The sequence below is a fragment of the Haliotis rufescens genome, unplaced genomic scaffold (genome assembly GCF_023055435.1).
Source record: "Haliotis rufescens isolate VD_foot unplaced genomic scaffold, xgHalRufe1.0.p SCAF_14, whole genome shotgun sequence".
NCBI classification, from domain to species: Eukaryota; Metazoa; Mollusca; class Gastropoda; order Lepetellida; family Haliotidae; genus Haliotis; species Haliotis rufescens.
Window position 1 is genome coordinate 10,373,904 of NW_025963824.1, and position 72,089 is coordinate 10,445,992.

The 72,089-nt window shown below is 41.4% G+C and overlaps 3 protein-coding genes across 3 annotated transcripts; 2 read left to right on the plus strand and 1 right to left on the minus strand.

Annotated features, from left to right (window-relative positions):
• Positions 1 to 17,657: 17,657 nt before the first annotated feature.
• Positions 17,658 to 23,782, plus strand: LOC124120748 (perlucin-like). The gene is made up of 4 exons (XM_048395512.1): positions 17,658 to 17,889; positions 19,583 to 19,665; positions 20,406 to 20,499; positions 23,533 to 23,782. The coding sequence occupies exons 1-4, from the start codon at positions 17,835 to 17,837 to the stop codon at positions 23,751 to 23,753; spliced, it is 453 nt and encodes a 150-aa protein (XP_048251469.1). The 5' UTR covers positions 17,658 to 17,834; the 3' UTR covers positions 23,754 to 23,782.
• A 14,703-nt stretch (positions 23,783 to 38,485) lies between these two features.
• Positions 38,486 to 58,207, plus strand: LOC124120743. The gene is made up of 6 exons (XM_048395513.1): positions 38,486 to 38,618; positions 48,610 to 48,682; positions 48,878 to 48,907; positions 50,427 to 50,486; positions 54,526 to 54,717; positions 57,658 to 58,207. The coding sequence occupies exons 2-6, from the start codon at positions 48,643 to 48,645 to the stop codon at positions 57,810 to 57,812; spliced, it is 477 nt and encodes a 158-aa protein (XP_048251470.1). The 5' UTR covers positions 38,486 to 38,618; positions 48,610 to 48,642; the 3' UTR covers positions 57,813 to 58,207.
• LOC125379191 (mucin-2-like) lies at positions 39,454 to 46,641 on the minus strand. Its single transcript, XM_048395412.1, has 2 exons — positions 46,630 to 46,641; positions 39,454 to 40,266 (listed from the first exon to the last, which is right to left on the minus strand). Exons 1-2 carry the CDS (start codon positions 46,639 to 46,641, stop codon positions 39,454 to 39,456), a joined length of 825 nt encoding a protein of 274 aa, XP_048251369.1.
• Positions 58,208 to 72,089: the final 13,882 nt, after the last annotated feature.

The following is a 72,089-nucleotide window of genomic DNA, read 5'->3' on the forward strand; positions in this document are numbered from 1 at the left end:
CAAATAACATCACAGAAAAATCTTCGACTAAATCTGGCACTGGATTTAATGTATTGGTTATTCAAAATGTTAGATTGAGTGTCATGTAATGCCGCTTTAAATAATATATCAGTTATATCACGACGTGTAAGGGAAACCCGTAGCGATGCACACAATGGCAGGAAACAACATGTGATCAATAATCAGTCAGATCTCCCGTCAAGTTGAGAAAAGAAATCACGAAAATAAATATATATTTTCCCACACAAAAAACTCACAGTAGCGCGTATCTGATCCATGTGATGCGATCACAGCCTTGTTATCGTCCATGAGGATGAGGTCCGATTGCACCAGCATATGGTCTCAAATACATACCCAGAACATCATCCCTGTAGCGCTCGTCTGTCATCGTTCCCAACTGTCGGATAAAGAGATCGGTCCTTCGAGCTCTCCAGATCGCACCCAAAATCACGATTAAGCCCTCACGATAGCGGTCATGTTCGACTACATTGGTATCCAGAAATAGTTTTACTTTTCTGCGACACAGTCGGGCACGACGATCTTTTGAGTGCTAGAAAGTATCTTGATTCATCAGTGAAAGTATGACCCATTCATTTTTAGCCCAATCTGTGATGTCAGATCAGTTGGATGTGATAGCATGCCCTCCGTGACCGGAGACCAGCGTCACCGAGTAGAAACGTTAACGCTACTTGCGTTCTGCAGGTCATTTCTGAGAGTGGTGGAAGTCATGAACTGATGACCCGTCTTCCCCATGATTCCATGCCCAGATGATCACACTTTGACAGATACCAAAGACGTTTGCAACGTGACGTTGTTTTGACCCAGTTTCAAGCATAATTCGAAAAGTAACGTCCTTGACGCTGAAGCGTCATAAGTGCATTCATAAGTGTTGCACTACTCAAATGGTGTCGTGCTCACTATGCAAAGATTACTTTCAGTTGTACATAAACCTGCAAGGTTTTCATAATGTCCTTTCTACGAAAGAGGTAAAATAAGTTGAAGTGAATGAGTGCGCACATGAACTATATTTGTGTTCTCTCGCAAGTGTGTGTGACGTGTGCCACCAGTGAGGCAGAATACGCGCGACTGTTCGCGAACACCTGATATCATCACTGTTTGATAGTGATTCATAATGATATGCTTATGATCTTGCAAGCAATGGCCGCTGCTTTTAGTACATATTTCTCGTGATTAATGAACGGGTCTTGTTCTTTCCACTTAGATCTTTCCTTCTGGACGCAATTAACGTTACCGGCGGTAAAAGCAGTTAATACATCCATACGAATATAAATAAACATGATGTTGTGCTCCATGTTTATATTCACTATAATTTTGATGAAACATTTGAATAAGTTTTCAGCAAACCATGCTTGTCATAAGAGTCGACTTACGGGATAGGGTGGTGAGACTCGCTGACTTGGTTGATGCACGTCATCGTTTCCTATTTTCCTAGATTGATCTTCATGATATCAGTGACTTGATTGTCTGATCAAGACTTGATTATTTAAAGATTGCTATCATATAGCTTGAATATTGCTGAGTGTGGTTTCAAAAAGCAAACAAACAATCCATTAAAGAATCCAATACAACATATTAATGTCCAAGGCATTCAACAACAGATCCGTTGTATTTCTGTGCGAATGTTTTACAAAGTGACAGCGATAACATCTGATCAGCTCCAGTAAATCTGTAAGAATTTGCACTAAATATCAGCTATTACGTCATCTCAAGTCATCTGATATACTCCATGATATGTCGGATCTTGCGTTAAGTACCAGCTAATACGTCATCTCATCAGATCAAGCAATCCTTGCTGGACTGTATCAACACGTTTTAAGACATTGGGTAATCGGTCATCAAACTGCAGGACACTTCCTCTGTAACCAACTCTCACTTGATGTAAGAACAACACAGGAACTGTTTACTGTAAATTCAGACTAAAGATCTAATTGATGAATGAGTAAATGAATATAATTTGACACCACCTTAAGCAAAATTACAGCAAATATGGCATAGAAGTTCATGTAATAGCTCCCAAATGTCCTTCTATTATCATTTTCAAATTAATGTTGAAGTGTGAAGAATAGTTGTATTGTGTTGTATATTACGTTCATCAATATCAAGGTTTAGATGCAGTGCACACTTGCTGGAAGTAGAAACTGGTAGAAAACTCAACATTCATCGTGATGAAAGATTTTGCAAACTATGTCAATTTGGCCTAATAGAAGACGAGTTTCATCCCCTGCCAGTTTGCCCTGCATATATTCACCATACGCAATCTCTATATTCCTTCAAATATTATCTACACCCAACTGTCCATAAGTTTAATATTCTTTCATCTACAACTAACAAAAAGCTCATTATTAATATCGCTAAATATCTGTATCACAGTAAAGAAGAAAGAATACGTATTTTATCATAGTGACTGTTGCCATAAATATGTCATACATTTGTACAAAGGGCCTGTGCCCTGTAAAGTACTGAAAAAAGAATTCACAACAAAAGATTACATACAAAATCAAAACTAAATCTTATAGAACCTATTGTGTGCAGAAAGTAATTGTTATTTACCAGAGACTACCAGCTACCAGACTAACAGCTCCCGGAGTCCTTCCTCCATTATGACCTAGCCAATACTGGATTCAGATCTCCGCTGACTACCGCTCGTGCTTCCACACGCTTAAACCACGATGGCCACCCCATTGCTGCTATCAACGGCTTGATTAGAAGGAGCAACAACATTCTGTAAGGTTGTCATACGTCATAAGTAATGTGTAACCACACGTTGGCCCATAACTTAAAGTTGTTGTTTTCAACAAACACACGTAAGTTCAACGTTCAAGTTGACTTGAGCTATCTTTCAGAACAACAGAACATTCGGAATGTATTTTGGGGGTAAAATCAGAGGAAATATGCTCAGCACACACACATTCCACAATCAACACCCTACAACCCACACCCAACACCCAACACCCCACATGGAGCTTGCATAAAATTCAACTTTTGCATGGAATGCATGCGTTTTTGTAGCAGTTGCGTTTTCTGATACATGTACATGTACTACATTAATGAAAACCAAACTTTACTTGTTTGAAAAATAAACTAAAATATTGGAGTCACAGGAACTTTTGTTGTTGAATATATTAAAATCCATACATGTGCCAGTCCATACGACGATAAGAGTTAAGAGAGACTCTTCTAAATTGTATCCAAATATTTTGGTGGCATGTTTTGGTGGGAAAAGGACAAAAATATTATCTGACGGAATATACAGATTTGATACAATTTGAGCTTTTTGAAGTAACATGGCATCTATCTTCAACAACATTTAGATACTGCAAACATTCCCTGTCCTCTAAAGGCATGTCAATATACCGTCCTAATTCAATTTGGTTAGAAGCAGAACCACATCTAAATTTAGCCAAAGCGTATGACATACTCATCAAGTGTATGGTTCTGCTTAAAACAACAGCATACATTCAGTTTATTCGTTTAGCTTATGTGGGAAACACTTAACACCAGTGCTTCTCTGTGACGATACAATTCAATCTTTGAAACACAAAACAAAACATAACGCAACCTTTTCGATTTATGTCTATAAGTATAATAACGTAACGTGTCGCTGACTGCATAATCAAAATTAAGATGAATCATTAGCTAGAAACAATAATTGTTATGGGATTTTTGTCAGAAGTTAGTTTCAGACACTCCGGTTTTTCGGCTTGACGAGCGACCGCTTTAATCACAATGGCTACCCCATCGCTGCTGACAATGGGTCGATGAGCAGGGGTAACAACATTTTATAAAAGTCTTCATCATCATGTGGTTAAACACGGCTGGGCTTTGGGTTTTTTCTTGTTATAAGCAGGATGACTTCAACAATATTGAACAATATGGGTCACCCTTCAATTAGCTGCGTTTAGAAAAGCTGGACACGTTTCAGATGCTTAGAGTTTTCCAGGTTTGGTAATTCCTTTCCACTAGCAGTGCCAGGTGATCTTACAGATAACAGTTAAGTGACTGGATGGTACTACTACCTGTTGCATTATGTTGACAATTAAATCTTATTAGAATGTAACGGATGTGCAGATTATGCTGAAATAGGGTGTAATGGTAACAGGTTTGCCCTCTTGAATTATCAATTATTTGCATATTTTGTGTGATGAAAGTTGTCACTTTACATCTCGTCGGCACCATGGCAGCTATACTATGAATTCAAGATGACCTTTTTAAGCACCTGACTGAAGGTCAATTGTGCCTATGTGCATGTTTGTCCGCCGTGTGTCGTGCGTGGTGTTATTCTTCTTAAGAGTAACCATGGCAACACATTACAAACCATATTTATTGCCATTGCTCAACCATGTTCAAAGTGTGATGAAAGTATCTATATTTGTGTGTCTTTAGCAGGGGGAATAAGCATATAGGTTTCACTTTGCGCTTGGCCCATACAGAAATATGAAACTCTTATGGCAGTTACTGATCCATTTTCTAATTTGAAATTTGGTACGTGTGTAGTTAGTAGGTGAACATGTTTGTTCTTTTTGTGTGATATTTTAAACTTTGAGCTTCATCTTTTGCATTCAGACAATGCTCTCGGTACACCTCAAATGCATTATCTGCTCAGAAACCAATGGACCAACGAAGCTGAGAAACCTGAATTGATTCAAGACATTGAATTCTGATTTCTATTTCATTTCCGTACTCAGTCATGGTTGTACAAAATGTAACGAAATTTAGTATTTCTCTAGTTTCTTGTGGAATTCAACACTAATGTTCTGTTTCCTACAATGCTTTAAATTTTGACTTTTAGCCATGCTTTCAAATTATCCCAATGGCTCTTTAAACTTCTCCTCTGATATTGCCAGATTGAGATAGATGACGTAAGTATCTCCTTATGATTATATCATATCCTGTTCAAATCATAACTCAGTTACGTGGATGTCTTTGCTCACACTATATGCTGTTTACTACATATCCAGGTGAGCTTCAGAGCAGTGGCACCATTTATCAAAATTCCTTTGTATTCTTGAACTCAAATCATCTACTGTTAGTAAACTCTTTGGAAAATAACTCATATTTATCTCGACATACACATATGTTGTACAAAAGAACTTCAAAAGTCACTATGTTAGAAAGAATAGTCATAGAAAACTATCAATGGGTTATACATAATGAGGTGGCAATGTCTTTGTACTGTTGCAATGTTGTCAGTTTAGAGGGTATTTGAGTGAGGGAGTTTGGTTTAACGCAGCTTTTAACAGCATTCCAGTTAAATCACGGCGTGTCAGCTTAATGTGGGAGGAAAGACCGAAGTGATACAGGTCTGAGACGTTTACCACTTCGGTGAAACCCACGAGCATGGGTATGGTGCTGACAAACCTAGAAACATAATCGGAGAGAACCTGTATTCAAACCCACAATCATAGGTTTCTGGCGTGACAAAGGGACGCAACTCTGCACAGCGAATAGCGGCGCCTTAGACGACTGGGCCACCCGTGCCCCCTGAGGGTATTTGATGTGAAACTACTCCACCAAACATATTTTTTGGTAACCTAGTATATACTGAATGGCATCAGCTTGTTTCTTTTCGCAGTTCCCTTCTACCGGCTTGGTGCTACTGATCTGAACATAGAGGGAAGATGGATGTGGGAAGCACAACGTCGTATGGGGTACACACACTGGACTCCTGGACAGCCTGATAATTACGGAGGTGCCGAACACTGTCTGGAGATTAGAAGGAACCTTGGAAACTATCTCTGGAATGATTTTGTGTGTGATCATCCATCACATTTTATTTGTGAAAAGGAACTTTAAAGTGATTCTTTTCCGCAAATCACATACAAACGGACAGCATGTAACGCTGTATCAAATAAAGCTTCAGATTAGCATTCTATTCTTGTTGTTTTTATTGAGACATTAGTGTACCTAAGACACTTTAGACATTTGAAAAATACAAGGCAAACATTGTGCCATAACAAAGAATAGAACATCAGAATCGTTTGGAAGGCTTGTCAACCCAAAAGGAGTTTTTATCCGCAATAACAAAAGTCTTTGATTGTATGTTGTTTAACGCTACACTATTCCAACAATATAACGATGGTCTGTTAATAATCAAGATAGACAAGCCGGTGAGCATCATTTGGGGTACGATGGCATGCACCAACCAAGTCAGCTAGCCCGACTTCTCGTTCCCATTAGCAAAAAGGCGTAAAACCTCCATATATATACCCATTAAAATAATGACATACTGGATCCGCCGTTTAGCTGTATCTGCTGAGGTAGAACCGAACCACTTGAAGCAAAGCGAATACTCTAAAGTGTATACAATACGGAACGTTTCCGTATGGTTAAAGAATGAATGTGTTCCCATTTGATTAGAAATTACATTTTCATATTTGGGATGAAGTGCTCGATATGTTAATACCTTCCCCTATCTAACCCCATTTAGCAATCAATGCTTGCCGTAAAAGACGAATAGGCTTTTGACATGGCCTTGACATTGTAAACAATGGATTTTCCATATACTGAAACAAACCTATCCTTCAAATATATTTTTTTATAAATTTCAAAAATAAATAAAAGTCTGTGGAATGTTCTCAGAATTTTGCTCCAGTGATCATCAGATTACAAGAATCGGGCCATGGTCCACAGAGAGGATGATCGTCCGTAAAGGTGTGGTGATCTTTGTACGTGCCATGGTTAAACGAACACAAGTACCACTAACGTACCACCCACTCCCTTCTGTAGTGTGTCCATCTCTGCGATCATCTCCTGACTGGCTGAAAACTGAACCTCTAATAGGTCAATCGTTTCAGACTCCAGCAGGCTGCTTGCTCCATGGAAAGTGGCATCTCACCCTTTGAAGGCTGACAAGTCCACACTAGAGGTGCAAATATCAACTTCCTGGTCAGCCTCCTTTTCCTGGTTCTTCTGTCTCCTCAATAAACTGTACATCTTTCAACCGTTCAGAAACCATTCATTACTTTTCTGCCACCTCCCGCCTCGCAATTCTCTGAAGGGATCCCTTGTCAGAATGTCAAGTTTGAAAGTCGTTACTCAAAGTCATTTCAGGGTAGCTGAATATTTACAGCAATTTGGTCTCGCCATTCGACATTTGGTCTCGATTTAGTAGAGCCTGGTTTCGGATCAATCGATCCTGTACTCTTGTCATTGAACGGGTTCGATCGTCAACATTTTGGGTTTATTGGTACCTGCTTCACAGTTTGCTTGTCACAGACTGTAAAACATTTAACTACACGCTGACCTCTGACAATTTCCAGCATGCCAATAGCCCTTAGGCGTTCCGCGCTTTGCAGTCACCGTATTGCTAGTTCATGCACAACAAATGAATGAAATCAAGCAAATCACAACTGTGTAATAAGCAGAATCAACACGATTGACAGAAATAATGGTCCATGGAGATTGATCGACCTTAACTCCTCAGTACATCTTCCTCTCACTACCCTCACAACTATTTCTTTCCCACCCCTGGACTCATCACATCTTCCCCTACCCCGAGCCTTCTCCTCATCTTCTCCTCGACTTAATAATACACACCCTACCCTACTACTAACCTTTACAAAACATCTTCCCCCACCCCTCGCCTAAATAGCACACCACCGTCTACCACTACCCCTACCACTACATCTTCCCCTACCCCTCGCCTCACTACTACATTCTCCCCAATCCTAACTTAATCTAATACTCCCCCCTACCCTACCACTAACCTTAACAATACATCTTCCCCCATCCCCCGCCTAAATAGCACACCACCGTCTACCACTACCCTTACTACTACATCTTCCCCTACCCCTCGCCTCACTACTACATTCTCCCCAATCCTAGCTTTAGAAATAGATCTTCCTCACCCTACCCTCAGCGTTGACAGTGATGTCCATGATGCACTGTTGACAGTGATGTCCGTGATGCACTGTTGACAGTGATGTCCATGATGTACTGTTGACAGTGATGTCCATGGTGCACTGTTGACAGTGATGTCCATGATGCACTGTTGAAAGTGATGTCCATGATGCACTGTTGACAGTGATGTCCATGATGCAGTGTTGACAGTGATGTCCATGCTGCACCGTTGACAGTGATGTCCATGATTACTCTAGCACTTAGTTAAAAAGAAATTTTTCATTTATCTTTAATGTGGAGTTTGCAATTTTTGAAATTCTATTCGAAATGGCATGTGTAGAATTGTACTTGAATACAACCGAGTTGTGTGTAGCATGAGTCTTTAGTCCAGTTAAGCTATTTTAATTTCAGCCTACAGATTGTTGGCATCTAGAAGCTCATGGGACTCCAGTTTGACCTTACACAAGGACAACATACACGAACATATATGGTGGTTAAACTCTGAAGATTCGCCCTTTTTGTGAATACCTCACAATGGCACAGATGCTTCGTCGCATATCTTGGAGGCACTATCTGGGATGGGCTACACTGCGAAATGATGCCCAAGTGGTGCTTCATTGATGTGTTGTCATTGTTCAGATATTTTGTCGTTTGAAATTTGCAGATATATTGTATGAACATTATATTCACTCAATAGCAAAAGCAACTCTCTTATCTTAGCTCCTTTCCACTAAAGGTTACGCCATAGTTGGTAGCTAATCAGTAGTTTTCACTTTAAAATTACAGAAAATAAATATCATTAGCACCAGGCTTTGATCACACCCCACGAGATTATTTTCTGTTGGAATCATCATCGTATTTTAGATTATATGTTGTTGTGGAGTAATGTGTTGGAAACGGTTTCTGAAATGGCTGTATCATTCAGTGTGTAGTATTTTGTGATAGTATATTTCAACTAATAGCATCTGTCTCTCATCTCGTTTTGGTGGATATAATAGAAATAACTTAATTTACAATAAACTCGCCTGTTGCAGATACCATTGTTTTATAGCAGTACGTTTTTATAAGACATTGTTTTATAACAAGACGCGAGTACTGCAGGATCTCGTTACAATCATAGGCGCACGAGTGGCCCACTTGTCAAAGGTGCCGCGATTCGCTGTGCAGAGTTGCGTCCCTTGGGCACGGCAGAAACCTATGATCCCGGTTCACCCAGCATATGTTTCTAGGATTGTCAGCACCATAACCGGATTCACCAAAGTGGCAAACGTCTGAGACCTGCACGACTTCGCGCTTTCCTCCCACATTAGGCTGTCAGGCTGTGATATAACCACAAATTTAGTCGTAAGTCTATGTTAAAATGCGAGAGTTACGACCACGTTAGCGCTACGACTGATTTGTGGAACGGGCCCATAAATTAAAAAGGTAGACCGTTGTTTTAAATAAATACAAATTAACTTTTAAGGTGATTGAACTATCATTCTATTAATTAAGTATTCTGCAGGATTGTGCTGTGGATCGCGTACATGTCTTCCTATTTACACACGACGGGGTAATTTTACTAAAGTTATAAATGACAAGTTATGAATAGAATATTTAACGTAAGATACCACAAATATTCGCTTGTTTCATAAAATTGTTATTACACGGGAACAGTTTTGGTATTCTATATAACTGTGTCACAAGAACCATGGTGCAGACTAAGCGTTTGTAGTTGTGAAAAGCAACATCCTAATATTATGATAGGTTCGTCATTAAATGTGCGTGTCTGAGTCGACTATAATAGAATTGAATTTGTGGGCCATGCTGTGTGTTATGACTGATCGGTCTACAATCGATTATTTACACACCTGCCGACTGATGCATACAACAGCTTTCACTCACTGTGTGTCTAGAATAGAAAATCATGTTTCCGGATGCGAGCCCACATGGTTGCCACGGATACTTACTGTTGCATATATTCTACCTAAAGACCATTACATTACGTGTTACGGTGCATATTTCTTCGAGCACAGCTGCCTGATGTAGTGGTTCAAATGTTATGTTTTGAAATTAACAAAATAATATTTGGTCATTTCTCTTATTAATGTATATCATAGCAAATTAATTGACAAAACCTATTCACAGTCAGATAGACACCCTAAAAGGAGGTGGTGTAAAAACTCCACAAAATCAATATCGGGTGTGACCACCATTCACTTTGATACAGTCAGTCAAGGCAGCGGGGGTACATTGAAAACACCAGATAATTAAAAAAAATAAAATTAGCTGTGAATGTTGTTCCAAATGTCAAACTAAGATTAACTGATTGGTCAATATGATACTTACGTGATACACATGATCAATATGATACTGAGACCTGGGTGGTACAGATGTTGGGATCAATATGATACTGAGGTGATACACATGACATGATCTGTGTAATATTGACGTAATACCCAGGACATGGTCAATGTTCCACTGAGGTGATACACAGGGTATGATCAATATTATACTGAATTGGTGCCCATGACGTTATCAAAATGATACTAAGGTAATACCCAGGACATGATCAAAATGATACTGACGTAATACCCAGGACACGATCAATGTTCTACTGAGATGCTACACAGGGTATGGTCAATATTGTTCTGAATTGTTGCTCACGACATGATCAAAATGATATTGAGGCAATTTCCAGGACATGATCAAAATTATACTGACGTAATCCCATTTATCGTAATACCAAGCCCATTTCTGGTGTCCCCTGCCATGATATTGCCGGAATATTGCGTAAAACCATGCTCACTCACTCACTCACTTCTATGTATGGGAAAGGAAAGTTTTTTTGTTTGTTTGTTGTTTAACGCCGCACTCAGCAATATTCCAGCTATATGACAGCGGTCTGTAAATAATCAAATCTGGACCAGGCGATCCAGTGATTTAAAACATGAGCATCGATCCACACAATTTGGATCAATTACATGAATCAAGCAAGTCAGTGAGCCTGACCATCCGATCCCGTTAGTCGCCTCTTACAACAAGCATAGTCGCCTTTTACGGCAAGCATAGGTTGCTGAAGACTTATTCTACCCCGGATCTTCACGGGCCGGAAAGGAAAGTATTAGGTTTGTTTAGTTGCACGTACATTGCAAGAAGTGCAAATCGGCTTCATGCATGCATGACATGGTTGTCTTTTTTTAGTCCTTTTACTGAGATATTCCATTTTCACCTTTCTCAAACGCAAACTGCTGATATAATTACCTGAACTAAAAATTCGTGACATGTTTTTTGGAGGAGGGAAGGAATGCCACCCTAAACTATGTAACCTTGAACTCATGTAAGCTTATGTCACCCTGCACTAGACCGCCCTCTACCTATATTACCTTGTACCCAGGTTACCCTGTACTTATGTTACCTCGTACTTATGTTACCTTGTAACCATGATACACTGTATTAATGTTACCTTGTACCCATGTTACACTGTATTAATGTTACCTTGTACCAATGTTACCTTGTACCCATGATACACTGTACTTATGTCACCCACTTATGTTACCTTGCACTTATATTACCTCGTGCTTATGTTACCTTGTAATCGTGTTGCCTTGTACTTATTTTACCTTGTACCCATGTAACATTGTACTTATGTTATCTTGTTCCCATGTTCCCTCGTACTTAAGTTACCTTGTACCCATGTTACCGTGTACTTATGTTACCTTGTACCCATGTTACGTTTTACCCAGGTCGCCCTGTACTTATGTTATCTTGTTCCCATGTTACCTTGAACTTATGTTAATTTGTACCCATGTTACACTGTACTTATGTCACAACGTACTTATGTTACCTTGTCACTTATATGTTGCCTTGTATTCATGTTACCTTGTACCCATGCTACCTTGTACCCATGTTACCTTGTACTTATGTTACCTTGAAATTATGTTACCTTGTACCCATGTTACATTGTACTTATGTTACCTTGTACTTATGTTACCTTGTACCCATGTTACCTTGTGCTTATGTTACCTTGTGCTTATGTTACCTTGTACTTATGTTACCTTGTACTTATGTTACCTTGTACTTATGTTACCTTGTACCCATGTTACCTTGTACTTATGTTACCTTGTACTTATGTTACCTTGTACCCATGTTACATTGTACTTATGTTACCTTGTACTTATGTTACCTTGTACCCATGTTACCTTGTGCTTATGTTACCTTGTACTTATGTTACCTTGTACCCATGTTACCTTGTACTTATGTTACCTTGTACTTATGTTACCTTGTACCCATGTTACCTTGTACTTATGTTACCTTGTACTTATGTTACCTTGTACCCATGTTACATTGTACTTATGTTACCTTGTACTTATGTTACCTTGTACCCATGTTACCTTGTGCTTATGTTACCTTGTACTTATGTTACCTTGTACCCATGTTACCTTGTACTTATGTTACCTTGCAACTGCTGTACATAGTGGGGAGTAGATGTGACTCTCTCCCTTGCCCTCCGTACAAGCAGAACGGGGAGCTGACCTGTGTCGTCTGTGCGAAATAAATACGCAGCCCATGCTCTTGCTGCGTTTCATTATCAACTAAACAGGAAAACATCCCTACTCTTGCTTTAATGCAGTATTAGTGATAAGATTGGTTGCGTCGTCTGTAACATTTCAACAAGACTCTATGCTAAATGTAAATGGGACTGTGTCCATCAAGTAGTTGTGGACTGTACCTTACATGTAGGTGATGAGTAATCCTACTAGTAGGCTGGGACTGTACCCTACATGTAGGTTGGGACTTTACTCTACAAGTAGGTGGTGACTGTGTCCTACAGCTAGGTAGAGCCTGTATACTACAAGTAGGTGGAGACTGTACCCTACACGTAGCTGCGGACTGTATCCTACATGTAGGTGGGGACTGTATCCTACATGTAGGTTAGGACTGTATCCTACAAGTAGGTTAGGACTGTATCCTACAAGAAGGTGGGGCCTGTATCTTAGAAGTAGGTGGGGAATGTGTCCTACAAGTAGATGAGGACTGTATCGTACAAGTAGGTGGGGACTGTATCCTACAAGTAGGTGGGGACTGTATCCTACAAGTAGGTGGGGCCTGTATCCTACAAGTAGGTGGGGCCTGTATCCTACAAGTAGATTGGGACTGTATCCTACAAGTAGGCTGGGACTGTATCCTTCAAGTAGGTTAGGACTGTATCCTACATGTAGGTGGGGCTTGTATCCTACATGTAGGTGGGGCCTGTATCCTACAAGTAGGTTTGGACTGTATCCTACAAGTAGGAGGGGCATGTATCCTACATGTAGGTGGGGATTGTATCCTACAAGTAGGTGGGGTCTGTATCCTACAAGTAGGTGGGGACTGTATCTTACAAGTAGGTGGGAAAAGTGCCCTACAAGTAGGTGGGGCCTGTACCCTACAAGTAGGTGGGGACTGTATCATACAAGTAGGTTAGGAGTGTAACCTACTTGTAGGGGGGCACTATATCTTACAAGTAGGTGGGGACTGTACCCTACAAGTAGGTCGGGACTGTATCATACAAGTAGGTTAGGAGTGTAACCTACTTGTAGGGGGGACTATATCTTACAAGTAGGTGGGGACTGTACCCTACAGGTGGGTGGGGACTGTATCCTACAAGTAGGTGGGGCCTGTATGCTACAGGTGGGTGGGGCCTGTATCCCACAAGTAGGTGGGGACTGTACCCTACAGGTGGGTGGGGACTGTGTCCTACAGGTGGGTGGGGCCTGTATGCTACAAGTAGGTGGGGACTGTGTCCCACAAGCAGGTGGGGACTGTACCCTACAAGTAGGTGGGGACTGTATCATACAAGTAGGTTAGGAGTGTAACCTACTTGTAGGGGGGCACTATATCTTACAAGTAGGTGGGGACTGTACCCTACAAGTAGGTCGGGACTGTATCATACAAGTAGGTTAGGAGTGTAACCTACTTCTAGGGGGGTACTATATCTTACAAGTAGGTGGGGACTGTACCCTACAGGTGGGTGGGGACTGTATCCTACAAGTAGGTGGGGCCTGTATGCTACAGGTGGGTGGGGCCTGTATCCAACAAGTAGGTAGGGACTGTACCCTACAGGTGGGAGGGGACTGTGTCCTACAGGTGGGTGGGGCCTGTATCCTACAAGTAGGTGGGGACTGTGTCCCACAAGTAGGTGGGGACTGTATCCTACAAGTAGGTGGGGACTGTGTCCTACAGGTAGGTGGGGACTGTATCCTACAAGTAGGTGGGGACTGTATCCTACAGGTGGGTGGGGCCTGTACCCTACAAGTATGTGGGGACTGTGTCCCACAAGTAGGTGGGGACTGTATCCTACAAGTGGGTGGGGTCTGTACCCTACAAGTAGGTGGGGACTGTGTCCCACAAGTAGGTGGGCACTGTATCCTACAGGTGGGTGGGGCCTGTACCCTACAAGTAGGTGGGGACTGTGTCCCACAAGTAGGTGGGGACTGTATCCTACAAGTGGGTGGGGACTGTACCCTACAAGTAGGTGGGGACTGTGTCCTACAGGTAGTTAGGGACTGTATCCTACAAGAAGGTGGGGACTGTATCCTACAGGTGGGTGGGGCCTGTACCCTACAAGTAGGTGGGGACTGTGTCCCACAAGTAGGTGGGGACTGTATCCTACAAATGGGTGGGGACTGTACCCTACAAGTAGGTGGGGACTGTGTCCTACAGGTGGGTGGGGACTGTGTCCTACAAGTAGGTGGGGACTGTATCCTACAAGTAGGTCGGGACTGTATCATACAAGTAGGTTAGGAGTGTAACCTACTTCTAGGGGGGTACTATATCTTACAAGTAGGTGGGGACTGTACCCTACAGGTGGGTGGGGACTGTATCCTACAAGTAGGTGGGGCCTGTATGCTACAGGTGGGTGGGGCCTGTATCCAACAAGTAGTTAGGGACTGTACCCTACAGGTGGGTGGGGCCTGTATGCTACAGGTGGGTGGGGCCTGTATCCAACAAGTAGGTAGGGACTGTACCCTACAGGTGGGAGGGGACTGTGTCCTACAGGTGGGTGGGGCCTGTATCCTACAAGTAGGTGGGGACTGTGTCCCACAAGTAGGTGGGGACTGTATCCTACAAGTAGGTGGGGACTGTGTCCTACAGGTAGGTGGGGACTGTATCCTACAAGTAGGTGGGGACTGTATCCTACAGGTGGGTGGGGCCTGTACCCTACAAGTATGTGGGGACTGTGTCCCACAAGTAGGTGGGGACTGTATCCTACAAGTGGGTGGGGTCTGTACCCTACAAGTAGGTGGGGACTGTGTCCCACAAGTAGGTGGGCACTGTATCCTACAGGTGGGTGGGGCCTGTACCCTACAAGTAGGTGGGGACTGTGTCCCACAAGTAGGTGGGGACTGTATCCTACAAGTGGGTGGGGACTGTACCCTACAAGTAGGTGGGGACTGTGTCCTACAGGTAGGTGGGGACTGTATCCTACAAGAAGGTGGGGACTGTATCCTACAGGTGGGTGGGGCCTGTACCCTACAAGTAGGTGGGGACTGTGTCCCACAAGTAGGTGGGGACTGTATCCTACAAATGGGTGGGGACTGTACCCTACAAGTAGGTGGGGACTGTGTCCTACAGGTGGGTGGGGACTGTGTCCTACAAGTAGGTGGGGACTGTATCCTACAAGTAGGTCGGGACTGTATCATACAAGTAGGTTAGGAGTGTAACCTACTTCTAGGGGGGTACTATATCTTACAAGTAGGTGGGGACTGTACCCTACAGGTGGGTGGGGACTGTATCCTACAAGTAGGTGGGGCCTGTATGCTACAGGTGGGTGGGGCCTGTATCCAACAAGTAGTTAGGGACTGTACCCTACAGGTGGGTGTGGACTGTGTCCTACAAGTAGGTGGGGACTGTATCCTACAAGTAGGTGGGGACTGTGTCCTACAGGTAGGTGGGGACTGTATCCTACAAGTAGGTGGGGACTGTATCCTACAGGTGGGTGGGGCCTGTACCCTACAAGTAGGTGGGGACTGTGTCCCACAAGTAGGTGGGGACTGTATCCTACAAGTGGGTGGGGACTGTACCCTACAAGTAGGTGGGGACTGTGTCCTACAGGTAGGTGGGGACTGTATCCTACAAGTAGGTGGGGACTGTATCCTACAGGTGGGTGGGGCCTGTACCCTACAAGTAGGTGGGGACTGTGTCCCACAAGTAGGTGGGGACTGTATCCTACAAATGGGTGGGGACTGTACCCTACAAGTAGGTGGGGACTGTGTCCTACAGGTGGGTGGGGACTGTGTCCTACAAGTAGGTGGGGACTGTATCCTACAAGTGGCTGGGGACTGTGTCCTACATGTAGGTGGGGACTGTATCCTACAAGTAGGTGGGGACTGTGTCCTACATGTAGGTGGGGACTGTATCCTACAAGTAGGTGGGGACTGTGTCCTACATGTAGGTGGGGACTGTATCCTACAAGTAGGTGGGGACTGTATCCTACAGGTGGGTGGGGCCTGTACCCTACAAGTAGGTGGGGACTGTGTCCCACAAGTAGGTGGGGACTGTATCCTACAAGTGGGTGGGGACTGTACCCTACAAGTAGGTGGGGACTGTGTCCTACAGGTGGGTGGGGACTGTGTCCTACAAGTAGGTGGGGACTGTATCCTACAAGTGGCTGGGGACTGTGTCCTACATGTAGGTGGGGACTGTATCCTACAAGTAGGTGGGGACTGTGTCCTACATTATATTACGAAACCGGTTGGGAACCCTTAGTTGAGCGTAGGAAGAAACGTAAACTTTGTCTTTTCTTCAAAATTAATCATAACATGGCCCCTATCTATCTAACAGATATTCTACCCAAAACTGTTGCTGCAAAACACTCTTACAGCCTCACAAGACTAAGACATTCGTGTGAATCCTTTTACCCATCGTTTATCCGATTGTGGAACTCTATTCCGTTATCAGATCGAAATTTAACGATTTCTTGTTTCAAAAATTCGTTACAAAGGACAACACCACGACACCTGCGTACTTTGCATATGGAACAAGAAAATGTTCAAATACATGTGAAAATGCATATCATTATCTCATGGAATGTACATTGTTTAGTCATCAGCGTGACATTATGTTAAACAGCCTTAAACATATTGTTCATAACATACCTGTTTATGTACACTTACTGTTATACGGCAATGCAGATCACCTTGTTACAGAAAATGAAGCTATATTTAATGCAGTACAACATTATATATTTACAACTAAAAGATTTGTGTAAAGAACTGTCGATTCAAAAATATCCCCCTCTCTCTCTCTCTCTCTCTCTCTCTCTCTCTCTCTCTCTCTCTCTCCCCCCCCCCCCCCCCCCCCCCCCCCCTCTCTCTCTCTCTCAGTCTTTTGTCTCCCCTATAGTGCTCTATGCATATACATTGAATTTGAAATTGTGAGAGCGATGATGGATATAACGCCATATGCTGCAGGAATATAACCAATGTGTGAAGCATGCATTAACTTTGTTTAATCGATGGCAAGGATCAGGGGTGGTGCATGCTGTGTTTTGAAAACAGATTCATATCAGAATAACCCGTGCATTATCATCAGTGGATAAGTTGAGTTTATGATGGTTTTATTCCGCTGTATCACGGCGCGACAGCTTGTTTTATGGGAGGATATATCGATTTTACTCAGGCCTACAAAATTATTTTGCCAACACCAGCAGTGTGATTGTGCTGTTTGAATCTACCCACGCGGAACTTTGCTCACAGCGTCATATACCCAAATCATGTGCTACCGTATCTTGATCACGATCTGTTGGTCTAGCTAGATGACTGTTCATATGCAAATGATTCAAAACACCTTTCACCAGTGGATATTTTAACCATCATGTCAGGTCCGGGAACGTATGTGTAACAGATACATGTATCCCGGATCTACCAACTATTGTCGTAAGAAATATAAGCCGAGTTGTCGAACCACCGTACACACAGAGCGCTGTATGTGTAGAGCTGAACTCAACAACCATGCGACTCGAGCTCCTATCTGCAGTTCTGTGCTTTGTGGCAACGGCGTCTGGAGGTAACTACTTTTCTACTTACTTATTATTTCAGCATGAATCTTAACCATGTTAATTAGGAGATAAACATACTGCGTTTTCAGTGTAGAGCTAGGTTACCTGTAGACTTAAACCTGCTAAATTGAATTTAGCAGCGTGAGGTTTCAAATGTTTAATTTAGCGCGGTTAAATCTACAGGTAACCTAGCTCTACATTGAAAACGCAGTATGTTTATCTCCATTCTACCGTGAGTAGATAAAACGCGAACTCTTTGGTGTTAGCAAATATACTGAGTGAAGCAGCATGCGTTGAATTAAGTGTTTTGAGTGGGATATCGATCTGAATTATGGAATCACCGAACAAAATATGGTACTGTATATACTCAAGCAGTTTGTTTACACCGTAATACTTTATTCGAACATATGACAGGCATTGAAAGCATATAAGCACGGCAACTTGGTAAGCTAACATGAGGTGGGCATGCCTAAAGAAAACAAAGCAAGCTTTGCAAGGCTTTTGCTCTGCATCGCACGTCACCATTATGACGTCATATCGCTCATTGTGACGCAAAAAATATGACGTCACAGTCGTATATAGTAAAGCGCCAAAATTCCAAGCTCTCTGCTGTCTCCAAAACGTAAAAACATTCCCTTTGTTGATTTCTGTCGTGTTTTCCTACACGAAATGTATTGCCACACATCCTTTGAATATTGTAGTAACCGCATCTGTGCATTTTGTAATCAGTAATTGTAGATATAATTCTTAAAATATGCCTACCGACAATGACTGAAAATAGTACTATTCTATGAATATTAGCTTCCACGGTAATGCGGCCGTCAAACCAACTGTTTCAATCAGAGGGGGGTTTATTGTGATTTAATAGCCTCTGATTGACCAATCATAATCGAGTAAATTCCAATTTCATGGTAGAATCCTCGATATCCATGACATGCACGCCAACCACGTTCAGTGTATTAGCCATACACTACACTGCCAGACTATTTAACGCAGACCATGCTTAAGAATGACGTCTCTGACATATCTGACATCCAGAATAGATGCAATTTGAAAAGGTTGAATACACCTTTCAAGCAAACTGTGGCGGGTGCTACAAGTAGAGGACAGGCGAGATTATCCTTTTAGCGGACACCTGGTGTCATCATTGATTTTCAGAGATTTTTTGTTATAATTTTGAACATTAGTTTGCCTCTGGCGTTGACGTTTTATATCACATTCGAAAATCGGCTGTGACTTAAAAACAGCCAAAGAGAAACGTCAGAAAAAGGTATGCTTACTGAGTTTGTTGCGCTACATGATGCCGTAACCAACGTAAAACGTCAACGTCAACGTAGGACAAACATGGCGGAGGAAAGGCAACAGCGTCATGACGTTAGTTCATTATGACATAACTAACAATATGTACTTTACCGCAGGATAAAGTAGTGTCGGCAACTTTGATCATTTAGCAAAGCATCTTAGAAATGTCATTAAAGTTGGAATGCTTAGAACGTTTTTATTTATTGTAGTTACATGCAGGAAACTTGCAGTTTAACGCTGCACGGCATTGGACACATGTTTTCAAAACCAAAGGAGATGTTGTTGAGCCGCACATGTTGTATCAAGTATCACTTTCTTATTAAGTTAGTTCAAAGCAAATGAGGGTTTTTTCAAACAATATTCTGCATTGGATATGTGATTTGCTATATTATCTGTCAGCACGCTGTCCGTTAGGCTTTCATCTTCACAGACGGTCCTGCTACTGGTTCTCAAACGTGAAAGGTTCATTTCCAGAGGTAGCTGTAAGTTTTTTTCGGAAATTGTGAATTCTGATCAACTGTAAATATGCAACTGAAGAAAACATGTCCTGTTGGCAAAGAGAAAGTTTTTCCCAATTGACTTGAAATCACCTCAAGTAGAGGATCTTGACGTGGATCACATGGCCAGGATAAAGCTCCCAAACGAATCTACAGATTTAACTTTTTTAAGTCATAAGAAAAAAATGTTCAATGACCGATAACACACTTTGCACACTTCCTTCGTACTTCCCAAGATCCTGTCAAACGTCAATGCCATTCAACATGTTATCAGTATGAGAGACTGTATTTGCGGAAAGGTGCAATGACGACATTTATGCTTCCAAATTGATATGTTTTGGCAGTTCATGGCTGAAATTAAAGGTTGTGCTTTTTAAGGGTATATAACAAGAACGGTCTTAATGTGACTAATGTGACATGTGACTAACTTTTCAAGTTGTACTGTGAATTTTGATTTATGCCTGAAGGCTGTTCCACACCAGGCTTACTTTCCAAAACTTTATTGAACCTATGGTGCTAATAATGTCTAATTAAGGTAGTAATAACCCTTGGACTTTCTACTGTAGTGATGTACTGCATTACAAAACATCAAAGTCGTCAGAGACGATTACAGAAAAGGCGAATGTGTTTATGATGAATAATACCAGTGGGGAATGAATAGTTCCGTTTCGCATGTAATGTGAACAAATTTTCTTACTAATTGAATGGTGAAATTTATTTTTCAGGCCTACTGTCGTTACTTGGAGAGTCACCTTGTGGTCGTATCAAGCGCGGTGGAAGATTCGTTTATCAGAGGATACGCTATCCGCCGTGGTAAAGGTATACTTTCATTTAACGTTTGTTTTCATTACATTTACTTACACTGCGGGTGTTTGTGTATTATGGCGCGTATGAGACAATGGACGCTTGAATGATGTCTTTCATATTACATGTCCATCCCCCTGTTCTCCTGTTTTATTTAGTTTGCTTACTATCATTTAGGGTCGCTTGTAGAGAGCCATGTACCTCATCTCACGAGGCCGCTACTACATACTATTCACCATATTCAAAATGACAGCCCTGAAACATGGCGTCCAACTCCTGAGAGATATATGGTATGGCACTGTATGGTTTCTAGTGAATGTGGCACCCAAGATCGTTCCGGATTCGTTAAGTTAGAAATGTCAACATAGTTTTATATATCCTGCTTTGCTGCTGCCTTTAGCCATTCAACACATTTCCACGACGTGGAGAAGCATTACCATCCTGAAAGATCCCGAAAGAGATTCCCATGAACTCGTACTGTGTTCTTGTAGTAGCAGATCACTCTGGAATCATCACCTTTCATGGTAATGTCTGCAACAAACGCCAAGAGGTCGGAACCATAGAAATGCTCCGACATTGCATTTGACGTCATGTCAGCAGCAAAGTGCAACCTGCTTTTCATGGTGGTCAGACCATTGAGAACGTTTGTGTCTTGAAAGAATTCATCCCTTAAATGACGTGACGTAAGAAACCTAATGCAAAAAACATGGTTAACAGGCACCTATCGCCCCTTTGTGTCTGGACTCTTGAGCATACGGAAAAGCATTCTTTGATACCGCTGCCAGAATGCCGTTAACAGCTCAAGTAAGGATTTCCAATGTCAGTACTGAGACATCGTCGCCTCCTGTCATTTACAAGTGTTAATGAGGTTGGGTTTTTGTCCTTATATAGACCTCGACGTATAGATAATGGCATTTGGTTGTGTTCGGGTGTTACATGTTTGTGACCATGAGTGAGTGAGTGAGTGAGTGAGTTAAAATTTAACGTCGCATCGGCATTATTTCAGCCATATAGCGACGAGACCAAGCTAATATATACACAATTTTGTTATTTATCCAATGTCATATTTAAAAACAATTAATGAAACATATTGGAGCATACTATATTTAAAAACAATTGATGAAACATATTTGAGCATGGGGACTTTCAGTACCTCTGCTTCCTGCATGATACCCCAGCAGGATATACGTCATCACTTTAGTCACTGATGGTTGTGCACAATACTATCCAATATTAAAAAATACTCATCAATGAGTTGGCTTAAAAAACTGGTTGATGATAGTTACATCCATTACTATAGGATTACGTGTCACACAGGGGGACACTATTTTTACGCTACGTTAACCTCCTGGACAGAGCCTTTAATAATGGATGTTTTTAACAATACTGAACAATATGGGTCACCCATCAATTAGTTGCGTTTAGTATAACTGTACACGTTTCAGATGTTTACATTTTGACAGGTTTGGTAATTCATTTCCATAAGAAGTGCCAGGTGATCTTACAGTTAACAGTTAAGTTCCTGGATGCTAATGCTACCTGCTGAGTTGCATTATGTTGACAATTTAAATCTTATTAGTAAGTAACAGATATATCATCCTGAAATAGATGAAGGCACGTCAGTATCTCTTTATGTTGATATAATATTCTGTTCAAATCATTATTTAGAAAACAATTAAATATCAATTCTGACATCAACACAGTTACGTGGGTGTCTTTGCTAACACGATATGCTGTTTACTCCATACCCAGGTGAGCTTCAGTGCGGTGGGACTATTTATCAAGATGTGTTTGTAATCTTAAAATCAAATCATCTCTTTTTAGTAAACTCTTTGGAAAATAACTCATATTTATCTCAGCATACACATATGTTGGACAAAAGCACTTCGAAAGTCACAATGTTAGAAGGAATGGTCGTAGAAAACTAACAATAGGTTATACATATGAATGTGGCAATGTCTTTTTACCATTGTTTTGTTGTCAGGTGAGAAGGTATTTGATGTGAAACTACTCCCCCAAACGCCATATGTCAAGTTCATAATATATACTCTTCAAAAAAAGGAACTTGACATAGATATAAAACCACTTATTGCCAAATATCTGAATTAATTACATTAAATGAGAACCAAATAAGTCAAACAGAAAGATGATGTGTCTATAATTCGCGAAAACAAATGCAAAGCAAATAAATGTAGCGTTGGGGGATCAATTTTACAGCTTCATCCAAACGCAACCGCCTGTAAAAAACGTGCAGCACAGGATCCTGCATTTAGGCATGCAGGCCCCCCTGCTGAATTGGTATACAGACGACGGGGTGAACGTTACGCCCCTAACTGTTTGCAGCAGGTTGTCCTATTTGGCGGCGGGAGTGTCATGGTATGGGCCGGAATTCATCAGGATGGTAGGACGCCTCTCGTGCATGTGGCAGGTGCATTTACAGGTGTGCGTTACAGAGACTTGATCCTCCAGCCTTACGTTCTTCCTCACGCAACGTTCATGGCGGACAGTTCCAGCAGGACAACGCTCGACCGCATATTGCACGAGTTTGTCAGGACTTGTTACAGCACAACAACATCCAGACATTACCTTGGCCAGCCTGGTCACCAGATTTTAACATCTGTGGGACGAGTTGGATCGATGCGTTCACAGAAGGAATCTACCGTCCCAAACACTTCCGGCGCTTCTTGATGCACTTCAGGATGAATGGCAGCACATCCAACAGCGTGTTTTTGACAACTTGATTGCATCTATGGGTTGTCGGTGTCAATCGGTGATTGATGCACGTGGTGGGCACAACTGATACTGACATTTTCTGTACCCCTGTGACATTAACAGCATCGTGTACGTGTGCCTGTCTAGGTGACACGATTAATGTTTTGAACATTGTGTACATTGATCTTCAAACAGTGTTTCAATTATGGTTTCTGTGTCCTATTTTGAAACAATTGCATTATAATACATTTTGAAAGTCAGTGTCAAGTTTCTTTTTTTTAAGAGTATATTTTGTTGGTTTCCGTGTATATACTGAACGCCTTCCCATGTTCGCAGCTCCCATGTACTGGCTTGGTGCTACTGATCTGAACATAGAGGGAAGGTGGCTGTGGGAAGGACAACGTCGTATGAACTACACACATTGGAATCCTAGACAACCTGATAATTACAGAGGTGTCGAACACTGTCTGGAGATTGCAAAGGCGGCGAGTAACTATCTCTGGAATGATTATGTATGTGATCAGCCATTGCATTTTATTTGTGAAAAGGAACTTTAATGTTTCTTTTTTCACAAATCACACGCAAACACCGGATGTACTGCTGAGCCAAATAAAGGGCTCATCCTATCATTCTTGTATTGTTGTTTTCATCAAGACATCAGTGTACCACGACACATTTGACATTGAAAAACAAGGTAGACATTGTGCCATAACAATTAATAGAATATCAGGAGCGTTTGGAAGGCTTGTCACCCAAAGACGGATTGTTTAACACCACATCTACATTACGACCGTCTGTGAATAATCGAGGCACAGACAATCCTGGAACTGACATCATGAGCATCGATCTATGCAGTGGGGGTACGATGACATGCACAATCCAATTCAGCGATCCCGTTAGCATAAGTGATGTAAAACCCTCCAAATGAACACGGACTTAGGTAATAACATACTGGATCCTATAAACATGCTGTATCTGCTAACCGCGAACCTGCCCAGCTGAAACTCTCAAGTGTACAGGACGCTTAGGTATGCTTAAAGAATAAATGTGTTTCCTGTTAGTCAGACATTACATTTTCATGATTGGGGTTTTACATGTAGTTCTGGATATGTAACTATGCTTGTCGAAAGAGGCGACTTACAGGATCCGGTGGTCGGACTCGCTGACTTTGTTGATGCATGTCACCGTATACCAATTGCGTAGATCGATGCCCATGATGTCAATCACTGGATTGACTGGTCCAGATTTGATTATTTGATCCAGATTGGACCGCCGACCTATAACTGGAATATTGCGGAGTGCGGCAACAACAAACGAATAAATAGGTGCAACATACCACAGGGCCTTGATGTACTGCTATGCCAAATAAAGGGCTCAGCTAATTATTCTTGTATTGTTGTTTTCATCAAGACATTAATGTACCACGACACATTTGACATTGAAAAACGAGGTACACATTGTGCCATAACAATTAATAGAATATCAGGAGCGTTTGGAAGGCTTGTCGCCCAAACGGGAGCCATAGTATCAGCATAGCTTGTGTGACTGATTGTCTGTTGTTTAACACCACAGCTACATTACGACCGTCTGTAAATAATCGAGGCACAGACAATCCTGGAACTGACATCATGAGCATCGATCTATGCAGTGGGGGTACGATGACATGCACAATCCAAATCAGCGATCCCGTTAGCATAAGTGATGTAAAACCCTCCATTTGTACACCCACTAAGGTAATAACATACTGGATCCTATAAACATGCTGTATCTGCTGAGCGCCAACATGCTCAGCTGAAACTCTCAAGTGTACAGGCGGCTTAGGTTTGCTTAAAGAATGAATATGTTTACAGTTGGTCAGAAATTACATTTTCATCAATTGGGTTGTACATGTAGTGCTGGATATGTAACTATGCTTGTCGTAAGAGGCGACTAACGGGATCCGGTGGTCAGGCTCACTGACTTTGTTGATGCATGTCACCGTATCCTAATTGCATAGATCGATGCTCATGATGTCAATCACTAGATTGTCTGGTCCAGAATCGATTTATTATAGACCGCCGCCCTATAACTGGAATATTGCGGAGTACGGCAACAACAAACGAAAAAAAGGCCTGGACATTGCAAAAAATGGATTTACCAGATACTGATACACATCTATCCTTCAAACATAAATTTAGAAGTCTGTGGAATATTCTTAGCATTTTGCTCCAGTTATCATCAGGTGTGGTGCTGCTGGTAAACATAACACCCAAATTTTTACAAAAATCGGGCCATTGTCTACTGATGATCGTCCGTACAAAGCCATTGCCCAAGTGTGATGACCTTTGTACACGCCATGTTTAAACGAACACCAGTACCACTAACACACCACTCACTCCCTTCTGTAGTATGTCCATCTCTGCGATCATCTCCTGACTGAGGGAAAAATGACCCCCTGAATGGTCAACCTTTTCGGACTCCAGCAGGCTGCTTCCTCCATGGAAAGTGGCATCTCATCCGATTTTAAAGCGGAGTGAGTCCCCTCTGCACCCTTTGAGGCTGACCAGCCCACACCTAAGGTGAGAGTTGAAAAAGCAGGGCTGGTCAAGTGGTTTAGGGCGACACAATATAATTGGCTGCTTATATGGCAAACTTACAGGGCATTGTTGGTTGACACTGATTATGTAGTCTAGGGGTAGGGGAAGCAAAATTAGTCAGGCAGAAAAGGTATACATTTGTATACTCCCCAGGATGCTGAGAATAACAAAAGAGGGACTGCTTATGGAATCCAGTGCATATACGCATAGTTATGTCATCAATATTATTATTGTAACACCAGCAGATACTTACATTAAGGCCGGACAGGATGATCCCTGTTGAAACAATATTCAGACAAGCTGGATGTATCAAACATGAAGGGGCTGATCATCGATGTCTTGTTATGAAACAATCATCCTTCTTCAATAACCACAGAAGATTCTGTTTAATGATGAAAGTAGTATTCCCCCATTCCAGGAAGATGGAAAAGAACAATGTCACGCGAAGAGAAGGAAATATTATCATGCAGAGATGTCTGAGATTAAATATTGAATGTGTTGGGCATTTGTTAAAGAGTTAACAGCTTTGTGCAAAACCTTTCAGTAAGTTAATATATGTTTTTTTCTTGTAATATTTAAAGGCAAATAATTTTTTGAATATATATAGACAATCCCCAAAAGGAATGTAATAGACGAACAGTAATATTTTATTTTAAATGCCTTTTTGATTGTTTGTTTGTTGCTTAACGCCGCACTCAGCAATTCTACAGATATATGACGGTGATCTGTAAATAATGGAGTCTGGACCAGACAATCCAGTGATGGACATCATGAGCATCGATCCGAGGATGTGATGACATGCATCAACCAAGTCAGACAGTCTGACCACCCGATCCCGTTAGTCGCCACTTACGACAAGCATGGGTTGCTGAAGATCTATCCCCTCCGGATCTTCACGGGTCTGCTTCAAAATTAACTAAGTAATACACATACATGTAGCATGCATGTGCAGGGTACGTTTTTGCTATTGCTTGAACTATTTGCCACAAAGAACATATTTAACTAAAATCTAAAAATCTTTATCATCGTCTCAAATGGTGTCAGTATACTTGATGTTCCTATGTCTTTAAGGTCACATGAAGGGATGCTATTGTTTATGTCCCTGAGGGCCATAAATGGCACAGTCGTCTAAAGCGCCGCAATATGCTGTGCAGAGTTGCGTCCCTTAGGTATGCCAGAAACAGAAGTTACATGTTCGAATCCCAGATTATCCCGGAATACGTTCATAGGTCTGTCAGCACAACTGTGCTCGTGTGTTTCCCCGGGGTGATAGGCGTCTAAGATTTGCATCACTTCAGGCTTTGATATTACTGAAATACTGTTTAACATGGCATTAAACAAAACCTCATCAACTTGCTGGTGTACCTGGCTTTGGGTCTGCAGTGTCGGTCTGTAACGTGTAAGATGGTCTGATGTGCTTCAACGTTTAACGAGGAAACATATAGGTCATGTCAAAACAATACATTGAACCATGGTTTGACACACTGTATAGTTAAACTTCCCGAATATTTTTTATTATGAACATATTTCCGTTCCGTTGCATATGACAAACGCAGTAAAACTTACAATACTGTTTGCACATATGTAAGAGTATTTATATGAACCATAACCTACCCCGATTCGCACACACACATACACACACACGCATGCAGAGACACACAGTGGGTACGAATTCCAGGTAAGAATTGGTCACCAATCACCTGTACTCGATGCGACTACATAGATCGGTTCTTTATAATAAGGTAATTCGACGCCATACTTAATGTGACTGACGTTTAAACAATGTATTTACACGTATAACTCCCACCGAACTGTGAATGCATAGACAGGTAGAGAAGACATTCAGGGATGCTCGTTTTAATGTACTTTTATCGAGGTCAACCCTCCTGATAACCGAGTACCTCGCCCTTGATATCCTCATTTCCTTGAAAAAGGTGAAGTCGACCAAGGCGGTTGAAGGTAGATAACATTTAACAACAAAACAAAAAGGCAATCGATACGTATTATACACTTTTCCTCATTAATATTCAGACAATGTCGAAGGAAGCTCTGTCTATGGGTAAGGTTAATTTCTAATAAATAGGCCAGTCTGTCCATATCTGAAATAACTGCCCCCCCCCCCCCCCCCCCCCCCCCCCTACATATAGTAGGCGCTCCAACATTGCATTCTCGAGAAATAGTCTGACCTCACCTTGCTGACGTCACTATTTGATATGATGTGTGAAATTTATACTGATAATGGGTAGCTAACAGTAGAGCTTGAACTGCTACTTCGGCTTTCAAGGTCGCTCTCAGCAATATCCCACCTATAATATATAAGATGGCGGTCGGTTAATAATCCATTGTGGGACACACAGTCCAGTGAGTGATATTAAGAGCAACGATCCACGTCGTAGGGGTATGATGACACACAATAAACCAAGTCACCGATCCACCGAGGCGTCTCTTACGACTAGCATAGGTTGCTATGGGTCCATTCTAACAAGGACTTTTATGACTGTGTCCACCTTGGACATTACCTTACTTATTCAATTACTAGGCCTACAGCAAATGAAAAACTGGCGTCAGTGCACAGATAACAGGGAATTTAATATCGACTGTATGATACACCTAAATCTGGTGTAGGCTTTGAAAGTAAATAAAGCGACAAAACACTTTCAATATCCAATAAAAATATCTGCATAAAGCAGAGTCGATTGTACGATTCCGACTTTATCACGAGTAAGTGTTTATGAATCACTATCAAATAGTGATGATAACAAACACATGCAAAGGCAAGTCAGTTGTTTACCTGAAACAAGCACGGGGACATATGGTACAAGTCAAAATAGGGAATTGCATTGGATCTCATTTTTTCGTCAAACTTGGCAATGCTCTCCCATAAACATTTCGAAAGCTTTACTGAGGCCTTGAATGTTCTAACCTTGACCATACAACTTCCGAGCAAGAGTCGTATGACACTCTTTGAAATCCTGGTAGAAAGAGAACGTTCGATTGAATCTCAAAGTTGTGAAATGTAAACACCAAAGGCTGGAGCTGCTGGAATATTGCATGAAGGGAAAGTGGACTATTGGAAAGTTGAAGTCATCCCTCTTGAGTGAGTGAGTGAGTGAGTCTAGTTTTACGCTGTTTTTAGCAATATCACGGCGGGGGACACCAGAAATGAGCTTCCCATATTGTATCCATGTCGGGAATCGAACCCAGGTCTTTGGCGTGACGAGTGATCGCTTTAACCAATAGGCTACCCGACCGCCCCACATCCCTCTTGAAGTCTTGTGGAGAGTGTTTTATCACTCTGAATCTTTTTGCATAGATCTAAATATGAAACAGTTGAGGCGGTCTCACTGGTTTCCTTTATTCTAGTTCAGGTGGCTAAATCAGTGGAAGGGAATTGGCTTTGCCAATCCGAGTAGAAAGTCCGATGCATACGCATAAAGAAATAGATCCGCATGAAGGGGAGCACAATTGGTGCCCATGGGGATACCTACGTCTTGCCTTAATATCTTACTCCCTATTTTACCTAGATGTTATCAATGAGGAAGTCAAGCATTTTACACATTGTTTTCTCAGTAAACTTCAGATGGCATTTGCTTTCATTTTTCACAAATTGTCCTGAACCTCTGAATATAGATACGTAACTGAAGTTGGAGTGGTCACGTCCCCTGATGGTGATCGTGGTCATTGATTTTGTGGGAGTGACTTTTGGTGTTTAATGCATTTAATCAAGGGTTAAAAGCGTCCTATGAATTGGAAACTATTCTAAGATCATGGGTGTGTCAATTGGTGTGTGGCGAGCAAGGATAGGTGGGTTCAAACAGCCAATGGGATTCAGGCAAGTTGATCGATTTGAGAGTGAGTGAGTGAGTTAAGATTTATCGTCACATCGGCAATATTTCAGACATATTATTGATTTGAGAGGTATCAGTCCGACACAGCATGGATACGCTCCATGGATTTATCTTACCATTTACTCATTTGCGGGATTACTTTCACTTTTGTGCTAAATGCATTCCACATGTGCATTATCCTTTGTAACAATCTACAAAGGAGTGATTTAGTTGGGCATGAACTCTGTTGTAAACTAAAACATGCAATGCTTAGTGATGGTCCGAACTTTTCGTGAAGCAAGACCGAAGTCGTAATGAAGTATTTGGAACCCCGTAGTATTTTGACCTAAGCCCATAGTACTATGACCCCCCGGTACTTCTTTGATAAAAAATACATAGCAATCGGAACCCCCATCCCAAAGTACTATGGCTCTTCCTTGGCTATTGGACTCCCTGACCTAAAATAATTGGACTCCTATAGTAATTATATCCCCATAGCATTTGGGCCCCATAATAATTTGACCCCACTCTATTTGGACCCCAGCGCGATTTATACCAGCATAGTGGTAAAAACGCTCGGCAGTGATCAAAGTTAATCCCAAGTTCGGAACTCTGTCAGTGGTAGGTATTCGTATTATATTATGCAACGGTAGGGTGCAAAGTTACACTATGATTTACAGCAGTGTCCTACTTCGTTCTCCTGATATAAGGACTTGATTGCAGGTGAACCTATTTGTTGTGATGCGATTTCCCCTTAGTTTCTGGCCCGTCATTGAATAACCGAGGCAGCACATCACGGGCACCTGGTGTTTATCAACAAATTATCTTTTTAATTTTTAAAACAAATAATTTTAGAAATTATGAAAGAGCCTCGACAATCTTAGCATTGTATTCTCCACTGTATATAATGTAAACACCAGGAGCGTGTGCAGGACATATACAACATGCATATATATTATCTGTGCTGTCGCACGGCATGTCTTAACACTTGGTATTCATGTACAACAAGACCGATAGATCCACTATTTCTTGATGACATCATCAACGATCATGTTATATTATCGTATCCGCGGCGACCCTCATCCTCATCCGTGTGTCTGGGCGGATACGATTATCACGATTGTCGATGATGGATTGATGGCTCTGTTTGTAAAAGGAACTGCCTAAATTCATTAATCGTGGGTTCGGATCTCCTGTTGTAGATGTTCCCTACATCACAGCGATTTCGTAAAAATATAGACTGTCCATTTATATGTAAATGAGTGCTAGATAAAATAACTCTTTGACCTTGTTAGAACACTCAAATGAGATCAGATCTGTGCTTAAAAGGACAAATGTACAACCCTTTGCGACCCTATTTGCACAAATAGTGTTTTAATTAAAGACGGAGAAATGTAAATAGTGTTCCTGGGGCATCAATTCAAGTAACTACAACTACATTTGCATTCTTTGTATTGAATGCATACTTTTTTAACATTCGAGAACGATACATGTAACTCAGAAACCATCGCCATCTCAGTCAATTTTTTAAGGCTATATTTAGGCTGTGCAAATCTCGGAAATAATGGACATCCATGTAGAAACCACACCGTTTGCATTTTTGTGATTGAATGCATATTTATATGAAAGAAATATGTTACACACAAACCACCTCTACTCCGTCAATCTGAAATCTGTAGTTAATTGTCCACACCTTCGACACATTTCTGACAATGAAGTCAGCTATTAAGCTAGAAGGTTCAGTACTTTAATTTGAAGTTTTCTTCAAATGAAACTTGATCACACAGCATGTTGAAAAGATTTGCATAATGATATCCTGCCCAGGACACAGAGTTTCAAGTAACTGCGCGTCCTTGAAGTTGTCGACTAAGAAGGAGTCAAGAACATCAGAGGGAACATGTTTCAAGATCTTCCTTGGGAGATGGTTATCTGTTTTTAAGATCGTCTTCTTTCCAGGGAATGGATGCCAGTAGTATCGGTGCTTTTGACTGGCTGGAAAAGGTCGCTCATATTCTCAAGATATATGGTTTCCCAGAGTAGAATATGCGAGCCATCCGAATGTGGGTTCTCCACTCTTCATTCCTACTCTGCTATAGACATGGATTGACGTCTTCAGGATTGTAGCTGCGGAAATAATCTCAATCTCTGTTCCCCAAATACAGTCAAGATCCATTTTACTTCTGCTTATATACTCTCCCATAGGAGTGATATCATCAAACAGATGTGCGTGGGACTCCATAAACTGTACAACAGAAGGTCGGACAATACCATGAAGACTCTGGCTTCCAAAAATTGCAAAACTTAATGAAGGAAAAAGGCAGTTTCCGTAACCTCGCATCAGAACAACATCCTCTGGTGATGCTTTTGCAGGCAATGAAGTTGGAGCGCTTTTATTCTGGAGTGTTTTGACATTCACGCCAAACAAGCTTGCTTTTTCCCTTTGCCAGTATGGGCCAACTGGATAATATTAAGGGGGCCCGGACCGCAGTCGACCTAGTTGGGTTTTGCTGATTCACAGGACCGTTGTGGTATTGACATAGTTTCACGTTTCACTCAGCATTATTTCGGTTTATACACAGTGACTGCCAGATTATGACCGATTATACAATCACAGAATCTGGAGAACTATTAGCAAAATAATCTAGTTCTAAATGTGTCTGATAGATATGCAGAGTTTTATGAGACAACATTGAACTGTTTTTAAGTTATGTTCTGGAAATGAAAAGCACCTTCAACAAAACTCAAGTCCAACTGTTTGCTACAGAAACGTAAATGATGAACTTGTTAAACAGCAAAGGCACCCGTTCAGCAAGTGACTAACACACATACAAAGTTTGGAAAGTAAATATTCAATGGTTTATAAATTATGCTCCTAAAATGAATCCACCCTTATAGAAAATACGTTGACATGGAATGTAGAAAAAAATTCTAAAATTCCTAATTAGGAAATGTCATCAGTTATGCAAAAGTGGTAAGAATAATATTCAATAGTTAATGAGTTAAGTGAACCATACTCTTACAGAACCCGAGTCCGACTTGTTGCCATGGAAACGTAACAAAAAAAATGTTACTAAACATGGTAATAATAGCAGATAAAAGAAACGGAGTTGAAGACAAAGAAATACATAATTTTAAACTATTATCGGCATTGTTGCCGGGTGCTTATAATAACAAGCCTAATTGAAAAATGAAAAATGTTTCTCGGGCATCGGCGCGCCACTTAAAACTTTGCGCATTAGTCATTTTTATCACCATAAAATAATATGGTTTCATTTTCCCGCATCAGTTAGGTTGACTATATTATCCATCAATTGAAATCTTGTTTATGACAATTTTTAAAGCCCAGATGCATTTTCCTGAAGAAGAAAAAAGCAAAATTTGTTCTGGATGACTAAAAATATTAAAATGCCTTCCGCCCTCGTCAACTTTTTCTGAATAAACAGGGAATTGTTTGCGACCGCTTTATTATTGCGAGTTTTGCGAACGAGACTCAATCGCAAAAACTAAAAACGCAAAAATAAGTATAAATAATACATACATACTTTATTTATTGCAACACGTCATCAAATGTTGAAATCATCAACCAGAACCACAAGTTACTCAATAAGTTAAAAACTCAAATGAATGTAGAATGGTCACACAATGCATCTGTCTGTCTGGCAAGTGACAGTGTAAACAGACCAAGTAGGGTCACTGTTACCTCACAGTAATCCCTCCTTCTTCCAACCTCGCTTGATTGCGTCTGAACTTACTTACTTACTTACTTTGGAGATTTAACGTGCGCTTTCCGACTGATGCGAATTTCGCACACGTGCCCGGCCAGGCCATTTAATGTGTTTCCGAAAGGGGCGAAAGTGGTCTGTGCAACCCAAGAGGGGGGTTTAGGGGTTGCTTATATAGAATTTAGGAATTTTGAGATTTGGAATAGATGCCGATGGGGTTGGGGAGGAGAACTAAGGGAGCTGGGTATGGTGGATGTTTGTTTGTTTCTGTGATTTTGATTTGGTAGGTTATTGTGTTTTTAGATGCGTTTTCTTAGCACCGTTTTTATTAAGAAAACGCCTGAGGCCTTGAAGTTTTCTAGTTTATTTTGTGGGTTTAGTATTGCTTCTAGAGTGAGAGCCTTGCTTAGATTGAGGGTGGTTTGTAATGCGGTTCGATGTGTTAGGTAGTGTGTGCAGGGAATGAGTGCGTGTTCTGGGATTTCTAGTTGTTTGCAGTGTGGGCAGTTACCTGTAGTGTGTTATTTTTTTCAGGTGGTTATTTAGGTTGGTGTGTCCTGTTTGGAGTTTAGTGATTACTCTGTCGATTTATTTTGATGGATGGAGAATTTTAGGTTTGGTTAGTGGTTTGCTGAGCACTTTTTTGATTTGGCTATTTGAGTTTAGACATAGGTTATGCCATTTTTTGTGATTTTTTGCTTGTTTACACTTTTAATTTCTGATTTTGAGATGGGTAAGTTTAACCTCATTTCTGGGATTTTGAGGGATAGTTTAGCTGCTTTATCGGCGTTTTCATTACCGTATATTCCTACGTGGGCGGGTCTGAACTTTCATTAAAATCCTTCTTATATACATGTAGTTTGCATTCATGACACTGAGTTGAGTCAATTATCGTATTTGATAATTGGTCGCAATCCCTTCCGGTTAACTCAGATTAACTAGCTTCGGAGAGATATTTTGGTAATCGAGGGGTCATCTCAACACGGCAACACGCAAAAATATCTCGTCGCAGTATTGTCTTTGGTGTGGTATTCGCAATATTTTATTGGCGCAGAAATAAAGCTGTTTACAGTATATCCTAAAAATAAAGTGTCCCTGTTCACTTTCAAATGTGCCCGATATACATTTATTTTATTTATGGAGCCCGATATATTGAAAATGTGATTTAAGAAAACCAAGACACACTATACTTTAGTTTTTATTGTAGGTTATCAGCTGGTTATGCAAAATAAAGTATGGATATATCATCAGACTTTGACTGTATATGTCAAGGTACGACATCCAAGGCCTTTGAAGTCATTGTCTGTATACCGACAGTTACCAACGTTATCTGTGTAGAATTAAGGTTTTATGAATCAGTGCGTACATCATGATTTTGATTTGTCATCATGAAACATATCTAAACTTACGTTTTGTATACTCCCAAGTGATCGCCTGTTGGATGGGCGTGCAGCGGTGTCTCCGACTTTTGTACGACTCTTAGCATTACTTTTTACACTTCTTTCGAAAACTACGCTTTTCAGTCTTCTGTTTTGTGGGATATACGCCTTCTTTCAGGTAGCGAAAAATCGGGACTGATTACTCCTGTTCTATTTTGATCGGAATTGAAGTCGCAATAAATAGCTGAGCAATAACGGGTTGGGGTGGAGGGAAGGGAGGGTGAGAAAGTGAAGAAGGGCGGAAAACTCGTGCTGGCGGGTGTGATCAAAGAACGGAAATAGTTTTTGATGACCAACAAGCACGAAATGATCGTGGTCAAACTGAACTGTTTCTTTGAAGTTGGTGAATCAGGAAAAACATGTGAACATCGTGAACAAAATACTACCAGTTATAAAATGTGTTGCATTTGTTAGCGTCAAACGCTTACATATTTTAAGCCCAAAACATTAAAGAAATGTTTCTTATCGTATCGTTTTTTCAAACCCAGCGGGTCACTGTTTTCTTCCGTTTCAGAATTTTGGAGTTAACTGGTAATAATATCAGAGCTCAGAAATTCATATTTAGCGCTTTTGAGACTTCAATTAGAGTGTTATTGCATGTATTTATAAATATTCACTGTTATTTAAGTAGTTATTTGTTTTATTTGCACTTTTTAAACAAGGCCATTTTCACCAAAATTTGGTTATAAAACACTTTAAAAGGCAGGGAAACCGTGCAATGTCGAAGATATCAAAATGATTAGAAACACATTTTTTGGCGGTCTGACTGTTTTTATTTTCCAAGATTTCATCAGTTAGATTAGACTCAGAAACTACGAACATAATATAATGTGTTTTTCAAGCGATGTTTCAGTAGCTGTATCTGTGATAAGATTGGACTGAATAGTATTTAATTTCAAACGAATAGCAACATGCATACGATCAATTTTACAGGTTGGGAGTTATGCAGAAGAAGCATATCATGATGTGACTGTAGTTTTCGCGACTTTACTACTAAGATAATCGTGTTTACCCTTGTAAATATATTTGTTTACCAATGTGTTGTATTTCATTAAGATTTGAAGAAACCATGTTTCTCCTTTTATTTCCAATGAAAATTTGATCATTGGTGAGCCCCAGTCACACAGACGATGCGACCGCGATGGAACCTCCTGGCGACCAAAATATTTGACAATCACAATGAGGTTTCAGGGGTCTCTGAAAGGTTTCATTGAGGTCGCTAAAAGGTTTCAGAGCGGTAACAAAACCCATTCGGTCGCATCCAGTCTTTTAAACATGCAGAAAAGACCGATTTGCGCGGAGGTTTTATTGGTCTCCTACAGGTCTCCTAGAGGTCCCTAAGTGGTGTTATTTTAATCGCAGACTGGTTTCCACTGTACGGCGAGCAAGGGTGTTGACTCTTTGCAACCTAGTGGTGACCTATCGGTGATTGATCAGTGATGAGACGGTGATCGACTGACGCGTCATCGGTGACTGGTTGTTGATCGGTTGCAAAGTGGTTTCCATGCGTGCGTCGAACATTTGCCGTTGGGTTTACAACATGTCACCATTTATAAAAATGTCTGTGCATTACAGCATCCTTTGGTCATAAGTACTCAGAGATTTTACATCAATTATTTCCATTCATTACTATGGTCCGTAAAGGCAGGAACCCAAAAGAACCAGAAATTGTAAACGATACAATAGAGACAACTGCTGTGGTGCACAGGTCAGCTACAATTGAGCCAACAGAGGGAGCCAGATTCACTGGGTGCTCTAAGGGCGACATGCTTTCCATCTGTGGACCCAACTGCATGTGGAAAGATCCATCTTGACTCGAATTTGTCACTCAATTGAGGCCACTCTTTAGGTTTTGAGGGTGTCTTCACTACTTCATCGACAGACTCTTCGATGATTGTTTCTCAAACTTCACGAACAAATACTGATATTGTCTTGTGTGCCTCTGTTGATGCATGTCATCGATCCCAATATCGTGGATCGATGATCATGATATTAATCACTGGATTGTCTGGTCCAGACGCGATTGTTTACAGACCGGCGTCAAATAGCTGCAATATTCCTCAGTGCGGCGTTAAACAACAAACCAACCAACCAAACCAAAGCCACTTTGAATGAGAAGGCCAAGCTGTGATAACTGTTTCCAGTTGCCAGGAACCGAAGGTTGACAAAAAGCTTCAGCCCGGGACTCAAAGATCATCTCGAAACAGTGTCTTCTTTGGTCATCAATGGTGTGAGTCTTTGTACGAGTTCGTGAAACATGACAGGCTCCATTCTGAGGATGCCACGAAATCACCACTCTGCCCTCAGATTCCCACAGTCTCCTGTGGCCTTCTTGTGATCCAAGGTCTCAGACAATACTGCCTTCGCCCTGTCCTTCTCATTCTTCAGTACACAATCGCGGCAGCAACTGCTGCATTTTGATTTATTCTTTGCAGGCGGAGCAACTGTAACTGTTCTGCTGTTAACTTAAACTTGCAAAGAAATGATTTGATTGAGAAAAGCACCCTTTTTATATGCATTATGTTTTGATGGGTGATCGATCGACAACTAGTCACCGACCAGTCCCCGTTCAGTTGCAACAAGATTCGCTGACTGTTCACCGATCGGTCTCAACCAGTTGCAAACACTTTGGCGTATCTGCGGTGAACAGAGATTGTATAATATAACTGCATTCCCAGCCGGAAGTAAAGTGTTGCCTGCTACAGCTTGCAGATAAACTAGTCGTCCAGGCGTCCTCGTCTTTATCAGTGAGGAAGTGGGAGATTTGTTCATGTTTATTTTGAGATGTGGCATCACATTATTAATGTACTGTAATCAGTAGGCCTTGACGTGTTGACAGGAGACTGGCGGTGCGCAGCCGGAGGGGTGTGTGTGTGTGTGTGTGTGTGTGTGTGTGGGGGGGGGGGGGGGGGGGGGGGGTCTTATTTAGGATCACCCAGAGTGGAGAAATAGAATAAAAACGCATATTTGAATTCAATTGAAAAACACTGGGACATGCATGTTGAAATAGAAAAGTGTACTTGATTGTACTTAAATATAGGTAGCGAGAGGTGTTGGTGGTGGGGAAATATAGGAAAACTTATTCAGGAGATCTTAACTGTTTGATGTATATTTTTAAAAGAGTTCAATTTAACTATAAACCCCCACAGTATAGACTTTCTAGGCCAAACTAATCTTACGGTATGATTTACTTTCGAAAAAAGAAATATATATTATATGAATGAATATGGTGTATTATACTGGCTAGTATGTACTAGACAAATAATGTAAAATGTGAGTAAATATTATATATGTGAATAAGTACAATAATAAGACAAAAAATGTTGTCAATGCTTTGGGAAAAACCTGTGTGAGTATATGTCTCCTCAACCCTATCAACCCTTATCTATCAGATAAAGGACATTTTCGTCACAATACAGCTGTTGCTGGAAGGGGATATAAACAATAACACAGTGATGGGGGTCAGCTCACTGACACTTTTCACTGTCACATGTACCGATCAGCGGCATGAGCCTTCCACATATGGTTTCATTTTATTTAAACATGAAAATGTATTTCCGAAAAAATCTGCATAAAAAAATGTTGAATGAAAATAAAGCATACATGAGAAAGATAAAACATGTTTTGTTAGTCGCTGTTTTGTCATATAGTGTCATAAGCAATATTACAGTCAACTAACTTTATGCGGTATGAGAGCGCCAGACTTGTTATCTCGTGAAGTAAAGTCGTCGGAGTGACGTCACATTATTGGGGGAGCTACAGTGTCACCAGCCATCTTGGTCCAAGCCCTGGATATATTACAACCAAGTGATTGTGCAGCAACTGGAACTGGGTAGTTGATCTGTGAATTTAGATGCGGTAAGTTATTTTTTCGAAAGCAGTCTCCGCTAGTTGCTATGTTTCTGTACATGCAGATAGTCAAATGATTAATGTCTGGTGTTCCTCAGAAGGGGCGGGATTTAGAATGCACTCTGCCCGCCACTTTCACGGAGTCCTGCCAGTTATGGCCATTTCTTCCGTGTTATTTCTGAAATCATTACTATTTAAAGTTTACTGTACATGTAATACTCTGCTGACTTTGATTTATCGCCCAGTTCAGTCCATGTGAAAAGTTAGGTAGATTTCTGTAATACAGCGAAGATAGGGGATAAAAACAATGGAAGTAATTACAGGTCAACTAACTGTAGGCTGCTAGTTTGGTTATTCAATTTTATTATCGTTTGTTGATTATTAAGGTAAGGTGCACCAATGTAAATACGTTGGGTTGGGGAGATGTATTAGTGACACTATGGGCAGGGGAGATGTGGTGAGTCAAGGGTTAGGGGAGATGTGCTGGTGAGGCTATGGTTTGGGAAAAAAGGACAGGAGAGGCTAGGGGGTGGGGGAAGATGTATTGGTGCTGCTTGGAGTAGGGGAGCTGTGTTAGTGATGCTAGAGGCAGGGGAGATGTATTGGTGAGGCCAGGGCTGGGGGTGGGGTGGGGGGAGATACTGGTGAGGTTAGGCCTTGGGGAAGATGTATTGGTGATACTAGAGGTAGGGGAGACGTATTGGTGATAGTGGGGGTCGGGGGAGATGTAGTGGTGTGGCTAGGGGTGGGCGAAGATGTATTGGTGAGGCGAGGGCTGGGGGGTGATACTGGTGAGGTTAGGGCTGGGGGAGATGTAGTGGTGATTCTAGGGGTTGGGGAAGATTTATTGGTGAGGCCAGGGCTGGGGGGGAGATACTGGTGAGGCCAGGGCTGGGGGAGATGTACAGGTGATTCTAGGGGTTGGGGAAGATGTATTGGTGATGGTGGGGATGGGGGGGACGTATTGGTGATGGTGGGCGTTCGGCGAAGATGTATTGGTGTGGCTAGGAGTTAGGGAAGAAATATTGGTGAGGCCAAGGCTGGGGGGAGATGTAGTGGTGATTCTAGGGGTTGGAGAAGATGTATTGGTGATGGTGGGGGATGGGGGAGACGTATTGGTGATGGTGGGCGTGGGCGAAGATGTATTGGTGTGGCTTGGAGTTAGGGAAGATGTATTGGTGAGGCCAGGGCTGGGGGGAGATACTGGTGAGGTTAGGGCTGGGAGAGATGTAGTGGTGATTCTAGGGGTTGGGGAAGATGTATTGGTGATGGTGGGGATGGGGGGGACGTATTGGTGATGGTGGGCGTTCGGCGAAGATGTATTGGTGTGGCTAGGAGTTAGGGAAGAAATATTGGTGAGGCCAAGGCTGGGGGGAGATGTAGTGGTGATTCTAGGGGTTGGAGAAGATGTATTGGTGATGGTGGGGGATGGGGGAGACGTATTGGTGATGGTGGGCGTGGGCGAAGATGTATTGGTGTGGCTAGGAGTTAGGGAAGATGTATTGGTGAGGCCAGGGCTGGGGGGAGATACTGGTGAGGTTAGGGCTGGGAGAGATGTAGTGGTGATTCTAGGGGTTGGGGAAGATGTATTGGTGATGGTGGGGATGGGGGAGACGTATTGGTGATGGTGGGCGTGGGCGAAGATGTATTGGTGTGGCTAGGAGTTAGGGAAGATATATTGGTGAGGCCAGGGCTGGGGGGAGATACTGGTGAGGTTAGGGCTGGGGGAGATGTAGTGGTGATTCTAGGGATGGGGGTGATGTATTGGTGAGGCCAGAGCTGGGGGAGATGTAGTGGTGATTCTAGGGGTTGGGGAAGATGTATTGGTGATGGTGGCGATGGGGGAGACGTATTGGTGATGGTGGGCGTGGGCGAAGATGTATTGGTGTGGCTAGGAGTTAGGAAAGATATATTGGTGAGGCCAGGGCTGGGGGGAGATACTGGTGAGGTTAGGGCTGGGGGAGATGTAGTGGTGATTCTAGGGGTGGGGGCGATGTATTGGTGAGGCCAGAGCTGGATTGATACTGGTGAGGTTAGGGCTGGGGGGAGACACTGGTGAGGTTAGGAGTGGGCGAAGATGTATTGGTGAGGCCAGGGCTGGGGGAGATGTACAGGTGATTCTAGGGGTTGGGGAAGATGTATTGGTGATGGTGGGGATGGGGGGGACGTATTGGTGATGGTGGGCGGTGGGCGAAGATGTATTGGTGTGGCTAGGAGTTAGGGAAGATATATTGGTGAGGCCAGGGCTGGGGGGAGATGTAGTGGTGATTCTAGGGGTTGGAGAAGATGTATTGGTGATGGTGGGGGATGGGGGAGACGTATTGGTGATGGTGGGCGTGGGCGAAGATGTAGTGGTGTGGCTAGGAGTTAGGGAAGATATATTGGTGAGGCCAGGGCTGGGGGGAGATACTGGTGAGGTTAGGGCTGGGGGGAGATACTGGTTAGTGGTGAGGCTAGGGGTGGGGAAAATGCATTGGTGATGCTTGGGGTACGGGATATGTCGTTGTGAGACTAGGAGTTGGTAAAGATGAAGGGGTGAGGCCAGGAGTGGAGGGGGAATGTACTGGTGATGTTAGAGGAAGGGGAGATGTATTGGTGGAGCTGGGGGTAGGGGGGATGTACTGGTGAGGCTAAGGGTGAGGGAAGATGGCAGATGTACTGCTGAGGCTACGGGTAGGGTAGATGTACCTGGGAGGCTTGAGGTAGAGGAGATGTATTGGTGATCTTAAGGGTGGGGAGGAGATGTACCTGTGATGCTAAGGGTAGGGAAATGTATTGTTAAGGCCGGGGATGAGGGAAGATGTATTGGTGAAAGTAGGGGTAGGGGAGATTTGCTGGTGAGGCTAGGGGTGAGGGAAGATGTATTGTTGAGGCTAGGGGTAGGGGAGAGGTATTGGTGAGGCTAGGGGTGAGGGAAGATTTTTGTGAGATGAGGCTAGGGGTAGGGGAGAGGTATTGGTGAGGCTAGGGGTGAGGGAAGATGTTTGTGAGATGAGGCTAGGGGTAGTGTAAATGTACTGGTGATGCTGGGATGGGGAAAGATGTATTGCTGAGGCTCGGTGTAGGGGAGATGTGTTGGTGAGGCTAGGTGTTGGGGCAGATGTATTGGTGATGCTACAGGTAGGGGACATGTATTTGGGAGGCTAGGGATGATGTACTGGTGAAACTTAGGGTAAGTATACGTGTACTGGTGAGGTAAGATTTGGGGAGTGTACTGGTGAGGCTAGGGGTATGTAAACGTGTACTCGTGAGGTTAGGGTTGGGGTTGTACTGGTGAGGCTAGGGGTATGTAAACGTGTACTCGTGAGGTTAGGGTTGGGGTTGTACTTGTGAGGCTAGGGGTAAGTAAACGTGTACTTGTGCGGTTAGAGTTGGGGGTGTACTGGTCAGACTAGGGGCAAGTAAACGTGTACTTGTGAGGCTAGGGGTAAGTAAACGTGTACTGGTGAGGTAAGATTTGGGGGTGTACTGGTGAGGTTCGGGGAAAGTAAACATGTAATGGTGCGGTTAGAGTTGGGGGTGTACTGGTGAGGCTAGGGGTAAGTAAACGTTTACTGGTGCAGTTAGATTTGGGGGTGTACTGGTGAGGCTAGGGGTAAGTAAACGTTTACTGGTGCGGTTAGATTTGGGGGTGTACTGGTGAGGCTAAGGGTATGTAAACGTGTACTTGTGCGGTTAGAGTTGGGGGTGTACTGGTCAGACTAGGCGCAAGTAAACGTGTACTGGTGAGGCTAGGGGTAAGTAAACGTGTACTGGTGAGGCTAGGGGTAAGTAAACGTGTACTGGTGAGGTTAGAGTTGGGTGGTGTACTGGTGAGGCTAGCGGTATGTAAACGTGTACTGGTGCGGTTAGAGTTGGGGTTGTTCTGGTGAGGCTAGGCGCACGTAAACGTGTACTGGTGAGGCTAGGGGTAAGTAAACGTGTACTGGTGAGGTTAGAGTTGGGGGTGTACTGGTGAGGCTAGGGGTAAGTAAACGTGTACTGGTGAGGTTAGAGTTGGGGGTGTACTGGTGAGGCTAGGGGTAAGTAAACATGTACTGGTGAGGCTAGGTGTAAGTAAACGTGTACTGGTGAGGTTAGAGTTGGGGGTGTACTGGTGAGGCTAGGGGCAAGTAAACGTGTGCTGGTGCGGTTAGGGTTAGGGGTTGTACTGGTGAGGCTAGGCGCAAGTTAACGTGTACTGGTGAGGTAAGAGTTGGGGATATACTGGTGAGGTTAGGGGTAATTAACGTGTGCTTGTGAGGTTAGAGTTGGTGTGTGTACTGGTGAGGCTATTGGTTAGTAAACGTGTACTGGTGATGTGAGGGTTGGTTGATGTACTGATGAGGCTAGGCGTAAGTAAACTTATACCGGTGAGGTTTGAATTGAGGGTGTACTGGTGAAGCTAGGGGTAAGTAAACGTGTACTGGTACGGTTAGAGTTCGGGGTGTACTGGAGAAGCTACGGGTATGTAAACGTGTACTGGTGAGGTTAGAGTTGGGGGTGTACTGGTGAAGCTAGGGGTAAGTAAACGTGAACTGGTGAGATAGGGGCAAGTAAACGTGTACTGGTAAGGTTAGAGTTGGGGATGTACTGCTGAGGTTAGGTGTAAGTAAACGTATACTGGTGACACCAGGGGCAAGTAAACGTGTACTGGTGCGGTTAGAGTTGGGGATGTACTGGTGAGGCTAGTGGAAATTAAACATGTACTGGTGAGGTGAGGGTTCGGGGTGTACTGGTGATGCTAGGGGCAAGTAAACGTGTACTGGTGAACTAAGTGGTAAGTAAAAGTACTGATGATGTTACGGTTGGGGGTGTACTAGTGAGGCTAGGGGCAAGTAAACGTGTACTGGTGAGGCTAGGGGTAACTAAACATGTACTGGTGATGTAAGACTTGGATGTGTACTAGTGAGGCTAGGGGTAAGTAAACGTGTACTGGTGAGGTTAGAGTTGGGGATGTACTGGTCAGGTTAGGGGTCAGTAAACGTGTAGTGGTGCGGTTAGAGTTGGGGATGTACTGGTGAGGTTAGGGGAAAGTAAACGTGTGCTTGTGAGGTTAGAGTTGGGGTGTGTACTGGTGAGGCTATTGGTTAGTAAACGTGTACTGGTGATGTGAGGGTTGGTTGATGTGCTGATGAGGCTAGGGGTAAGTAAACTTGTACTGGTGAGGTTAGATTTGGGGGTGTACTTTGAGGCTAGGGTCAAGTAAACGTGTACTTGTGAGGATAGGATTGGGGGGTGTACTGGTGAGGCTAGGGGTAACTAAACGTGTACTGGTGATCTTAGGGTTCGGGGATGTACTGGTGAGGCTAGGAGTAAGTAAACGTGTACTGGTGAGGTTAGAGTTGGGGGTGTACTGTTGAGGCTAGAGGTTAGTAAACGTGTAATGGTGCGGTTAGAGTTGGGTGTGTACTGGTGAGGGAAGGGGTAAGTAAACGTGTACTAGTGACGCTAGGGGTAAGTAAACGTGTACTGGTGAGGCTAGGGGTATGTAAACGTGTACAGGTGCGGTTAGAGTTGGGGGTCGTACTGGTGAGGCTAGGGGTAAGTAAACGTGTACTAGTGAGGCTAGGGGTAAGTAAAAGTGTACAGGTGCGGTTAGAGTTGGGGGTCGTACTGGTGAGGCTAGGGGTAAGTAAACGTGTACTAGTGAGGCTAGGGGCAAGTAAACGTGTACTGGTGCGGTTAGAGTCGGGGGTCGTGCTTTTGGGGCTAGGGGTAAGTAAACGTGTACTGGTGAGGCTAGGTGTAAGTAAACGTGTACTGGTGCGGTTAGGGTTAGGGGTATACTGGTGAGGCTAGGGGTAAGTAAACGTGTACTGATGAAGTTAGATTTGGGGGTGTACTGGTGATGCTAGGGGTATGTAAACGTTTACTGGTGCGTTTAGAGTTGGGGGTGTACTGGTGAGGCTAGGGGTATGTAAACGTGTACTGGTGCGGTTATAGTTTGGGTTGTTCTGGTGAGGCTAGGCGCAAGTAAACGTGTACTGGTGAGGCTAGGGGTAAGTAAACGTGTACTGGTGAGGTTAGAGTTTTTGTGGTGTAATGGTGAGGCTAGGGGTATGTAAACGTGTACTGGTGCGGTTAGAGTTGGGGTTGTTCTGGTTAGGCTAGGCGCAAGTAAACGTGTACTGGTGAGGCTAGGGGTAAGTAAACGTGTACTGGTGCGCTTAGAGCTGGGTGTGTACTGGTGAGGCTAGGCGCACGTAAACGTGTACTGGTGAGGCTAGGGGTAAGTAAACGTGTACTGGTGAGGCTAGGTGTAAGTAAACATGTACTGGTGCGGTTATAGTTGGGGGTGTACTGGTGAGGCTAGGCGCAAGTAAACGTGTACTGGTGGGGTAGGGGTAAGTAAACTTGTACTGGTGAGGCTAGGTGTAAGTAAACGTGTACTGGTGCGGTTATAGTTGGGGGTGTACTGGTGAGGCTAGGCGCAAGTAAACGTGTACTGGTGAGTCTAGGGGTTAGTAAACGTGTACTGGTGAGGTTAGAGTTGGGGGTGTACTGGTGAGGCTAGGGGTAAGTAAACGTGTACTGGTGAGGTTAGAGTTCGGAGTGTACTGCTGAGGCTAGGGGTATGTAAACGTGTACTGGTGAGGTTAGAGTTGGGGGTGTACTGGTGAGGCTAGGGGTAAGTAAAAGTGTACTGGTGAGGCTAGGTGTAAGTAAAAGCGTACCGGTGTGGCTAGTGGAAAGTAAGCATGTACTGGAGAGGCTAGGGGTAAGTAAACGTATACTGGTGAGGTTTGAGTTGGGTGTGTACTTGTGAAGCTAGGGGTAAGTAAACGTGTACTGGTGAGATAGGGGTAAGTAAACGTGTACTGGTACGGGTTGAGTTGGGGATGTACTGGTGAGGCTAGTGGAAAGTAAACATGTACTGTTGAGGCTAGGGGTAAGTAAACGTGTACTGGTGAGGTTAGAATTTGGGATGTACTGGTGAAGCTAGTGGAAAGTAAACGTGTACTGGTGAGATAGGGGTAAGTAAACGTGTACTGGTACGGGTTGAGTTGGGGATGTACTGGTGAGGCTAGTGGAAAGTAAACATGTACTGTTGAGGCTAGGGGTAAGTAAACGTGTACTGGTGAGGTTAGAGTTTGGGATGTACTGGTGAAGCTAGTGGAAAGTAAACGTGTACTGTTGAGGCTAGGGGTAAGGAAACGTGTACTGGTGAGGTTAGAGCTGGGGATGTACTGGTGAGGTTAGGGGTAAGTAAACATATGCTGGTGAGGTGAAAGTTGGGGTGTGTAATGGTGAGGCTATGGGTTAGTAAACGTGTACTGGTGATGTGAGGGTTGGTTGATGTACTGATGAGGCTAGGGGTAAGTAAAGGTGTACTGGTGAGGTTAGATTTGGGGGTGTACTTTAAGGCTAGGGCAAGTAAACGTGTACTGGTAAGGTTAAGATTGAGGGATGTACTGGTGAGGCTAGGGGTAAGTTAACGTGTACTGGTGATCTTAGGGTTGGGGGATGTACTGGTGAGGCTAGGGGTAAGTAAACGTGTACTGGTGAGGTTAGAGTTGGGGGTGTACTGTTGGGGCTAGAGGTTAGTAAACGTGTACTGGTGAGGTGAGGGTTGGTTGATGTGAGGTGAGGCTAGGGGTAAGTAAACGTGTTCTTGTGAGGTTAGAGTTGGGGGTGTACTGGTGTGTCTACGGGTAAGTAAACGTGTACTGGTGAGGTTTGAGTTGGGTGGTGTACTTGTGAGGCTAGGGGTAAGTAAATGTGTACTGGTGCAGTTAGAGTTGGGGATGTACTGGTGATACATTGTATCTAAAAGCTGCAATTATAACACAAACGTCTGAAAATGCGACTTTGAAGAAAATGAGCCTAAATGTTTGGCAATATGTCTCGCTGTAATAAATTGTATTTGTACTACAAGATACTGTATTTTTAAAACATAATAAGAAGTCAAAATGTGACTTTGCTTTTAGATGGCATGAATTCATATTAAATTTTGTTGTTGCAAATACATGTACATATTCTGTACCTACCAGGATATTCTTGGAGGGAAACTTCGACTTAAGTGTTATGCCCCCTTTACCTTTTTCAACATAATGTTAAAACAATGATTGAAAGATAACATGTATGTGAAGTCAGTAGAATAAGTTGTATTATATGGAAATGTGGTATGATTGTTTATAAATATTGTTATGCATCCTATGGTGACGGCTAAAAAATCAGGTAAAACATATTACATACAAAGTACCTATTATCTGCATTTTAATGTGTTTAGCATTGAAACTAATATGTTTTAACATCGCTGTGAAGAAACAATAACTTGAGTTTTTTTTGGTAATCGTTTTTTTTTAAACTTAAGAACAATGTTTCGTTGAACATGAGGTTATTCAGCTAGAAAATAAGTGTCCATCTCCACTTTCTGAAATATGTTTTCTACAATTGCGAGTTGTGTTTTATATGAAGCTAATATCGACGGACAATAAAACGCATTTTTAGCTGAGGATGCTTTCAGATTGGCATGGGTACAAGATCAACCTCTCTGTCTCAGGATATAAGTGTAGCTGGTTTTCGTCCCAAACTAAAAAGAAAAAGCAAGCAAGTGAAATATATACAGAACAGAACTGTCATGAAAAAGACCAAAAAAAGAAGTGGAGTGAAATCTGTGATACAATCTGTCGCATAGAGGAACATGGGGGATATGAAAAGATGTAATAGCACGTGCAAGGGATCGTAGAATTGAATGGGCATTATTTTCGAGAATATATGCCATGCTCCGACAAACGAAAACTGTTCATCTACCAACACAAGATAAGGCCATCAGAAACTATGAAAACAGCACCACCCAAAATAACAGAGACATCTTTCTGAATCCCAGTGTTACTCAAGTCACCATAGAGCCACTATATTGTCCAGAATGTAGGAAACCCTTTTTCAAGATGTGATGATATGCAGAGACACAAAAAGGTATCAGATATACCTGCAGTAATATTCTGTGTCATTTTGGTTACAGATGGGCAAATTTTCTATTCGCTTGAGTGTAATAATTGAACAAACATTAGTTCTAGTATGATGGTATCCTTTCATTTCATGTTTATACTGAGAAAAAAATCAAAGCCATTACATGACTTTGAACTTCAGTCCTTGTAAGATTGTTGTAAGAAGATTTTGGAACGGTGCCAGTACTTGTAACTTCCAGACGTACAAGTTTCATTAAAGTTCGAAACACGACATGATTGTCCCAAATATGTGCATAAGAATAATGGCAAAAATAGTAAACACCGAAATAAAGTTAACCACAAAAATATCAATGCCATTCGTTTACTGACATGGAACTAAATGTGGTGTTCATTTAGCAGTATGAGTTGTAGAAAAAAAACATCAGGGCATTGGTATATTTTATATATATTGACCACCTATACTATGGCTGATCGGGATTATATTTCTTTTTCTTAATAAGGAAAAGCTAAGACATTTCTAAGATAGAAACTTACATTTTGTTATTATATGACGTTTCATTTGACCATACCATCGATAGAAATTTGACTTCACTGCAATCTTTATAATAATAAAAATAGTCAAATCTCAGGATCGTAAAAGTGCAGCAGTAACTAGACTAGCATGTGGTTCCAGAAATAATGTTATGGCTTAGGATAAATCTGCAGAATGTAATTCGTACAGAAACGTTCTTCATGTGATGTTTTAAGGATTGTCTTGTGCATTTTTAGCACATCAATTGAGAAGACATCTGTCGGAAAAGCAGCTAGTCTCGAACCCGCGACTTACAGACTGTCAACTGATTGTGTCCAGTTTGCAATCTGATTGTATACAGATTGTCTCCAGATTGTGATCTTGATTTTGATTGCGTTCAAATTAGCAGCTGATTGTGTTCCAGATTAGCATAATTCTCGTGTATATACAGGGAACAATACTGGTATGGACACCAAAGGCGGGAAAATAAAGAAAGACTTAATGTATTGGTTTGTGAAAGCAAACGGTGACACAAAATTCGTTCCCCTTCAACTGCTTTTTTCAAACTCAAAACCTTATGTTGATTTATTTGAAGACACTGTGCAATCGACTGTGTGACACGACGAGAATGGCAATCGGAAACAACAGTGACAAGCTTGATGATGAAGGTAAGGTTTCGAGGCATATTCTCAGCAGGTGTCTTGGTAATGATTGTTAATCCATCTGAAAGCTTCAATCACCAATGGAAGATAATGCTAAACTGAGGCCTTGAGTATATCGGTTACTCCAGCTTAAGTATTCCAATAGCTAAAAAAGTGAGAATGCTTTTTTGTTTTAAAACACTATGTTTCGTTTTTTTTCAGGCTTCACTGATATAAGAACGGCAGAAAAAGGTAAGAATCAACAAGTTCTATACAACTTTGCAGTCATTAATTCAATTTATTGTTAACATTAATTTGAAACAAGATTAATATCTTTGGCATTTAGTTCAGGGAATATCAAAATATGCATGAATGCATGCATAGATAGAGAAATGCATTCATCTGTAATATATATTCGTATACACCACATATATATTTGGAAATATTCTTTATTCAGCATTGGATGCCAGACAGAAGCAAGTGATTAATGTCTGGAACCTTGATGTAAATACAAAAGGATATTACCCTGTAACACTGAATTAACAGTCGTAACACATGTGAACCTGTATTACTAGGATTAAATTGTACAGAGATTATTAATTTAACTGATGTATTTGATAATGTTATTTAAAACATAATTTCATATAAGTCGACTAAGAATTTGGACAGAATGGTCGTGAAGGGATACCAAAGCAGAAAAGACCCCCCATCACCTTATGCTGCTTGGTAAAGGTCAGCTAAAATGAAAACACAATGTGGAAAGTTGATGATTAAGTGTCTTCATTTTCCGCTGCTTATGCTACCATATAACTCATTACTTAAATGATGCAGTGATCAAGCATATTTATTGCTGACTGAAGGTAAAAAAACCTGTTCACTCACTCTTTCAGGTGATCACCCTATCAGGTTAAGCTCACTAGATGTATTGCAATGAAACCTTTTTTACATGTCGGTATATTTCATGAAAACGCTAAGCATGATCCAATCACCCATGATATACTCTCAATGTCGTATGTCATGGATTTGTCACATGTCACGAACACTTTGTAAGTCATTCACTCATGAAATGACATAAAAAGATTCATTCAAGAAGTATGTTAACAAATCTACTCAGTTGGCAATATGTAATTTTATCGCATATGAGTGGATGACGTTGAGTGTCAAGACCACTTTGGTGTGATGAAGACAACCTCAAAATTTTGTGTAGGCAACATACAGAGCACTTGTGATAGGATCGTGAAAGTTTATATGCATGATTTCTTGTGAGTTCCTGGTTTAGTGTACAGAGCGTTTCGGGCAGAAGGTCGGACGTTCGATCCCCGGTTGGTGTTACCAAAAGACGTCCAAAGGTGACGCTTATTGTTTCCCTGACTGGTGCCAGGCTGGAATCTCAGTGGGCTAGCGCTATAAAACCGCCATTTGTCCAAAACAGGACAAACCGACACACACGCACGTGTGTAAGAGCAGCCATCATGAACGTGACTTCGCCTCAAGAATGAGACTGAAGGTCAAGGTCAATAAAACAGAAGTGATTATAATTGTGTATGTAATGTAGCAAGAGGAATTCATATTAACATTGCTTTGGGCTTGTTTGCGTTCAAATGCCACTTAATGGACACTGTTGAAGCATTCCGGAAAAGTTGGGTGTGGGGTTGCTTCTATTTCTTCCGTGTAATACCAACACAGAGGGAAGGCAACAGCAAATACATTTCTTTCTGTCGCCATGCTTTTGTGTGTGCTGTAAGTTGACATAACTCTTTTGTATTTTCAGTTTTCAACAATGTGTATTCTATCCTGTGCCTACTGCAGTGTTTGACCATGCTTATCATAGGTAAGCTCAAACTTATATGGGCTCTGGGATGGTATAAGTGATTTCATAATGGTATGTGCAATCTATTGCTAGTTTATACACGTGTAAGCATGTTAAACCTTCCTTTTACACAGAATGTGTGTATGGACTCTGATGTACTCTGACTTACGGTGAATGCCTAATCTGTGGCGGATTGTCTCCAGAGTACTGATAGTAGAAGATTTTATTGTATGTAAACATTCACTGAGGGTTGGGGTTCAATAACATATACTCAACAACAAAAGTTCCTGTGACACCAATATTGTAGTGTATTTGTCAAACAAGTAAAGTTTGGTTTTCAATATTTAAGTACATGTATGGAATCAAGTCACAAAAACGCAACAGAACAGCATGCATTCCATGCAAAAGTTGACATTTATGCAAGCCCCATGCATTTCACTACCCAAGAATGGGCATAAAACATGTGCGTTAACGGGTTTCCATATGCATTGTGTACCAGAAAAACAGCAAAATTACTCAATTATTCAGCAATCCGAAATGCCACGCCTGCCCGAAAATGAGCGCCTGTGAGCCATTGGTATGCTTGAAGCAGGATCGAGTCAACGTGATGTTGCAAGACAATTTAACGTCCACAGAAACACCATTTGGTGTTTATGACAACGTTGGCAACATACGAATGCAGTCAGAGACCATCCTCAGAGTGGCAGGCCACGCGTAACCAATAATGGACAAGACAGCCAGCAACAGTGACTTCAATAAGCATCCCTGGCCTTCTACGAATTTCTTCACAAACCGTACGTCGCCGCCTCAGATGTGCAGGGATTGTCGCCAGAAGACCCGCCGGACGTCCCATCTTGACAGGAAACCACCGCTAAGCACGTCTATAGAGGTGCAAACAGCGTCTACGCTGGACGGCCATGCAGTGGGGAGAAGTTCTATTCAGTGACGAGTCTCGTTTTCACCTCAGCCACAGCGATGGACGGATTCGAGTGTACCGACATCGAGGTGAACGTTACGTCAATCATTGTGTCGTAGAAGAAGATCGGTTCGGAGATAAATCTCAATGGACAGTGCTACCGCGACAAGATCATCGGCCTTGTTGTTCTACCGTTTTTGCGTGAAAATCACGTGAAATCAAGCATTTTCTGAAGTCAGTATGACAAATTAAACCATTTGAACACTTACAGGAGACTTTTTCTGTCCGTAATTACCGTATCCATAACTAATGTCAAGTTTCAAGTTTATTTCTCAAAACTCAAAAGTCTTTGAAAGATTAACGCTAAGTTTTCATTTTGAAAAACAATAATGAAATCCATTAAGTGACTTTTGTAAATTCTAATGAATCATCGCTACAAAAGCCACATCATGAGCATATAATACAATAATGAATTGTATCCCACGCATGGCATTCTTATCATGCATATATTCAAGGTTTATACCTTTACTATCGTGTTATTTTAATTAAAGCACACCATGTTCACTGTCATTAATAAAGAAAAAGAATAGCAAAGAGGGTTTATGTTCACCTTGTCTAATACCAGAATTGCTTTGAAAAAATGCAGATATACTCTTCAAAAAGAAAAGAAACGCTAAGCCAGATTTGTGTGAGGTAGGAAAATACATTTATACGAGGAACCGTACAAGGTATTGAGTCAGATTGTCGGTACACAGGAAAAGTACAAAAGGCAACTGCTGCAACGTCTGGGCTTGTGGTTGACGTCTATTCAATTCATCCAACAGATGCTCTATCGTGTTCAAATTCGGGGATCTTGAGGGTCAGGAGAGAACATCAACGTTGTTGTTGTGTAGGCAAGCACTTGTGAACGTACTGGATCCGGTCGAGCGTTGTCCAGTCGGAGTACACCGTTGCCGTTGGCTGAAATTGTGAGGACGTGTGGAAGGAGAATTTCGTTGATGTATCAGAGGAGAAATCATGATTCGTCGCTGAACCAGACATTTCTTCATCGCAGTTGTGGCCGTACAGTACCCTGTGTTGACGACACGAATGGAGTCGATATTTACGATGTTGTCGACTCAATATGACGCGTCGCACTTGACCTCTTGCTCGTAGACCTGCTGCTCTTAAACGGTTTCGTACGGTCTGGTCGGAGATTCTGCGCAGTCCGGGTATTTTGGATGCGGTTGAGGTGGCTGTGGTCGTCCTTTCACGTAGGTGACGCAGTCGGATGTAGCGATCTTTGGCAAGGGTGGTTACTCTTGGTGGTCCCGACCTTGGCCAATCACGTGTTGACCCATGCTGTTGAAACCGATCCCACAGCCTTGTGCCTTGACATTAAAACCCTGGCTGGCTACAGCTATAGCCAAAAGTATGAAAAATATATTGCGTTTATTTTTTTGAAGAGTATATTTACATTCCAATTTATGCCTTATTAGTAACAACATTGAAGACGTCAGGATTAATCCTTGACAGGCATATGGAATAGGATCGATGGCTGCAGGTGATTTATTGTAGTCATAAAGAGCTAGTTTCGGTTTGTTAATTTTTATTTCAAATATTCAAGACCAAATGTGATCTTTCACATATTCAACAATGTATGCAATGTTATAATTTGTGTAGGATTAACCGAAATGACAGAAACAGTATACACTCTTCAAACGCACAGGTAGTATGTAGTTCATTGAATCTGTTTACAGATAAAAATTTGGTATTTAAATTGGATATATGTTATTGGAAAATGTTGGTGACCCGATATTCGACAAACGGTGCCTCAAAACGCAGCAATTGTCGATTTGCAATGTCTTAAACGGCATTGTTTTCACACTTGTTCAAAAATGGCATAGAGGCAACAGTAACGCAAAATGCACGTGCAAGTTATGGCAAGCATAAGCCAATAATTTGTCATTCAATTGTTAACATGTTTCAAATTCGAAAATGCTGAGACTCAGCACTGCCGATCGGAACATCGCGATAGGACGTATCCAAAGAGGGGAATCGCAGTCTTCTGATGCACGCCACTCAAACGTCCACCACAGCACCATTTGCCGCCTTTAAGACTGATACACACAGTTCAATTCCACTGCAGACCGTCCGAGAACCGACCGACCAAGAGTTACCATCCCTGCACAGGATCGCTACATTAGATTATTCCACCTGCGTCATCGCAATGCCACAGCTATGGAGACTGCAGGACGCATCCTTGGTTTGAGGAGGATATCGGACGATTGTCAGGAACTGTGTTGCAACAGATCCATCGGCAGCGACACATTTTCGGTGGCGATAGTGTCATGGTGTGAGGGGCCATATCCTACACCACGAGATCTGACTTGGTTTTGGTTCAGGGAAACTAGACAGCAAATCACTACATGAATCAAATTCTTCATCCCCACCTTCTTCCAATCATTGACCGCCAAACGGAGCTGTTTAAACAGGACAACGCTCCACTGCACACAGCTCGTGTCACTGTAGACTACCTTCATAATGCCAACATCAACGTCTTACCCTTGCCGTCGAAATCTCCAGACCCCAACCCAATCGGATGAACTCGATCGACGTGTGCGTCACTGTCAGAACACGTCGCAGACACTCCCACAACTGGCCAACGCGTTACAAGCAGAACAGAATTCGTACACTTATTCAGTTAGTGCCGAGGAGATGCAGAGCCGTGATTGCTGCCCGGGTCGGTCACACGAGATCCTGAGTTCAGCGCAACCTTGTGGCCTTATGTGACATGACAATGAACAGCTGTCAATGCCTTTGTACAACGATAACATGTGACTATCGAGCTCCAAAATTTCATATTTGTATCTATGATATTAAATAAAGTATATCGATTTATTAGGTACAATAAATATACTAAAATTCTACCTGTGCGTTTCTTTTTTTGAAGGATGTATGTCTGAGTGAGATATTGATGTTAAACTGCGGCATGGTATCTGAGTTGCCGAGCACTATAAAATCGGCATTAGTCCGGGCTTTTTCAAGCAGCCACACACACACTCATGCACACCACATGCACGTCGCTATATAGTTGCAATAATCTTGAACCCGACGTTAAACTCCATTTCACCTCATCTCACCCGTCTTTTCTATTTTCTTCAGCTGCTGTCTTCTTTCACAACTGCCCTGGCAGTATCATCCTGGGCATTTATCTGATCTTTCAAGGACTGCTCGCCACCATCATCCCCATTCTGATGTGCTATGTGTTCCGCTGTGGCCGTCGCATGAAGAGGGTAACCTACTACACTGCATGTGTCACAGTAGGACTTATCTGCACTGGCTGGGGAATCGCAGGTTCGTCAAAGAAATTTAGGCATTTAAATAATAGTAGTATACACGGCCCACTTTTCTCAGCCCTAAAAACAAGCAGGGGGTACAGGCGCCATATTTTGACACAGAATTGATTTAAATGAAACACGTAATATTTACCATATTAGTGGTCTCCGATAAGCTCATATCCTCAAGTTAATTCACGAGAGATGTTTCTATATAAACAAACTTTGAACATTATAACGTTAAATTGTATTTCATAATTAAATAAAGCGACAAAACCCTTTGCGTATCCAATAGCAATATCTGTATAAAGTCATGTCGATTGTACGATTCCAATCATGAGCATGTGTTTGTGAATCACTAACAAATAGTCCTGCCCCACCGGTGGCACCCGTCACAAACACATGCAAAGTCAAGTCAATTGTTAACCTGAAAAAGCTCGGAAACATATGGTACAAGTCAAAATAGGGAATTGCATCGGACTTCATTTTTGTCACTGATTCGTCAAATTTTAAAATGTCGTCCACATGTCTACCATTAAGCTTTTTGAAAGCTTTGAGGCCTTAAATATTTTAACCTTGGGCAAACAACTTCTGAGCAAGCATCGCATGACGCTCTTTGACATCTGGGTAGAAAGAGCACGCTTGTATGCCAAAAGTTGCGAAATATACACCAAAAGTTTACATTGGACAGTTAATAGTAAATATTCCAACTGTATAGTAAAGAAAAAAAGTATTGCAAATATAGGGGATGCATTTACAAGCCCTTACAAGCAAAAGGCTTGTGCCCAGAGCATACCAACTTAAATACCACATAAATATTGAAACCTAAAACTGTAAACACAAGAGAGTACAAATTGGTTACAAAACAGTTTAGATCCACTGTAGAATTGGCATCTAAGAATTGCTTATGTATCTCACCCAGGAAGGACTCGACAAATCAACCAGTTGTAACCCTTTTCGAATTGAAAAGTGATCTTGCACCTGTTATTAGGGATAGAAAAACATTGATACATCTAGAGGGTGAGTGAGGGAGTACGCCGCTTTAGGCAATACTTACCAGAAATGGACATTGTACCCATGTGGGGATTTAAACCCGGGTTTCGGCGTGACGAGTAAACGCTTAAACCACTTGGCTACCCCATAACCCGAAACTAGAAAGGATAGAACAATAAAGTCGAAAGATAAATTCTTTGTTATTTAGAATTTTCCAAAACTCTGATGAAATGAAAACCGGCTTTAAAGATTATGTTTGTGACATTCGAAATTCGGCTAATACACAGAGATACAATATTCCTGAAGTGCTCAGCCCTGGATATCTTTCTTCACAGTCGAAGCATCCTGGACCAATTAGTATCAAGTCTGTTAGTGGACGTAGCGGCATCCGAAGTTCAGGTTATAGAAGCACTAGCGATCCATCACCGAGACAGAAGTATATACTACAATACACTAACACTTGCAGCTTAATTGTTATTTATATACCACCGACAAAACATATTATGTCCCCGAAACGGTAGGTTGATCGTTATGAAGATGTGTTTGACGATATAGCAGATGAAGATGTTACTGATATTCATGATCATGTGTCTTGCAATAAAGTTAACCGGATGAACTATGGTCAGTATTAGTGAATAATGGTGTTTTTCACAAAAGATATACCATTTATTTATGCAGCTGTTAAGGCCACTGGTATGTTTAAATATTCATTTTATAAATAGTGCAGTGTCCAAGAGGTGTAGGTTCCTTCGAATTTCGATGTTCAGTACTGATTCAGCTGCTGAGGTCGAACGGAATTGCGAACTAGGACATTTCTTCGCCCTGATATTTCAATTATTTTTGTTATCGTTTGCAGCCGATATTATTCCATTCTCAAATACCATATGTGAACTTCAGAAGCGTATTGCTGTTCTACAAAAGTATTATTGATTATGATTTAGACGTTAGTGCCGATAACAAAAAGAACACACTCGTTGTTAAGAAATATGTTGAGTGTTGTCACGAAAAGAGATTTGGTTCAAACTTGGAGAGTGCATCTTCCCATAAGTATTTGGGCATCACTTATACCAGACTCCTGTCCAGGCACAAAAGCAATGTTTGTTGTTCTGTCTTTTGTCATTCCTTGTTACAACCTCTTTGGCATGACATACATCTTTTAAATTTAAAGAATATATAAATTAAATTAATATAAAATTGATAAAATAGTTCCAGTTCTTCTCCGTGGTTCCGAGGTCTGGGAGGTCTAGAAACGACACATACAGTGGCATGCGAGTGGGGTGTCAAATTGTCAACTCCTTAGAGTTATTGGCTACTGGATAAAGTTATTGTGTATGCCAAATTATCACCATCCTAAGAGAAGGCAGGAAAAAATGGTAACATTAATTGGGTCGCAAAATGTAAATCTTTATTGTTCAGCTTGGGGTTTGACAACATTTCGAAATACCAGTGTAGAAGTCATCCTCAATGTTTTTTGTTCGAATTTATATCTCGTATGCAATGTATTCATGTAAGGGATTGGCATAGTTTTCTTGAAAAGGATAGTACATGTTTATATATTGTTCAATGTATCGTTTGGTAGTGATCTGTATCTTAGCTGTTTGATAGTAAAAAAATAGCGTTGCAAATATTAGAGATAAACAATTATATCTCACGAAGCAAAGGTTATGCTGGACAAGCATCATTTTTTGTTAGCCTGCTTTGGTCGTATCACGCATATGTGTGTGTGACTTGCCAAACAAATAGCCTAAACATAAATTCAATATCCTGTAAAGTATTGAACCATTTAGTTTTTAAATATAAATATCAAGCGATGTCACTTCGTAGTATATTATTTTCAGTTAAATGAGATGTATGTACATCACGTCGATTGTAATACAAATGTAATCATCAATCAATGGTCCACTAGTGTCCAAGAAAATAAGATTAAAATCATAAGATATTGACAGATGTTGCTTACTGTTTCCAGGTACTTACTGGGTCGACGTAGCTGAGTGCAAGTCTTCCAACTTATACAAGGCTGCCCTTGGCCTAGCTATAGCCACCTGGTTGTTGAATGGTCTCTTCTTGCTGTTTTCAGTGATATACCGTAAATGTTACAGGACGGAATGGAATGTCTACTAAGGCGCACGAAACAATCGTACACTAAGTGTAATATTCTGATTTCAAGGATAAAAAACACGATATCCATAATGGCAAATTGATCCGTATACTCAAAAAGTGACAATAACTCCGCCGATTAATATTCCGTCGATTTTTGTACCAGAGCTAGCAAAGTAACCAGTGGCTGGATTTAGTTGAAATTTTGTATGTGTATGAAGACAGTTAAGTTCTAGATACGTAAACATTCCCAAGGCTGTAGGCTCAAAGACCAAGGGCATATAACTGAAAAACAAGTCAATTTTTAAGCTATATTTTGCCCTATTGCTCCAAAACCGCTTCTCCGATTACTTTGAAACCTTGCATGTGTCTGCTGCTTTAGGTGCTTGACATTATTTGTTCTTTAACTTTGGTCATTAGTTACTTGGTTTGGGAGCCATATTGGATTCAAGGTTTTCACAGGGTTGTTTGGTACATGTCTTCAAATCCCTTCTCCTCTGAATCCACTGCATGAAATGTGTTCAAACTTTCTGAGAATTGTCTCCATACACAACACAACAAATCGTCTTAAGTGATTTTGGATATGTTTTAGTTGCGCCTATAATGGATTTTGATTCTGACTATTATTTTCACCGACATACTAAATAAATGGCTCAGAAAACCAAGGATTAACTCCCTTTCACTGTCAAGTGTCTTCTGCACAATGTTTACTATCCTTGAAGATGAGGGTAAGAAATGGTCTTCAGCAACCCATGCTTGTCTTAAGAGGCGATTATCGGAGTTCGAACATTGTCTAGGTGGGAAATGGGTTTAGAATACTCTTGTTAACTCTGGCACACGCCAATTTCTGAGTGGCGATGTCCTGCAAACGGTGACTATCTTTTAACGGAGTTGGTACAAGCAAATCCTTTGAGGATTCGAAATGGGTGAAATGGGTTTAGAACATCCCGGGGCGTTCTGGGACACGTCAATGTCGTAGGGGCGATGTCTCTCAAGCGTTTCCTTACTTTTGACAGCGTTGGTACAACCAAACCATTTGGGGATTCAAATATGGACGAGTTCGGAAATAGGTTCAGCACTATATTTAAGTAATGCGACAGAAACCCGGGGTCCTGGCGAACTCAGAATGCTAATCCGTTTGACTGTCGCTCAATTGACAAAGACGTTACAGCCTGTCATAGAGTCACCATGCCGAAAGACTGAAGAGTGAGTGAGTGAGTACGGTTTTACGCCGCTTTTAGCAATATTCCAGCAATATCACGGCGGGGGACACCAGAAATGGGCTTCACACATTGTACCCATGTCGGGAATCGAACCCGGGTCTTCGGCGTGACGAGCTAACGCTTTAACCACTAGGCTACCCGACGGCCCGAGAGGCTGAAGAGCCCTAGTGTTATCGTTCGATTTAATATTATATTCATTCCGCCGATGTTTGTACCAGAGCGTGTATCACGAATGTGTAGATTTTTCGGTAACAACCGAACACAGTGGTTAATCCTTTTTCTCCCACAACAATACGCCATAAAAAGTCGAGCTCGTAGTTAAAGATTTCCCGTGTTTAGTAACCACTCGGGATTCCCCCAAGCCTCGTTTTCGAATATGATCAGTAAGACAACTGCACCATTAACAGGTAAAAAGGATCTAGCGAAGACAACTCAGACGAGGTTTCCGTGACAGGCAAGCCACTTGTTAGCATTCATGTTATGTTTTTTGCTCACTATTGAAAGCTGATGGGAGTAACGTTTTGAGAATTAGTAATGTGATTTGATATTTGTTAATGGTTTTGGATTACTTGGCCCATAACTTAATTTGCATTCGTCTCACCGTGACTATCATTCTCAATGCGCAACACTAAATAGGCCACCTTTTTAGTGAATGTAAATACATTATTCGTTTATTTGTTCGCTAGAATCAATGTTATAAACCCAATTAAGAGGAAATTAAATATTGTCTTATATACTGTGAAATATTGTAAACGGAAAACAGGGTCCCAAAGGAACTGTCAGCAGGATTGATCAGGCAAGATTCTATAAATACCAACTCAGGCAACTAATCAGCTGATTACATCTTCTCAAATCCATCTATAGATTGTAATATTTTTGGACGAATTTTCCTCTTTAAAACTAATTTTACAGTGAATCATTTAATATGTAAAATGATGATTATTTCATGTCATCTTTTTTTTTTTTGTGTGTGTGTGTGGGGGGGGGGGGGGGGGGGGTCGTTCCTGGACATGGTGCGCACATGTGTTTTTATCTTATACCAAAAAAAACTTATTCAGTTGGCAATTTTTCTCCTGAACATAATATTTAACATCATGCCACCAAAAATGCAACTAAATGAGTCATCTAATTTCCCCATATTTGTGAATGAGACAAGTACCGTCCAGCATTACAGAACCATCAACAAAATGAGATTATGTCCCACATCAAAGGCTCATTTTAGAAAACTGTGGAATGCCTTGTTTTCATTCATGAGTCTTGACATGCTTCACAAAAGGATCATCAGACAAATAAATTTGTGCAAAAGTGAACAAAACAATTCTATCATGAAGAGCCCCAAAGTTGATCAAACCACGCCCTCCCGTTATAAGTGGTAAATATAAGCGATTGAGGGAAGAGCGAGGTTGGAAGGATCTATTGTCTGACATGATCTTTCGTGCGAGGGTGTCAATACCTTGAAATTCTTGTTTGAAGTTCTTGTCCAATCAACAACACCAAAGGAATATGAAAGGACAGGTACAGCATAAGTATTTGTGGCTTTAACTTTCTCGTGAGCTTTTAGCTCTGAACTCCAGATTTTCTTAAGTCTACATTTGTACTCTGTCCGAAGTTTTTCCTTGATATGGGCATTCTGGAGTTTGTCCCTAACCTGCATTCCCAAATACGTATAGGCCAGACCTTCCACGAGATGGCAATAAGTTCAAGGTCATCCGTGTGAAGGAGGCGAGTAAGGGGTGCTGGGGATCTGTGTTGATGCGGTCCAGGATGATAACCGTCCTCTTTGCTAAGCATCATGCTTAAAGGATTTAGTGACAAACAGAAACGCAAATGACTAAAAGAATCTCCCTGAAAAAAATCCTCTTCTAATAGAAAAGGATTCCCAAGTCACCACCTGCCTCTACGAATACGTCTTAAGCTGAGTTGAACAGCAATTCATAAAACTAGGAGCCGCTCGGGAAGGTCAACACATTCAAGTATACAACACACTGAGAGGTGACAGTGGAAAATTTTAGCCTCTTCTTTAGGGATCGTTTTCTGAACCAGCAATTGATCCTTACAACCCAAACATCCCTTACTGACTCCTTTCTGCTCAAAGTATTATTATCATCATCATATCCACCACCTTTCTTTATCTTGCCACATCACATATCCACAACCAGTGTTTATCTTCCCACATCACATATCCACCACCAATGCTTATCTTCCAACATCACATATCCGACACCTGTGTTTATCTTCCCACATCACATATCTATCCCCTATGCTTATCTTGCCACATCACATTTCCACCACCAATGTTTCTCTTCCCACATCTTATATCAGACACCTGCTTTTATCTTCCGACATCACATATCCACCACCTATGTTTATCGTCCCACATCACATATCCATCACCTACATGCATGTTTATCTTCCCACATCACATATCCGCCACCTTTGTTTATCTTCCAACATCACATATCCGACACCCGTTTATCTTCCCACATCCCATATCTACCACCAATGCTTATCTTCCAACATCACATATCCACCACCTATGTTTATTTTCCCACATCACATATCCGCCACCTTTGTTTATCTTTCCACATCACATATCCGACACCTGTGTTTATCTTGCCACATCACATATCCATTACCTATGTTTATCTCCCCACATGACATATCTACCACCAATGCTTATCTTCCAACATCACATATCCACCACCTTTGTTTATCTTCCAACATCACATATCCACCAGGTATGTTTATCTTCCCACATCACATATCCGACACCTGTTTATCTTCCCACATCCCATATCTACCTCCTATGTTTATCTTCCCACATCCCATATCCACCACCTACATGTATGTTTATCTTCCCACATCACATATCCACCACCTATGTTTATCTTCCCACATCACATATCCACCACCTACATGCATGTTTATCTTCCCACATCACATATCCGCCACCTTTGTTTATCTTCCCACATCACATATCCACCGCCTATGTTTATCTTCCCACATCCCATATCTACCTCCTATGTTTATCTTCCCACATCCCATATCCACCACCTATGTTTATCTTCCGACATCACATATCCGACACCTGTTTATCTTCCCACATCCCATATCTACCTCCTATGTTTATCTTCCCACATCCCATATCTACCTCCTATGTTTATCTTCCCACATCACATATCCGCCACCTTTGTTTATCTTTCCACATCACATATCCGACACCTGTGTTTATCTTGCCACATCACATATCTATCCCCTATGCTTATCTTGCCACATCACAATTCCACCACCAATGTTTCTCTTCCCACATCTTATATCAGACACCTGCTTTCATCTCCCCACATCACATATCAACCACCTATGTTTATCGTCCCACATCACATATCCACCACCTATGTTTATCTTCCAACATTACATTTATCCACGACCTTTGGGTATCTTCCCACACCACATATATCCACCACCTATGTTTATCTTCCCACATCACATATCCGCCACCTTTGTTTATCTTCCCACATCACATATCCGCAACCTATGTTTATCTTCTCACATCACATATCCGACACCTGTTTATCTTCCAACATCACATATCCGACACCCGTTTATCTTCCCACATCCCATATCTACCACCAATGCTTATCTTCCAACATCACATATCCACCACCTATGTTTATCTTCCCACATCACATATCCACCACCTTTGTTTATCTTTCCACATCACATATCCGACACCTGTGTTTATCTTGCCACATCACATATCCGACACCTGTGTTTATCTTCCCCCATCATATATCCATTACCTATGTTTATCTCCCTACATGACATATCCATCACCTATGTTTATCTTCCCAGATCACATATCCGACACCTGTTTATCTTCCCACATCCCATATCTACCTCCTATGTTTATCTTCCCACATCCCATATCCACCACCTACATGTATGTTTATCTTCCCACATCACATATCCACCACCTATGTTTATCTTCCCACATCACATATCCACCACCTACATGCATGTTTATCTTCCCACATCACATATCCGCCACCTTTGTTTATCTTCCCACATCACATATCCACCGCCTATGTTTATCTTCCCACATCCCATATCTACCTCCTATGTTTATCTTCCCACATCCCATATCCACCACCTATGTTTATCTTCCCACATCACATATCCGACACCTGTTTATCTTCCCACATCCCATATCTACCTCCTATGTTTATCTTCCCACATCCCATATCTACCTCCTATGTTTATCTTCCCACATCACATATCCGCCACCTTTGTTTATCTTTCCACATCACATATCCGACACCTGTGTTTATCTTGCCACATCACATATCTATCCCCTATGCTTATCTTGCCACATCACAATTCCACCACCAATGTTTCTCTTCCCACATCTTATATCAGACACCTGCTTTCATCTCCCCACATCACATATCAACCACCTATGTTTATCGTCCCACATCACATATCCACCACCTATGTTTATCTTCCAACATTACATTTATCCACGACCTTTGGGTATCTTCCCACACCACATATATCCACCACCTATGTTTATCTTCCCACATCACATATCCGCCACCTTTGTTTATCTTCCCACATCACATATCCGCAACCTATGTTTATCTTCTCACATCACATATCCGACACCTGTTTATCTTCCAACATCACATATCCGACACCCGTTTATCTTCCCACATCCCATATCTACCACCAATGCTTATCTTCCAACATCACATATCCACCACCTATGTTTATCTTCCCACATCACATATCCACCACCTTTGTTTATCTTTCCACATCACATATCCGACACCTGTGTTTATCTTGCCACATCACATATCCGACACCTGTGTTTATCTTCCCCCATCATATATCCATTACCTATGTTTATCTCCCTACATGACATATCCATCACCTATGTTTATCTTCCCAGATCACATATCCGACACATGTTTATCTTCCAACATCCCATATCTACCACCTATGTTTATCTTCCCATATCACATACCCACCACCTTTGTTTATCTTCCCACATCACATACCCACCACCTTTGTTTATCTTCCCACATCACATACCCACCACCTTTGTTTATCTTCCCACATCACATATCCGACACCTGTGTTTCTCTTCCCACATCACATATCAGACACCTGCTTTTATCTTCCCACATCACATATCCACCACCTTTGTTTATGTTCCCACATAACACTAAAGAAAGGTGGTTAATATGATGATGATAATAATACAGGGATCAGAAAGGAGTCAGAAAGGGATGTTGGGGTTGTAAGGATCAATTGCTGGTTCAGGTAAACATATGTGATGGGGGAAGATAAACACTTGTGACGGAAATGTGTTGTGGCAAGATACACAAAGGTCGTGGATATGTGATATGGGAAGATGAACATACACTGGACAAAATATCATCAATTCCAAAAAATCCAAAACTTGGAAATACCACCATTCCAATTGAAAATATGACCATTCCAATATTTGGCAAGGTCATATTTCCAAGCTTGGATTTGTTTGGATTTGTTACCTATGTTTATCTCCCCACATGACATATCCACCACCTATGTTTATCTTCCCACATCACATATCCCACACCTGTGTTTATCTTCCCCCATCATATATCCATTACCTATGTTTATCTCCCCACATGACATATCCATCACCTATGTTTATCTTCCCAGATCACATATCCGACACATGTTTATCTTCCAACATCACATATCTACCACCTATGTTTATCTTCCCACATCACATATCCACCACCTATGTTTATCTTCCCATATCACATACCCACCACCTTTGTTTATCTTCCCACATCACATATCCGACACTTGTGTTTATCTTGCCACATCACGTATCCACCACCTATGTTTATCTTCCAACATTACATTTATCCACGACCTTTGGGTATCTTCCAACATCCCATATCTACCACCTATGTTTATCTTCCCACATCACATATCCACCACCTATGTTTATCTTCCCACATCACATATATCCACCACCTATGTTTATCTTCCCACATCACATAACCGCCACCTATGTTTATCTTCCCACATCACATATCCGCCACCTTTGTTTATCTTCCCACATCAAATATCCACCACCTATGTTTATCTTCTCACATCACATATCCGACACCTGTTTTTCTTCCCACATCCCATATCTACCTCCTATGTTTATCTTCCCACATCACATATATCCACCACCTATGTTTATCTTCCCACATCACATATCCGTAACCTATGTTTATGTTCTCACATCACATATCCGACACCTGTTTCTCTTCCCACATCCAATATCTACCTCCTATGTTTATCTTCCCACATCACATATCCGCCACCTATGTTTATCTTCCCACATCCCATATCTACCTCCTTTGTTTATCTTCCCATATCACATATCCGCAACATTTTGTTTATCTTCCCACTTCACATACACACCACCTTTGTTTATCTTTCCACATCACATAGCCGACACCTGTGTTTATCTTGCCACATCACATATCCATAACCTATGTTTATCTCCCCACATGACATATCCATCACCTATGTTTATCTTCCCACATCACATATCCGACACCTGTGTTTATCTTCCCCCATCATATATGCATTACCTATGTTTATGTCCCTACATGACATATCCATCACCTATGTTTATCTTCCCAGATCACATATCCGACACATGTTTATCTTCCAACATCCCATATCTACCACCTATGTTTATCTTCCCATATCACATACCCACCACCTTTGTTTATCTTCCCACATCACATACCCACCACCTTTGTTTATCTTCCCACATCACATACCCACCACCTTTGTTTATCTTCCCACATCACATATCCGACACCTGTGTTTCTCTTCCCACATCACATATCAGACACCTGCTTTTATCTTCCCACATCACATATCCACCACCTTTGTTTATGTTCCCACATAACACTAAAGAAAGGTGGTGAATATGATGATGATAATAATACAGGGATCAGAAAGGAGTCAGAAAGGGATGTTGGGGTTGTAAGGATCAATTGCTGGTTCAGGTAAACATATGTGATGGGGGAAGATAAACACTTGTGACGGAAATGTGTTGTGGCAAGATACACAAAGGTCGTGGATATGTGATGTGGGAAGATGAACATACACTGGACAAAATATCATCAATTCCAAAAAATCCAAAACTTGGAAATACCACCATTCCAATTGAAAATATGACCATTCCAATATTTGGCAAGGTCATATTTCCAAGCTTGGATTTGTTTGGATTTGTTGGATTTGTTTGGAAATGTTTGGATACAACATGTCATAATCATATCTGTTAAGCGTTGTACAACTTTTGACCTTATGTGAGATTAGTAATGACATGAAAGTAAATAATTAAGAGTATTTTGGCACTATGTACCACGAAAAGACCAAATCATGAGCAAATTTAACTAAAATAATTTCTGTCATTTAAAGTGGCTACTCTTTATATTTAAATCATATGACATTGACTATGAACTTTGAACAATTAAACAAATATTTTGTTTTCCCATACCGACTTAGGGTTGTCGTAGAACAAAGACCGTTTCGAGAATATAGAGGGCCTCATTATTATAATTTGAACTAATATACATACATGTATGTACATAATAGTACTAGGTATAAATGAGTGTTCGTACAAGAATATGAACTTCGAATTATCTCGAAAATATGCGCAACACATAGGGCTGGAAATTTTATAATTGTTCTGGAACTATCTGACGGTAATTCAAAACAGGGAACAAGATTTCGTCAAATGAATCATTGAGCCAGGAATGCAAAGATTTAAATGCTGACAAAATGAATAAACATATCCGGAACAGAGTAGACTGTTCATGCGGACAATTATATGCTACGTCTATTGCAAATGAAGTTTATCACCCCATGTTATAGCATTTGTTTCATATAAAAGATAGAAACCAAATAAATTGGACAATTAGTTGTTATGAATTAGCTTTACCTCTGTGACATATCACGCAACTAAATGTGAATATGTTTATCAAATTATCAATTACAGTAATTAACCTAGTGTCCTTATTTATACACAATTTAATTACGTTTTGGGGTACAATATATTATACACATATACACGGAATGATTTCTTATTTTGTCAATTTAATCATAACCCAAATCATACAAATCAAAATGTGAAAGTAGTGACTAAATTTATGATCAAGGGTATAAATACTCAATGGTTTCTATTAATCCTAATAGTATAACAATAAACCCTGTGTATATTCTGAGCATATTTAGATACATCCGGATCTACGACCGCAGCCATATAATCAATCAAGGAAAGTATATTAGATTGAATTACAAATGTGCTATCACTTAAACAAAATTTTCCAATATCCACGTAAGCCTAAACCTGGGAGAAATAAAGTTCTGTTCTGTTCTTAAGACGCCGTCATGATTAGTTGGCGCCAGTCTAGACTGTCCAATCAACGTGAATATACAAACCGTGATGTAACTTGACCAGTTGATGACACCTGTCAAACTCAAAGTGCCCCTGGTCCTCCACCCACCATGTGTAATACTTTAGCGTACTTGATTGTTTAATTTGCAGTTATATCACTGTTAGGCTGAGTGATGAGAGAATACATTTTGTTGTTTTTCATAACGATCGTTTCCATTTTCAACGTGGTAATCTTATAAGTGACTAACTTTTTTATCATGATGAAATGAAACATATTAAAATAATCAGAGGGACTGACGATCGCATTGTTCGCATAAATGTCATGCTCACATTAATGTCATGATTTACTGAAGATAGATTTGAACATTTCTGAGCAACGATCATGTTTGGGTAGGGGAAGTAATCTTGTCTCCGCTTGCAACTGGATTCAGTTCCAAGATCGCAGGTTGACTGTTTTCGGTACGGCCGAAAGGCAGCATCCATGTTGTTCACGCTCCGCTGATCACGGGGCCTCATTTGTCTGTATTCTGCTTATGAGCCGGGATGCACATGAAACACGGGTGTCAAAACGAATATATTTACCAATTATACGTACGGTCAATTAGCCAGTCCAAGAGACAATACCCCGGTTCTTCCACCTTTAGGTGTAATTACGTCGCATGCCCCTGGTTCACGGTTCGCCTGATCTCCCGTCATAAAACCACGATGTTTATTTACCTGGAGCCTCCGACAGCGCCGACCTCCTGTGTACATGTACGTACATGGCAATACATGGTTTGACAGTTGTTTGAGGGAATCAATCAATAATTATTGACACGGTGATGTAATTAAAATTTGTCACTATTCACAACTCCTATTTTTATTTTTCTATTGTTCAGCTGTATTTTCGACCAGTTTTATATGTATAAAAAATCTTCTCTTGTATTTATAAACCAAACCTAAAAACATTATATAAGAACAATTGTGTTTTTAAACCGTAAGTTTTCTATTAAAACAACCATGCAAGTAAGATTTCATCCGTAATATTACCTTAGTATCTCCACTGATTACACATCTTATATGCTGCAAACGCAGCAAATGTAATGCTACTACGTCACAGCTGCCTCGGTAATTAAGGGCTGGAATGTTTTTTGTGAAGGCAGTTAGAGCAGACGAATTCCCCCTCTCGCTGTATAATGACGGTCGCTAACCATATATGTGTATTTTTCGTGTTTTTGGCTTGATTTGATTGTCCTTTGGTGAAAACAAATGTTCAATTGTGAAAGCAAACCCTTTTCCCCTGAACGTTAAAAGACAGCTGACTTTGTTTTTGTCTGAAATATCAACGTTGGAGTCGTTTATATATTCGGAAATCCATATTATGGATGAAGCATGGCAATAAATGTATGCATCTGATTCTTCATTTGTTCTGTATTCTTTGACGAGAATGTGTTTCGTTAATGATGATCACTCTCACAGATTTTTTTTATAAGAGGACAGGACTTTAACTGGAGAATAGTTATGAAAAATATATATATATAAGTATAGGCGGTCTGTGCACATGTGGTGAAACTGATACCTCATTGATTTGCTAATCGGGATTTGGAAATCATAGTCTGTCATTAAATTGATTTTAAAATATATGGTTTTGACTGTAGTACGTCCTGACATCATAATATTATGTTGTAAACAACTTATCTTATCTTATGTTAAGTAAAACAATTATTGATAACTTCCTGAATTCCAATTGTTCAATGAACAGAATTATTCACAGCTCTGGCGTGAGAAAACAATAAATTAGATGTTACCAAAGATTGTCCATTTTATGATCTTAGGCACATGTCGGCGCACTTACATGTGAGCCGTCTGGACGACTGTCTGTTTTGTAATAAAATGGCAGCTGCCATCCAGCCAAATACTTAATCTTGAGACCTATTAGTTGTCTCCGCACTTCACAATCAGCAATTTAAAAAAAAAGAAATCCTCATCCTAACCGACTCCCTCAGTGGACTACGAGCCCTCAAAAATAAAAACACTAAAAACCACCCCAAACTAATAAAGCAGATACTCAATAGCTCAAACAACTTAACTAGGGCAGGTAAACAAGTTCATTTGGCCCCCCGCCCACGTAGGAATCTTTGGAAATGAAAAGCAGATAAAGCAGCAAAATTATCCCTTAAACTCCCAGAAATAAGCTTAAATTTACCCAGCTCAAAATCAGAAATCAAAAGTCTCACTAAACAAAAAATCAACAAAAAATGGCAAAATATATACCAAAACTTAAATAGCCAAATCGGGAAAGTACTCAAAAAAAACCAAATAAACCATTGTGATTGACAATATTCAGGAAAAACATGGCAGATATGTGGACCTCGCTTTGGAAATGTCACGATTGCATCCAGTACCCAGTTGTCCAACTGCCCATGGTTCTCGGTGCCTTAGGTATGGTACCTCCCAAACTGGGAGAGTACCCGGGTTTGCTACAAGGAATACAGCCCTTCTGACAATATGGGTAATGCAGAAGGCTGCAGTGTTTGGGAGACTTCACATTCTCCGAAAAGTTCTGTGTGAGCTTTACTAGGCAGCGCTTCCTGTTAATTAAAGCTGCAAGCAGCAATGGCGGGCACCAAGTAACGCTGCACACAAACGTCCATGTTCGAGTCCTCTTTGGGTTTCCTTGTACCAAATCTGTCAAATGTAGGCACCACTTGCAGGGTATCACTGCTACGAAATTGTCGTGTACCGGGGTGTCCAAGTCTGTTCTTAACCCATTTCCAACCTTGAACATGTTCGAATCCTCATGGGGGTTTGCTTGTACCAACTCCGTCAAAACATAGTCACCGGACAACGCCGCTACGAAATTAGCGTGTTCCAGGGGTGTCCGAAATATATACCAAATATAACCACCAGGCGGTGTTACTTTTAGCATGCAACCAAGCACAAAAGATGAGGTACATATGTCCGACTAACTTCATGTCAACTTTCAATAGTTTCTGTGGAGACCTTACATTTTATGATCTTTCGGTGCCAAAAAATCATCAAAAATCAAAATTCCATGGGGCCGTCACTAAGATATCCAAAATCGGCTAACAGTTTGATGTGTTATGTGTGGAGACACTTCTCAGAATGTTTGAATGCATTTCATCCAGTGGGTTCAGAGGAGATAGGATCTGAAGACAGGTTCCCCAAAAAAACTGTGAAAACCTTGAATCCAATATGGCTGCCAAACCACGTGACCAATGACAAAGTCAAAGAACAAAACATGTCAAGCACCCAGAGCAGCAGACACATTTCAAGGTAATCTGACAAGTGGGTGCAGATCGATAGGGTGCACAGCAAAAAAAGTGTAGGTTTCCGTCTTCCGGAAACCATCAGAAACCTTCCGGATACCTACCCATTTTGGATCCGGCCCGGATACCTTCCGGAAACCTTCAAAAAAGAAAGCTCAAAATTTGGGGGGTGCATTTTGTTCACGTAAGTGTGAAACATATAAAAAAATTATCTTGAAAATACAAAGAAGTTTGAAGGTTACTGAAGGTTTCCATAGGTTTCCGGATGCAAATTTTCTTCATGTCTTGTTTCTAGTTATTAATGTTAGCCTGTGCATATCAGATAGCTGTTGTAATATTCTGTGTTATTTTAGTTGTAAATATCCTCCTAAAACTGATATCTGTGGGCATGCATTGATCACAAGTTCGTTTCACGACATGGGTCAAATGTGTGAAGCTTATTGCTGGTGTCCCCCACCATGATATTGTTGCAATATTGCTAAAAGCGGCAAAACAGCATTCTCACTCAGAAAAAAATGGAAAGTTATTGGCTATGTGCTTTGGCATTTGGCCCTGGTGAGATTAAAATATTAGTTTGGAACGGTATCAGTACTTGTTATATCTGGACAGTGTAGTTTCATGGGAACATGAAACAGAATACAAGTGTCCAAAATTGGTGCATAAGACTAATGGCATCCATAGAAAACACCTAAATAAAGTACAGAAAAAAATATCAATGTCATTTGTCTACTAATGTGGACCTACAACTTTTGTTAAGTGAGCTGTATTTATAGTGAAAAACATTCAGGGCATAAGTATGTTTTATATTTGTTCAGCACCTATGTTATGGCTGATCAGTATTATATTTCTTTATGCTAATGAAGCAAAACTAATAATGTTTTTGGAGAAAAAAATCTTGTTTATTGATTATATGGCATTTCATTGGTACATATCACAAATTGAAATTTAATCAAGCAAGAACAGGAACTAGCATAAAGTAACCAGTGGTGTTTGCAAGGCCTTACAGAACAGACGCTTCAATGCCATTTTCTAAATAAACAAATTAGTCAAATCTCAGAAGAATTTCATGGAAGAAGAATATCTAAAGTCAATTATGTTTCTGCAGTAAACCACAAAAGTATAGTCAGCGTCGGTGTACACAACCTGGACATAGTTACAGTGCTTTGGCATAAAATCATTCAGACTTGATAAGTGTCATAATATAGCCCCCTACAGTCACACTGATGTGGCATTATTCATTCAGAATCATCACTTTCTGAGATGAATCTGTTGGTTGATATCGGGAGGATTGTTCATCACCCGGCAGGTCCCTTGTCTGAATTGTGTGAGCAAGATCTTCTTAAATGTA

Bases quoted from the DNA above. Each gene is read 5' to 3' on its own strand.
- LOC124120743 (XM_048395513.1), top strand. From the start codon at position 48,643: ATGGCAATCGGAAACAACAGTGACAAGCTTGATGATGAAG. The intron at 48,908-50,426 runs GTAAGAATCAAC...TTGTATTTTCAG, and splicing joins TATAAGAACGGCAGAAAAAG to TTTTCAACAATGTGTATTCT. The intron at 54,718-57,657 runs GTTCGTCAAAGA...TACTGTTTCCAG, and splicing joins CACTGGCTGGGGAATCGCAG to GTACTTACTGGGTCGACGTA.
- LOC124120748 (XM_048395512.1), top strand. From the start codon at position 17,835: ATGCGACTCGAGCTCCTATCTGCAGTTCTGTGCTTTGTGGCAACGGCG. The intron at 19,666-20,405 runs GTAAGTTTTTTT...TTTATTTTTCAG, and splicing joins GTTCATTTCCAGAGGTAGCT to GCCTACTGTCGTTACTTGGA. The intron at 20,500-23,532 runs GTATACTTTCAT...CCATGTTCGCAG, and splicing joins CGCTATCCGCCGTGGTAAAG to CTCCCATGTACTGGCTTGGT.